Genomic DNA, 71,480 nt, shown 5'->3' with positions numbered 1-71,480 from the left:
TTCTGTTAGAATAGGTCTAGGGACTCCAGGGACCTGTGGGGCCCTATAGGGAGCTACCATAGGCAGGGCCGCTGGACCAGGATGAATCCTGGTCAATCCTCCGTTACATCATGTAGAAAACTGGGAGAATGAACTGGGTGGTAAAGATCACATAAAAGGCTGAGTGTGCACTCATGCCAACATGACACAAATGTTGGCCGCTTCAGAAGGTGCAAAGGCTCTGTCCTCACACAAACTTGGGCTTCAGTCCCCAGTCAGCCACTTGCAGACTCTGTGCTAGTCCAATTTTCTGTTCCCCAGAATGGGGACAGTACTCCCTCCCTTGTGGGATTAAACTTTTCCTCCAGTTATTTGTTTTACTGTGGTGTGGCACTATGGTTTAATGCACTGGACTGCAAGATTGGTTTGAACCACAAGATTGGCGGTTCAATCTCATCAGCTGCTCCTCAGAAACCCTTTACAGGGTTGTTATGAGTCAGAACCAACTTGAGGGCACTTAACAACAACAATAACAACAACAATTGTACCCATGGAGGCCTGTGGCACATGGGTTAAGTGTTGGGCTGCTACTGCAAGGTTGGTGGTTCAAACCCACCAGCCACTCCAAAGGAGAACAATGAGGCTGTCTGCTCCCATAGATTTGCAGTCTCTGAAACCCTAAGGAAAAGTTCCAACCTGTCCTGTAGAATCACTGTGAATCAGAACTAACTCAATGGCAGTGAGGTTTTGGTTTATTGTCTCCACTTGTGTGTCAAGCAACCTGTTAGGGGACAGGGACATAAGAGTAAATGAGATGGACATTTTCCTGCCCCCACTGAGCTTGCATTCTAGTAGGTGGGACAGACTCCAAACACATATGAAAACAAGCCAGCAATCACTCTGGTTGTGATGATACTGTGGGGAATGAAACAGGAATCTGGGAAGCAGAGAAACTGGGGTGAGGGCTGATTTCAGGAAAGAGGTGATGTCTTAGCGGAGACCTAAGTGATGAGAAAGAGTTGGACTCTCAAGCAAGGTCAGGGCAGGTCAGGGTACAGCAGAGGTGGGAATGAAGGGAGGTACGTATCTGAAGTATAAGAGGAAGACCACGGTGCCCATAGCAGGGCAGACAAGTGACTGAGCACCTGACAATTTTATTCCAGATGCAACAGGGAGTGGAAAGCCATGGGAGTTTTAAGTCAAGAAGCAACATGATTTGATTTCCATTTAGATTCTAAAAACGCTTTTGCTGCCATGTGGAGGATGAGTGGTCTGGGCTAACCAATCAGCAGGCAGTTGAAGAAGTCCAGAGCAAAGATGAGGATGATGCCAAACCAAGGAGTAACAACAGAGATGGAGAGACGTGGGCAAATTTGAAATAACTTGGGCAGATAGAATTACCAGAACTCATTCATGGTCTATATATGGGGGGGGGGGGGTGAGGGAAAGAGGGCTACTGGGAGACCTTGGGTGGTCATCTGGGGGTTTCTGGAATGTGTAAATGTGTAAATTAGCACTTGGATGCTAATCAAAAGGTTAGAGGTTCCAGTACAAGCAAAGGTACCCAGAAGAAGACCTGGCCATCTCCTTCCGAAAACTCAGCTTTTGAAAACCCTATGGGCACAGTTCTACTCTGACGCACATGAGGTCATCATGAGTGGGAATTGGCTTGACGGAAACTGGTTTACTAGGTCATCTGTCTTGGGTACAAGATGAGACTTAAATCCATGGGGCTTAAGCCATCTCTCCAAAGGAGAAATTGCCACATATGCAACAGAGCAGGCGATCCGCAGATGTTGCCTTTACTTCCACTTCCCTTAGTGACTACCAGAACTCTCCAGAAAAAGAATACGGAAAGATGACGTGGCAGGGAGCCCCAGTCAGAACTCTTGTCTGTAAGTGGGAGAAACACAACATGGACTCCCACAGACACAAAGAGGGATTTACTGGTTCACAGAATCCCAGGAACTAACCCACAAGAATGTCCCAGAGGACAACTGGGCCTGAGGAGTCACTGGATCTACTCTGTCTCGGCTTCTCTCCACACGCGAGATAATTCATTCCAAACGCGGACATACTTCGTCCCCAGGCAGAAAACGGCCACTGAGGCCTCCATGTCGATTTTTTTTTTAAAGGACAAATCGAAATTTTATTTTTTTTAATCTTCAATAAGCTTGTTTGGATGCCTTTGGCCTAAAAATATGAAAATGTTTAAGAAGGAAAAGATTACTCAAAAGGCATATATATATAAAGGAGCTCTGGTAACATAGTGGTTACAAATTGGGCTGCGAACCTTGAGGTCAGCACCTCGAAACTACCAGCTGTTCCACAGGAGAAAGATGAGGCTTTCTGCTCCGGTGAAGATTTACAGCCTCTGAAACCCTGTACAGGGTCGCTATGGGTCAGAATCGATTCAACAGCACTTAACAACAACAACTATATATATGTGAGAGAGATGCCGCTATGGAATTAGTCTAAAATTAAAAATGAATTAAAAATAAATCTGGAAAAATTCATAATCGAGTCCTCTCAATTTTTCCATCCTAGAAGTTCCACAAAAGATTGACCCTCTCTTATTTCCAAGGCAAAAACTTACAGAATGCCAAGTTCTGGCTAAGTGTGATCATGTGCCACTTTGGACCAATCAACTCTGGCCAAGGGCGGGTTCTATAAGAACATGCCGGCTCACATTATGACCATAGCAATGGAGGGATGGATCTAAGTGAGGGCTAGGTTCCCAAGAGAAGGAAAGGGTACTGTGCACATAATGCCCCTGATGTTCCTTACACAACATGTGTTGTTGTTGTTGTTGTTGTTAAGCCAGTTGTGACTCATAAAGACCCTGAATATGGTGGGTTTGAACCAGTGACCTTGCAGTTTGTAGTCCAGTGCTTATCCTACAGCTCCACACCAAGACTCCTACAATGGAACCAAATTCCTGACCGGAGAGGTTGAAGGGAGCCACACATAAAAAGGAAAAGATTGAAAAGTGAAGGCCCAGGAGGGGGAGTCAGAGAAAGCTGTTGGCTCCAAAAGGCATGTTGTAAGAGCTGCTGTTGTTAAGTGCTGTGGAATTGGTTCCAACCTATAGCCATCCTGTATAGGGTTTCTGAGGAACGGCTGGTACGCTTAAACCACCAACCTTGCTGTTCAAACCTACCTTGTAGTCCAGCACATTAACCCACAGCACCACAGAAGCTAAGAAACATGTCCAGACAGAGGAACAAAAGAGCCTTAAGATTCCAGGGACTGGGGGTGTCAGGTGAGCACCTGCTTATCTAAACTGAACTAGCAAAGTGGACAAAGGTAGGAAGTCATCTGCTGCTTTTTGAAGAATTGCAGGATCTCTGTGCTCCTCACTCGTTGTGTAAGCTTGGGTAAGTTGGACTTCACACATCTGGGCTTCCACTTGCTCAGGTTTAAAATGACACATGTATAAAATGAAAGAATGTGTCAAGAAGAGTTTCTCTCTTTTGAGTGAAAATGAGATGAGCTAAGCATGTAAAATACCTGGGACAGAGATGTACTTTATAATGTTGGCTGTGAGTCTCTGTAGAGGAACGTGTGGAGGAGGTAGGTTAAGGAGAATTCCCTCAAGTTTTTGGGTGCCAATGAGAGAACAGTCTCAAGTGCAGGCAGTTCTAATTTGTGGTCAATGATGCCACCCTGGGCAGTTGTTATTAAGTGCCATTGAATCAGTTCCTATACATAGCGATCCTGTATAGGGTTTCCAAGAAGCACTTGGTGAGTTTGAACTGCTGACCTTGCAACAGTAATAAAAGCTCTAATTTCTGGTCACCTGCTATGTACCAGCTCAGCTAGGGGCTCTACTTATTTTATGACATTTAATCCAGACAGTAGTGATTACAGACTGTGTATCAGTTAGCTTGTGCTGCATAACAAATCACCCCAACAATTGTGCTTAAAACAACAACCACTCACTAAACTCTAAGCTCTGTGGAGTCTATGGTTTGGAAATTCTTCTGGCTGTTCTGTGTTGACTGGGTTGACTTCTGCCTCTTCCATCAGCTGCTGGAAGACAAAGGGGTTCTATTTCTGGGGGCTACCTAGATGGTGGGGGTGATTGGGTCAAGTGTCTTTCTTCATCCAACAGGACAGCCCAAACTGGGCTGGATTCCAACAGAACTAGTCAACGCATGCAAGGACTCTTGAGGCTTCTGCTCAGAATTGGCTCGACGTTGGTTTCACCACACTGTGTTGACCAACGTTGGTCATAAAGTCATACAGATGAAAGGAGAAGGGGTGAAAACCCATTGCTTTGAAGTCTATTTTGACTTATGACGCCCCTGTGTTACAGAGTAGAACTGCTCCATAGGGTTGCTTTGGTTGTAATCTTTACAGAAGCAGATTGTCAGGATTTTCTTCCATGGCGCTACTAGTTGGATTTGAACTGAAAACCTTTCAATTAGATGTTGTTCTTGTTGCTGTTGTTACTGTTGTTGCGTGCTGTGGAGTCCGTCCCAACACGTAGTGACCCTGTGTAGGGTTTCTGAAGCTGTAAATCTTTGCAGGAGCAGAAAGCCTCATCTTTCTCCTGCGGAGCAGCGTCAGGTAGATTCAAACTGCTGACCTTGTGGTTAGCAACCCAACTCATAACCTACTACACTCCCAGGGCTTGGTTAGCAGTCAAGTACAAACCATCTGTGCCACCCTGGGACCTTTTGATAGGAGACTCCGCAAAGTCATATGGCCCCAGGGTCTGTTCAGGGTAGAGAAGAGAACTGTGATCCGTTTTGTATTCTGCCACTTGTATTCCCGCCATTTTGCACATGAGAAATTGAAATGAAGTGATAAAGCTGTCTTACCCAAATCATGCAACTCATGAGAGACAGGATTTGAGCTCAGTGCTGTCCATGCTGGACTGCATCAAGACATTCAAACTCCATTCTCTCAGGGGATCCTGGCAGGGCCCTCACCTGGAGTGAATCAAAGTAGCCTTATTTAAGAGGTACCAGAGAGTTTGACTGAGGTGAAGACAAGGCAAGAATGATAGGAAGTTGAGCCCAAGGCAGGTCAGGACCAGAGAGATTCTGGAGCCTGTGGTTGGGACAAGGATGTCAGTTTTGTGACGTGGACTTCAGGCTGTCTCATATGCACAGAGAAGTGAACAGGCCAGGCCAGGCTAGAGTTGACCTTTTTCCAGGCCAATATTTTGCCTGGGACTTATGCTGGCAGGGCCCCAACCCAAACCCTCTGGTGTCTGCTACTGAGGTCCTGGCCTTGGGTGGTGACAGTGCAGTGAGAGATCAAAGAGGTGTCACACGGATCTGACGTGGGCTCTGTCTGATCCGAGGGTCCGAGGGTGAGTGGACTGCCCCACCGCCTCACCTTCACTGTGACTGTCCCCACCCCCCCGGAGACGCCAGAGCCATGAGCACAGCTGTGCCCAGCCAAGCTGCCGGTGCCAAGCCAGGCCTGGCGGGCTCCCTCTCATCTGTCTCTCTTTAGCAGGAACAAATGGGAATGAGGGAATCAATTAACAAGGCTCCTTAGCCAAGACTGCTGCTCCCTCCTTCCCAGCCGGTTAACTCTTAGCATCCAGGACCAGGAAGGGCTACCCTGGCTTGGAGGCCATGCTTGCTCCTGGAGCCCCCAAGCTGGTTGCTCTGCTTCTGCCAGGTCTATACCAAATGTTGACAGCAGCTGCCAGCTGAGGAACTAAAGCCGGGAACGCGGGCACCTCTGTTCCACTGCAGCAGAACTTGGGTTCACCTTGAAGGGTACTCAGAGGCTCAGGTACACAGGGCAGAGCTGACCCTTTATTCTCTCTCAGGGAAACTGGGCCCCTTTTCTGGCTCAGAGCGGCCTGAATAGAAAGGACCTCTAAGTGGGAGGGTAGGTCACAGCCAAGCTTCTCCTGGAGCTCACACTGGGTTAGGGAAATGTAGGGACCCAAGGAACAGGGCAGAGTCCCTCAGGCTGAGGTCAGTAGCCTTGGCAACTCCAACTGCAAAAGCAAATGGTCAATGCTAAGAGTTCTATCTGGGGACTTCAAAGAGACAACTGTGAACAACTATGAAAAAAACAAACCCACTGTCACCGAGTCGATTCTGACTCTTAGTGATCCGATAGGAGAGAGTAGAACTGCGCCTTTGGGGTTCTGAGACAGTAAATCTTTATAGGAGCAGCTGGTGAGTTTGAACCACTGACCTTATAGTTAGCAGCTCACCGCTTAACCCACTATGCCACTAGAGCTCCTTTCAATGCCTAGAGGCCCTGAGTTATCAGGAGCTCTGTGTTCAAGTACAAGCTCAACCACTGACATGCTAGCTGTGACTGGCCTGATGACATTTTGAATTATAAATAGGTCACTCTTTCTCCCACCCACTCTTATCAAATGTTTTTATTTCTTCTACAAGGGCCTTTCCCAAGCTTAGGCAGCTGGGCTTCAGTCTTGGGTGGCTGCAAGGCAAGATTCAAGGGTGCTGCCTTTCATAGCTCGCTAGGCCATAGGTGGTACCACTGGGGTCATTCTTGCAGAGCAAGAAGGGAGTCACTGCAGAGCAAGAGAAACAAAGGAGATGCACTTACTTAGCCTTTTACATTCAAAACATGCTCTTCTAAGTGAACACCAAAAAAAAAAAATGAATGCCGCTTGCCCTGAGAAACATCATGTACATACACACACACGCATGCACACACACATATATGCACACACAATTGTACCCTAGGTTGGGTAAGAGACCCTGAAAACTGAAGAAGGGGTGGTGAAAGGGATGAGAAAAGGCAGGTCAGCAGGGATAACCACCCACTGAGCTTTCAGAGCCAGGGAGCTGCATGGGACCCAGGTATGGCCAATGACAATGCTCATCCGTTTATTCCACAGACAGACCTTTAAGTGTCCACCAACACTTCTCTGGGCACAGTGAACAAGCACACAAGGACCCTGACTTGGGCACCATGAGGGTAAGGATGGCTCAACAGCTCTAGTGGGCCATTCACCCAAGGATGGTGCATCAGAAACTAGGCTGTCTACATCCTTAGTCTTGGCTCAGCATCCACCAGGATGGACCAATGGGCATAGTCCCCTCCTGCTCCTCTTAATCTCAGAATGCTCGTGATGAGCCTCTGGAGAGGACAGAGTCCTAGATCAGCACAGGGTCATGATGGGTTAGAGGAGAGCCTTGGGCAAGGCGGAGTTAGGTGGAACCAATTACAGACTGCTCAGCCTGCAGAGGGAATGCTGGAGGCTCCTGGGCTGCGCTGTTGCAAGCAGATTAGAATTGGAATCCCCCCTCCCTTGCCCTCAGTGTGTTTGTCCCATTTCTCTTCCCTTCCTGCAGAAGGGGATCCAGGCTGCGGAGACCTCCAGAGCTTCCCCCTTGGCCCCAAGTTCAAAACTCCCAACCCAGGACTCTGATTGGTCCAGTTTGAGTCATGTGCCTATCACTGAACCAATAAACATTGCCCAGGAGGGTGGGGTGTGTAAAAGATGGCAGCTCCCATTCAAAAAGCAGAGCTAACATAAAGAAAGAAATAAAACCACAAATGTCCTCTATCCACATTGTCTCTCATCCCACTGAACCTCACTTTGCTCACCTGTAAAATGGAATGAATATAGTACCTACGTCAGTGGTCTGTCTTAAGAACAAGAAAGAGTTCAAAGGACAGTGCTGAGAATACAGCAGGTACTAAAGAAATAGGAGTCAAGTTTGGCTTGGGGCTGCTCTGGCTTCACTCACCTCTTCTCTACAATGGGAGGAGGTGACTGCCCTGGCTCATCATCACCCCAGAGCCCAGAACTTCCAAGACAGGTGGTGAGTGAGTGAGCTCAGAGCCTGGAGCCCCTTCCCCACCTGTCTCCCATCCCCCTTCCTGCCCTGGGATGCATGGTGTCTTGGAGCAGAATACATACAGGACAGGGCAGGCGCCTTGCCTTTCTATCTTATAGGCAGGGTGACCTTGGTCAGGCTCCCTAACCCCTTTACCCCTCTGTGTCTCTGTTTCTTCATTGTAATGATGAAGCTGAGGAAAATACAAAGTCCCTTGTAGGGTTGCTCTGTATCTGGTCTTGTGCATAGCAAACCCCACAGTGTAAGTATGAGCTGTGTGCTTGATTATCACTGCTGGCTCCTGTTCCACCCTGTTGAGGAAATGAGCGTGGATGGGTAAGGGGTTGAGTGAGCTGAGCACTGGGGACTGAGCTGTAAACAAGACTGAGTGACGCTGGTCCTTTCCTCCCAGAGCTCCTGGTAGAGGCAGGCTGGTCCACAGGCAGCTGCAATTCAGTATGAACAAGGGAAGTCTTGGGGGCCTGTGCAGCTCAGTGAGAGAGGGGATGGAGGGCCACACTGGTGTCTCAGGGGAGGGGAGGCCTGGAGGGTAACAGTCAGTTGGGTCAGGGGTCAGGCAGGGGGGTAGCCAGGCAGCAAAAGAAACTCAACCTTGAGGGTGGGTAAGATATCATCAAAGCCTGGTTGGGAGGCAGGGGAGGAAGGAAAGAGGTGGGAGGATGGGCCTCCAGGCCTTGCTGGACACCTGCAGCTCAGAGTGTAGGCCACAGTGTGTGGAGTCTCAGAACTTACCTTTGCTAAACAGCTGCTCTCAAGCTGGGGGAGTGAGTGTGTGTGTGTGTGTGTGTGTGTGTGTGTGTGTGTGTGTGAAAGAGAGAGATAAAGCATATTTGTGGGTTTGTTTCTGTGTGGGATTGTAAGTGTAAAATAGTGTGAGCTGCGCTTTGTATGCCTGTTTGAAACGGTTTAGGGTGTGACCCCTGTATGTGAGGTTGCGTGTAATGCCATATGTGTGGTTGCATGTTCCTTAAAGCTGTATGGTATGTGGCTGGCTGAGTTGGTAGATCTGGTGTGCATATGTGTTTACATAGAAGTGTACATACATATATGTTATATGTGTATGTATCTGTATGAATATGTATTACGTCTGTGTGTGTGTGTAATTTTGCATGTGTGTATATATATTGAGTCTGTGTGTGTATAAACGTGTGTGTGTGTGTGTGTATGTGTGAGACACACGTGCACTACTGTTTGTGGAGTCCAGGGCAATGAGAGCCAATCCCCCCTCCACCAACCCTGCTGCAAACACCAGGGACACACACACACACACACACACACACTTGGGGCTAAGGAGGGGTGGCTGCCCGCCGCTGCCACAGCCAGTCAGAACTTGCTAATTTGCATGTTAATGAAGCTCGGGGAGCTCTCCAGCTTGAGACTGACAGGAGCCCCTGGCACCCCCCATTCTCCCTTGACAAGCCAGGGAGGGGGAGAGCAGGGAGGGCTGAGAGCACCGAGGGAAGAGAAGGCGGAGGTGGAGGAGGTTCTAGGATGAGGCTCACTTTCTTATTCTCTGGCTCTCCCACCCCTTAGCAGGCCCCAGGTCCCACCACCTCAGTGACTGCCCCCAGCAGACCCTCTCTGCTCTCCCTTCAGGATCCTAGGCTAAGAGGCCAGAGTTGCTTAGAGCCTGGGGTAATGGCACCCTGGGGTGAGGGCAGTGGAGGCTCAGTGTCCTGTAAGAGGTGAGGCTGGTATGATGGCCCCTGCCCCCTCCAGGGAGCACCCAGTAGGCTACCCTCCAGGTACCACCCACCCTGGGATAGATGCCCTGCAACGGGTATCTGAGAGCAGCGGACTTCAGTGCTCCCAGGTTGGTGCCAACACAGCCCGTGAGCCCTCCTCCCACCCTTTGCTCCAGGCATAGGTGTGAGCTCTTCAGCCCGTACCCAAGTGAGGAGGCTCCCACTCCATCCACCACCACTGCCCAGAAAGGAAGTGTTGGGACCAGAAGGGGGTGGGGGTGGGGAGTGGAGGCAGAATGGGATGAGGGCTCTGGAGAGAGACCAAAGCAGACAGACCAGGGCTCACAGCCTTGATCAACAGGTCCTTCTCTGGTGCATGGCTCCTGCTATGTTATTCTCAGTCCAGTCCCCATCCTCATTCTTATCTAGGTCCCTGGATCAGTCACCCTCCCCATCCCCCACACCTCTCGCCCCTCCCCCACTTCCTTCCTTAGTCAGCCTCATCCCACTAGAGGCTGGGCTCTCTGGGGAACCCTACACAGCCGCTCCTAATACACTGTCTGGCTTTGTCTCTGAGAAAGGGTATCCCCTGCCCTGCCAGAGGGACCTTGTGGGCAGGGACCGAGCTTTAGCCTCCTCATCCTGGCCCCCCCACCACCACCACCACAAGTACTTTCTTCCCTGCTTTTTCTGCCCTTCCGGGTTTTCCCCCCTCCCTCCTTCTTTTCCCTAAATGCTCAGATTTAAATCCACTCACTCATTCGTATTTTCTTTCTCCCGGACTGTCTGTCTGGACTGGCCTTTCCCTGTGTGGTTCCTGGGCACCCACTCTACCCTGCCCACTGGCCCTTGGCCCCTGGCCCTGGTCCCCAGATGTACCCCCTCCAGGGCTGGAAAGCGGAGAGGTGAGGGCACCTGGGGGCGGGGCAGGTCTCTGCAGGTGAGAGGAAAGGGAGCTGGTTTCTGGTGTTAATTGCAAGGAGGATGTCTGGCAGAAATAAGGTGGTTTTTCTGCTTCAGTGACGACTGTTACAATCAAATTGTCCACAGACAATTAGCGGAGTGGGAGAAATAAGAATTAGATTTCTAATTATTTTCCCAGTAAAAGCCACCCTGGACCCTGTGGGTGAGGGGGAAGGGTTTGCAGTGGAGCCAGCAGGCACTTTCCAGAGATTTGTTTCCTGGGGGTTGGGGTTGAGGGGGGAGTTCCAGATAGGACTTAGTGTAGACATAGAAAGTTCCCAGTCCCAGTCCTCAGCACCACTGGAAACGGGCAAGAATAAGAAATCCTAGCTGAGCATTGAAGTGCTAGAAAGAGCTAAGAATTGGGTACTAGCCTTCATACTAACTTGGTGTCGCCTCTCATTGTTGAATTTGGTTTGCTGGTTCCAGAAATGGGGGAATAATAATTTCCAGTTAGTCGAGTTGTCGACAGGAGTTCCTGAGTGACTCAAATGGACAAATGCTTAACTGCTAGACCAAAGGCTGGGAGTTTGAACCCACCTAGAAGTACCTCAGAAGACAGGGCTGGCTATCTCCTTCAGAAAGGACACCGCCTTGAAAACCCTATGGGGCACACTTCTCTACCTGCAAGGGCTTGTCATGAGTCTGAATTCACTCAACAACAACTTAATAGCACCAGTTGTGAGGAGTCAGTAAGATGAGGTAGTGAAAGACTGGCGCAGAGAGGGTGTCCGGCCTGTCCTCCCCTTGGGGTCCCTTGCTCCAAGCTCACAGCCATGATGTCTGTGAGCATATATCTGCATGTACATGAATGTCCACATGTATAAAGACCTGCCCCCTCCACACTCTTCTGTCTCTGTCTCAGGATCAAATGGAGGGGGAGATTTCAGGGTAAGAAGGATTGAATCCACACAAACTAACCTAATCAGTGTAAGCCTCAGTCTCCACATCTGTCCAAGGGCGCAACGGCACTGCCTATTGCATAGGGTTGCGCACTCACATGTGTGGATGTGATTCCTTCACTGGACATGACATGTACGCAAGGTGGAAATATTATCCAAGGTATACAGCCCTGGCTGGTGAGGCTGCCAGGAGGTGGGGCTAGGACACATCTGGAGGGGTCATGGAGCCAAAGAAAGAGATGAATAAGTATTTATCAACCTTTTGGTGGCATAATGGGTGAAGCATTGGGCTGTGAACTGCATGGTTAGCAGTTTGAACCCTGCAGCCACTCTGAGGGAAGGATGCAGCTGACTGTACCCATAAAAACATCTTTGGGAGCCCTATTGTGCAGTTCTGTCCCCATCCTACAGGCTTGCTATGACTGAAACCTGACTCCATGGCAGGGCATTTGGTTTTCTTGGTGGTGGTGTCAAGTGTAATAGGAGTCCCTGCGTGGTGCAGTGGTTAACACATTTGACTGCTAACCAAGAGGTTAGATATTCAAGCCCATCCACAGGAACCTTAGAAGAAAGGCCTGACAAGTCTCACTGAAAACTCTGTGGAGCATAGTTCATTCTGATACATATGGGGTCATCATGAGTCAGGATCCACTCAACACAACTGGTTTGAGTGTAGGTTTTTACTGAGTGCAAGGGCTTTGTGCTGAATCTGGGCCCAAAGAGAAAGACCAGCTGTACCTAAGTAGAACAGTCCTGGGGGTGTGTCTGCACTGTGTTCTTCCTACCTCCCCTCTCTGAACCTCAGTCTTCTCCTCTGTAAAGTGGGGAGAATAACAATGGCTCCCTCACAGAGTTGATTTGAGGCTGTGGGGGGGAGGACAGGAGCTGTTGGCGCAATCACTGTAACTCCAGCAATCCGCATGTCCTGCACACAAACCCAGGGTCCGCAGGTGGGAGTCGGTAGCCACATCAGGACTTCAAGCCCAACTCTACCCGGAGGGGAAGGAAGACCAGCTCACTAGTGTCCTGTAGTGCCCAGGCACCCAGACATAGTGACAGCCAGGGCACCTGGGTGTCACATTTGTTCATACACTCCATCACATCTGTCCTCATGCTCACACACACTGTGCCAACCCCCGTCCTCCCCAGGAGGGGTACCAGGATGTCCCTGAGTGAACTAAGAGGAGCTCACAGTCACACCCTCTAGGCTGTGGTAGGCAGGCAGCTGCAGCCCAGCTGTGGGGTCTGGGGTGGGATGAGGGGGGCTGCCTGGAGACCCAGCTGAGAGTCAAAGTGGGAGAAGCACCCAGCTGCCTCTTGGGATCTAGGGCCATTGCATTAGCACATTAGGGCACCTTCCCACCTTTTGGAGGTCACCTGTCTGAAGGTGGTGGGATCCAGTCCCCTCTTTATTCAAGGACCCTGTGGATGGTGCCCTGTTCATCCTCCCACCCCATCTGTCTGTCTCTCCAGTCCCCCCAGTCTCTGTCTCTCTGGGCCTGGCCCCCACCCCACAGTGGGCTATGTAAATGTGGTATTTCCCGTCTCATCAGTGGGACTGCCTGCTTGGCTCACATTTAATTGGATCTGTGGCAGAGCCTCGGAGGAGCCACTCATCAAAGGGGGAAGACAATTAGGTGAATGTCAGGGTGGCCCAGGCCCCACAGGGCAACCGAGGCCTGGGGCTGGGATCTAGCAGGGGTGGGGGCAAGGGCTTGGCTGCAATCCTGGCCTCCCTCAAGGTCTGTCCATATACTAAGACCCAATACCCATTGGGTGACAGAGGCCTAGCGTGCCCCTGTCTGCCCAGGACTGACTCTAATGGGTTTGGCTGGTACCCCTGTGACAGAGAAAAGTTTTAGCTGACTAGAGTCACCTCATCCTCTCTCCCCTGGGCTGCCCCTCCCAGGAGCACTGAAGATAGGAGGCCTGGGCCATCTGTGGGGCTCCAGTCAGGTGGATCACTGGGCTGGGAGGGTCAGGTTTGGGGAAGGATCTGAGCTCTGGCTGGGTCAGAGTCCCAGGAGGAAATCACACATTCTTTCCATAGTCACACCCAGCCCTGCCCCAGGCCTGCTCCTTAGGGGGTCCCATTTCCCAAGCCCAGCCTTTTAATCTTCTCTCTTCCTCTGCTTCTTGGTCTCTTCCTTGGTTTTTCTGTATGCTGTGTGCCTCTTCATCTCTCTGTCTCTTCCTTTAGCTCCATCCCTTGATGACCCCTATGCCACACTCATCTCCACCCTTTTCCATTCCCCCAGGACACTCTGAACTCTGCACCCCACCACCTCCGGAGGATGGACCCAGTGAGCCCACTGAAGACAGACCCTCCTCTGCTTCTAGGCAGATGAACAACCATGGACTCCTCCTCATGGCCCCCCACTTCTCAGGGATTCCCTGAATAAGTTGTCCCCTCTCTCCTATGTATCTGACAACACCCTCTGCACTGGCCCCTTCTCATCAGCTATAAATCTGTCCAAGTCTTTCTCTCCTTGAAAAACAATTAAAGAATAAAATTGTTTACAAAAGAACTTTACCCCTGACAGCCCGATCGCTTCCACACGCAGCCATCTCTCCCCATTCCCTCTAGGGGGAGCTTCTGAAAGAATTGTCTACAAGACCTAGGAGGTAGGTACCATTATGTCCATTTTACAGAGGAGGTCATTGAGGCAGAGATAAGGGAACTAAGTTACACAACACCATGTAGATTATAAGTAGTAAAGTCAGGATTTGAATCTAGACAGTTTGGTTTCTGAAGTGCTCTTCATGCCTTTGCTGTATGGGCTCCAGGATGAGAAATATGTGGAGTCTCTCCCAGGATTAGGGTGAGCCAGCTGCCTGTGAGGAACCCTGTGGGCACCTGGGGTGGGGGGATGGGGAGAGTTGAAGGAACTAATTTAATGAGAGTTTGGGAGACACTATATACAAGCATGGAGTCCAAGTATGGCACTGTGGATTAATGCACCAGACTGCAAATCAAGCCAGTTTGAACTGCAAGATCAGCAGTTCAAGCTCACCAGTCACTCCTTGGAAACCCTATACAGGGTCGCTATGGGTTGGAACTGACTAGATGGCACTTAACAACAACAACAATATACAAGCCTAGCTCTTTGAGACCCAGATAACAGGGGCACAGAGCTGAGCAAGAACTCAGACCACCCACCTCCACCACCACCATAGAATTGATGCAGAGCCCAGAACTGCTCTGGCATCCAAAGAGCAAGGGGTTGGGGGAGCATCAGAGGCTCCCCCTTTGGCCTGGCATTGAGGCTGGCATAACATATTTCTCTAAACACGATCAAGAGCAGCAGATGTGCTTACACAGGAGTTTGGGACAGGAACAGGGTGGAGAAATGGTGGGCTTCTATAATAAGAGACAGATTTATGGGCTCCTGTGAGCCCCTCCTCTGAAACCTTCAGAAACAGGTGGATACTTTGTGGGGAGAGGTCCAAGACCCCACAGTTAGCATGTAGTGGCTCAGTGCTTAATTCATTTGGGCATAACAATAAATGTAAATGTGGTTCATGGGAGCTCTGTGATGTGTCATTGCTTAGAAATGAACTTATTTAATTCTTAACGCCAGCCCATTTTACAGATAAAGAAACCAAGGTGCAAATCAGCTGATTGTCCAAGCTTATTTAGCCAGTAAATAGTGGAGTCTAAAAGATTCCAGGGCTCACACACTGCCCACATCTCCAGTTATTCTTGGAAGTGCCAGCCACCTGAAAGAACTCCCCATGTCCCCAGGGATACCTCCTACTGGGCAGCAGGTTTCCCAGGTCTCTTGCAGCCTGGTGGATGGAGGTCCGTCTGCCAGGGCAAGCCTGTGTATCACCCGCCCACCCGTGTGCTAGGGACAGAAGGGGGACTTTATGTGCAATCTGCCTGACTCTCCAGAAAGCACTTAGGTTTACGATGTGCATGAAATTGATCACCAGTTGGCGCGGCCCCCGCTCACTTGGTGCCAGCCCAGCACTGGCAGGAGGCTCCCCCACCCCCTGCTTTCAAGGAGCATCAAAGCTGCCTGCCAAGGCCCCTCATGAGGGTCCTTCTCCGGTAACAAGTGCATAGTTGATGGGGGAGCTCTGCCCAAAGACCTTCCCACAGCACACATACCCCACCCCATGGTAGTTAAATAGCTCCGTATTTTATGCCAATTCCAGCCTCTTCTGCTTCCTCTCTAACGAGCCGATGCTTTCAAAGGCTCCACTAATTGGTGTTTGTACCTCGCACACCATGACACTTTGATAGTCACTTAGGACACAGGTCCATCCATCACACACACAGTGCAGAGAGGCAGCACAAGGGTGCCCCGGGCCTGTGTGCCTCACACATATGCACACCATGGGCATGCCTATGTGTTCATGTGAGAGGAGTCGTGTGCTTTGTTTCATATGTGAATGGTGTGTGTCTATAAAGTCACATGTATGTGCATATGCATGTATAAATACTCCCTTGAGGATATTTTTCATGTACCTATGTCATTGTATGTCAGTGCATTTGCACAGGTGAACACATACATCTGTGCATATAAAGGTGTGGACCTGTGTGTGTATGCACTTTCTTTGGGGGGCATTTGTGTCACCCTGTGATAGTGTTTGTGTGTATTTATGCATGCACACGTGTGCTTTGTATGTGGACCTCTGCTTGAAGGCATGTACTTGTGAAATTTTGCAAGTCTACTAATGAGGCACATATCCTGTGTGCATCTGTGCACCTGAGGTAGGAGGCATGTACGCATGCATGGCATCTGAATATGACATGTGCAGGAAAGGGCCCATAGATTTTGAGTTTGAGTCCTGACTAACCCATGGAACTGACACTTGTCCCTGGCCTCAATAGAGAGACCCTGTGGGCACGTGGAGAAAAACTGGAATAACCCATGGGTAGTGCCTGGTCAGCCGTGGGTCACACAGTGCTGGCTACAACCACTGAGATCATTGTTCTATCCAAAGTGAGTTCACGCTTTTATTACCTGACTTTGACAAGTGGGAAACGAAGTTCCAGGAGTCCGTGTGAGTCGGTGACAGAGCGGAAACCTGCTGTCAAATGATGCTGCCTATAAACTAGGCTGATGGAAAGTCAAGGTGTCCCTCATATTCCTGAGGGAGAAATCATGGCTTCAGAAGGATGGAGCACCCCATGCTCAAAGAGGAGGGAAGTCTTCCTCTGTCCCTTAGCCTGGGGTGCCCACCTCCAGGGAGGCTCTCTGATAAGGACCATTAGGCTAGGTGGATAACCCCCAAGAAGCCAGACCTGCCCCTTCTGTAAACACAGATGGAAAACCACTGTCTTAGTCTAACCCTATCATTTATTGTTGTTCATTGCCATCAAGGCAGCTCCATACAAGACCCCATGCACAACAGAGCTAAATGCTGCTCAGTTTTGCACCATCTTCATCACTGTTGGTCTGCTCAAGTCCTTTGTTGTGTTTTGAGTGCCTTCCAGCCCAAGGGACTCATATCCTAGCACCTTATCAGATAATGTTCTATTGTGATCCATTGGGTTTTCATTGCCTAATTTTTAGAAGTAGATCACCAGGCCTTTCTTCTTAGTTTGTCTTGGTTGGTCTAGGAAATCTGCTGAAATTTGTCCACTATGGGCGACCCTGCTGATATTTGAAGAACTGGTGTGGTAGCATAGCTTCCGGCACCACAGCAACATGCAAGCCACCGTAGTACAACAAAGTGACAGACCAGGAGAAATCCTATCATTTACTCAACAAGAAACTGAGGCCCAGAGAGGGAAAGGAGCAGGAAGGAGAGAAAAAATTAGAGTAGAGGCCCCTTGCATACCAGACCATTTTCATCCTTTGCTCCCCTTACTTACCACATTGTTGTTGTTGTTGTTGTTGTTGTTGTTGTTATGTGCCATGGAGTTGGTTCTGACTCATAGTGACCCTGTATAGGGTTTCTGAGGCTTGTTAATCTTTACAGGAGCAGAAAACCTCATCTTTCTCCCGTGAAACAGCTGGTAGTTTCGAACTGCTGACCCTGAGGTTAACAGTCCAATTCGTAACCACCACGCTACCCGAGCTCCTTTTACTCACCATACTGTCACTCAACTGGAAATGACCAGGCTGGTGAAACATGGGACAGGGCAGGGTTCTCACCATGGGTCAGTCACTGGGCTCCAGCCCAGCTGGTACTTAGCCCAGAAGGCCCACCATGTTCTTATTTAGGGGAAGATGATATTTAAACCTAGATTCCTGCACTGCCCCCACCTAGGACGACAACCACTTTGTGCAGCCTCCCCACCCCAACCCTATGTTTTTTGGGGTTTGTTTTTTTTTTTGCAGGATACATTTTTGTTATTGTTATAATTTTTTTAATGTAAAAAATTAAAAAATATATCACAACCAGCAGCAATATCTCAACCTTGCAAGTTGATAGCCTCACCATTATTAGCATCACCATTCCCCAATATCATCACCATTGGGCATCAGGGAAACACTGCCCCCTTCCCCACGCCCACCCTTTAAGCTGCCATTACCCCTCTAGCCTTCAATAAACATCTGCCATGGCCCGGATTCAATTCAAGCAGACAAGATCCTCTTGAAGCGTCACCATTTCATCCCCCAACCCATGTTAATTCCAGGATCCTATGATCCAAAAGTCCTCCCCAAACCTGCACCCAAGAGCCCCTGCCCTCGCCGGGGCCAGCAGAAACTGCAGGCTGGGCTTTGGCCCTCAAGTCTTCACTGGGCTGGCCGCCAGCAAGGGGAGCCAGGAGGGGCAGGAGGGGCTCACGGCCCCCTCCTCAGGCCTGGCGCCCCACCCACCCAGCCGGCGGCCTGTCTGCCTTCCTGAGCTCATTAACTGCAGGTCACCGTTCAGCAGGAAAGACAAGGCGTGGGTTCTGAGGGCGTTCATTAGCCATGAGAGGAACAGTGTGTGTGAAATTAGCAGTCACCTGAGGACCTCGATAATTTCATAATTAGGAGGCCTAATGGCTCCAGATCCGGATGCCAAATGACTTAACCCCTCGCCTGCTGAGCCCCCAGCCCTAGGATGGCGGGGCGGGCCTGCAGTACCCCCTCTGCCTCTGCTCTCTTCCCTATGGTCCAATCATGTCCATCTTTGCCACCTCAGTGCCCAGCACGAGACCTGGCACAGAGGGTGGCAAAAGCAAAGTGCACAGAGTGATTAAATGAATGAATGAACAGGTGTCTGGCTTCTGTGTGACCAAATGCAGAAAGTGGTTCAGCCCCCACCGCAGGTGCTCAGGGGAGGAACACTTCAGAAAGGAGAGAGGTCTGACTCTCCATCTGTATGAGTAGTTGTGTGGCTATGTACATGCCTATCAAGGATGTGTGTGGATGTGTATATGCACACACATGCACCAGAACACACACATATGTGGAGGGGATGCAGCTGAGTCTGTGTGTGTACATAGACTCTGTGATGTCTGTGTGCTGTGATCACACTTGACTTTGTGCGCACACTCCTTGGGGACCTCCTATCTGGAAGCAGAATGCTCTGTGCTGGGACCCCAAGTACCCACTCCCCTTGATGCCATCATCCCAGGACTCATGGTGGTGGTGGCTATGTGCTATGGAGTCCGTTCTGACTCATAGTAATCCTGTATAGGGTTTCTGAGGCTGTAAATGTTTACCAGAGCAGAAAGCCTCATCTTTCTCGATGTGGCTGGTAGATTCAAACTGTTGACCTTGTGGTTAGCAGCCCAAATTGTAACCCATTATGCTACCAGAGCTCCTATTCAGGAATAATGGTGGCTAACAAATTTCTATTTGGGTAGGGACACAACTGAGAAGAAAAAGCTTGCCTTGAACCTGCATTTGCATATCAAGTCCAGTTTTTACTTACACTGAATTTTTATGTGGGATCAGGGAGCTTGGTGCTAGGAATGGGGTGCTAAAGTCCTCCTCCTTACCAGGATTGTGGATTGGGACAGCCTGGGAAGACCTCTCCCCCATGTTTCTCTGCTGGCTTCCCCTGGTCCTAAGGAGGTGAAGGCTGAGAAGAGAAGTGTGGTGTCCTGGGCTCCAGGCCTGGTGCGAGCTGTCCCCAACCTGGGACAGCTGGCTCAGAGCCTCCCCTAACTGCAGGCACCAGAAGAGAAGCAGGGAGGAGGTCCATGGGCTAGGGGAGAGGAAAATGGAAGGAAGGAGTAGAGAGAAAAGGAGGTTTGAGGAGAACAATAAAAGAATGGAGGGGCAAAGGGAAGAAAGAGGAGGAAGAGAGGGAAGCCTGAAGGAGGTGAGAGAGGAGATAAGAGAAGAGTGAAGATGGAGGGGAGGGGCATGGAGCAGAGGCAAGGAGACTGAGAGCATTATCAGCACTTACAAAATGAGCAGCTCAGTTCTTGTTTGGCACAAATAATGGCTTTTTATGAATAAATCATGTGTCAGACGCCTCCCAGGGAGTGGGCATGGAGGGGGGTGCGTCTGCTGGGCTCCGGGGCTGGCGGGGAAGGACCAGTTACAGACCCCCAGCTATAGGGGAGTTGCCCCCTTCCCTCCCAGTTGGGCCCAGCAGGACCTAAGCTGGTTGTGGAATGCCTACTAGCCTGAGTTAGTTTAGTTCTTACTCTGAGGTGGGCTCACCGCTGCTCCCTGCTCACAGGCTGGGCCAGCTCCTAGGGTTGGAATTGTCTATCCTCTCTGCTCCTCTCCCCTCCAACAGCAGAGCAGCTGAGAAGACTCGCCTGGCAGGGGAACAGCTCGGGTGTGCCTGGACAGAGAGAGGTATTGGCCAAGCCAGGCAGCCACACCCAGAGGACAGCGGGCGTGCAGTGCACATGTGGAGCCTGGGTGAGCAGCACACACAGGCATGGATTCCAACACCCCAGACACACATGTGAAAACACTGAGAGGAGGAGACAGTATCATTCCCACCACACACATATACACACACACTCAGAAAGGGAGATGGCAACAGATACCCAGCCCCACCCCCAACACATTCACTAACACACATTCATACACACGGGGCCACACAGACAGATGCATATGGGGTCGCAGAGATGGACACACACAGACTAGCACAAGCATACCAGCAGCCCACCCTCTGTCAGCCTGGGGTGAGGGCAGATTTGCAGCCCATGTGGAGCCCAGACCCAGCTGGGCTGTCCAGGGGTCTGGTCATAGGGAGGAGCCATCAGCTTCTCTGTGCTCTATGTGCTCCTGGTTCCCAGTGGGGATATTCCCACCTCCTACCAGTGAGGTTGCAGCCCCCCAGCTCTGAGTCTAGAACCTATTCCGGTCCTGTTGCCTCTGCTTAGTCACCTCACTGCCATCCTTCCAGAAGCTGCAGGGCTGTGGACTGGAGGCAGACAATGTGAGGCAAGATCCCTGGCTTTACCCTTGGCTTGCAGTGTGACCTCAGAGAAGAATCCCAATCTTAGTTATTCCTCAAATCTATGTGTTAGGTGCTACTGTTCCATTTTCCAGACCAAGAAAGTGAGGCTCCAGGATATAAGAGCCCCAGTGAGCATTAGAAACTTTGGTCATGTCTTTCTAGGACTATGCTCTGTTCACAAATCTAGGATCCAACTAAATAAAGAAACAAACATAACCCGGTTGCCATCAAGTCAGTTCCAATTCATGGTATACCCATATATTACAGAGAACTGCTCACTGCTCCACAGGGTTTTCTTGGCTACAATCATTATGGAAACAGATCGTCAGCCCTTTCTTCCACAGTGCCAATGGGTAAATTCGAACCTCCAACTTTTGGGTTAGTAGATGAGCACAAGCTATTTGTGTTGCTCAGGGATCTCACTACCCTCAGTTCCTCCTACCCTCCCTCCAGCTGCTCCTTCTCAGCCAGTAAGCTCTTCTTCCTGTAGCAGACTTCTAAAGTGCTCATCAGAGCTGACCTGGGGCCCCTTGTCTTCCCACATTTACATCTGCTCCAGTCACTCCCAACACCTCTTCAGGCCAGACATCTTCCTAGGCGCTGACCCACTATCTAATTGGACATCTCCAGGTGGCCATGCTGGCTCAATGGCAGGGAATGCCATTCACAGTCCATATTCATAGTATCCCCTCAACACCTCCACATCCCAAAGGTTTCTAAAGAATGTAACTCCTCAAGTTCGGTCTGTCAGAGATTCCTTCTACCATCCTATCTCACAGTACGGCTGTCTATCCAGATGCCCAAGCCAAATGCTGGGCATCACCTGACTCAGTTTGTCCCTCTTTCCTTGTTCAAACCACAACCAAGTCCCAAAGATTCTACAAAGTATACGTGAACTCATCCCATTTCCTCCAGTCCTTCTGCCCTCGCTACTTGCCTTCCACTGCAGTTACAACTACTTCCAGCACCTCTGGCCTGGCCACTGCACTCACCTCCGTGCTGTGGCCCCTCTGGCCAATTTGCTTCGGGGCCATCTGTATTCCTTCAACCTCTGAGCTTCAGCCATACTTAACTGCTTTGGAACACACATGCTGTCTTGACACTGGGTCTTTGAACATGCTGGTGCCGGTGGTGCCAGAATCTTTCCTTTCATCTTTCAAGACTCACCTGAGACAGCATCCCCTCCGGGTATCTTCTCTGACACCAGGATGGTTGTTGGCCATCATTCATTCCCATAAACCACAGTTCTGATTTATAATACCCGGGGTTTATTCATCTGTGTCCCCCAATCAAGTTCCGCAGGGCAGAAACTGTCTATGTTGCTCTCTCCCAGTGCCTGGTGTAAGACTTGACATGTAACAGGTGTTCACAGAATCTTCCTTGAATGAATGAGTGAATATGTACCGATCAGTGCTAAGCACATGTTGTGGTTGGGAGGTGGTATCAAGTCACTTTCTACTCACAGTGACTCCGAACAAGTCCTGTCCTTCAACATCCTCACAATTGTTACATCTGAGCCCATTGTTGCAGCCACTGTGTCAATCCATTTCATTGAGATTCTTCCTCTTTTTGATGGCCCTCACTTTACCAAACACGATGTCCTTTTACTCCTCCCAAGAAACCCACAAGATGGGCGTTACTTCCTATTGTCCAGACCAGGAAAGTAAGGTTACAGAAGCAGAATAACTTTCCCAGGGTTACACTGTGGCTAAACTGCAGGAAATAAATTAATCCAAGTCTGCACCTTCAAAGGCCTTTTTCCACCATCCTACTCCATCTTCCCAAATTGATGCATTTGAATTATGGTGTTGTTGGAGAATATTGAAAGTACCATGGACCACCAAAAGAACAAACAGATTCGTATTGGAAGAAGTGCTCTTTGGAACCGAGGATGGCCAGATTCTGTCTCTCATACTTGGGACATACTGTCAGGAGGGACAGTCACTGGAGAAGGAGATCATGTTTTATAAGTTGGAGGGTCACAGAAATAGAGGAAAATCCCAGCGATTGGCACAGTGGCAGCAGCAATGGGCTCATGTGTAGCAACGATTGTGAGGTTGGCCCAAGACCGGGCAGTGTTTTGTTCTATTGTGCATAGGGTCACTGTGAGTCGGTACCGATTCGATGGCACCTAACAACAACTCCGCCTTTCCAAGCGTTTGCCTTCTCTGATACTGTTTTCTATCTTAATACCGGGTCTGGTACTAACAGGTTCTCAATAATATCTGTGTTTTCCCCACCCCAATCTCTGAGGCTTATTCAGTTTCCTAGGCGGAAGACTGCCTGCACGCACGTGTTCAGACACAGGTGCAGTGCTCCACAAGGCACATCTCCAGCATCCGGAACTCAGTAGGCGCTTCACACCAGTGTGTGCTGAACAGACAGGCACCAGAGAATACTGACCAGTACCCAGATACAAAGCCGCAATAGGGTTCAGGCAGAGTTACACCTGTCCTGACCAAGTATCTATCCTCCTTTGCAGCCCCCATCCTGTTAGCCCCAGGCACGGGAAATATTTAAAACAATTTTATTCATGAAAATATGCTGTACAATGCACTCTACACGGCCTCGACACGGCACACACGCACACGCTGACGGCACGGCCACAGTACACTGCCTACGATACGCGCCTGGGACGCCGCGCCCACCCCGGCCGGACGTTTATAAATATGGGACAGAGGGGCCAGGAATGGCACAGAGGAAGGGGTGTTGGGTGGGTCTTGGAACTGAGGGCCTGCTGGAGAAGCTGAGACCAGTACTGGGAGGTGGGGAAAGGAGGAGACTAGGATGGACCCCGGACAGGGAAGGGGAAGAACTAGGGCTGGCTAGGATGGAGGAGGGGCTGAACCGTGGAGTGGGAGTGGGGGGTAGTTTAGGGCTGAAGAAAAGCTGCTCAGGAGGGCAGCCAATAAGTAGATGTGAGTGGTTTCTGAAGAGTTCCCAGCTTGGGGAGGGTGAGGAGGTGCGGAAGAGTGTCAGTTGGGAATCAGATCGGAGTTTAGGGTGGGCAGTGAGTCACGGCAAGGGCCCTGCAAATGACACCGAAGATTCGGAGGCACCCCTGTCCCATCTCCCAGTTGGCTTCCCCGACCAGCGCCCACAACAGGCGGCCCCTCATCTTCCCTCCCACTCCTAACCAGCTGGAAGTGCAGCTGCCTCTCCCAGCTTCCTGCCCCAGGAGGAGAGGCAGGATCCGGAGTTGGGGCAGGAATGGTGGGGTGCCCCAGCCCCGTCCTACCACGTCCCTCAGTGGTCAACTTCTAGGGGATGTCTGGAACAGGGCTGGGGCTACCTTCTTGCTCCTCCTGTTGGACTGCAATCAGGGATGGGGCCTGGGGATCAGGATGGGAAGACAGAGATCCCTTGGGGGCGGGACGGGAGCACCCGAAGTGCAGCACGGGGAAGCTGCCTTCAACCGGGCACCCAGCTCTGGTTAGGGGGTGGAGCCCCAGCTAGGCCGGGCGGCGGCTGAGGCAGGGCCGAGTCAAAGTTGAAGTCCATCTCATCGCTGTCCATGAAATCGTTGAGAATAATGGACTCCACATCGCACTCCAAGCTCCCGCTGAACATGTCGAGGTCCAGATCGGCCGGGAAGCGGTCAGGTGCAGCACCTAGCGGCCCCGCGGCGGCGGCCGCATATGGCCCCGGCAGCGTGTCCAGCAGGAGGCCTCCGGGCGGGCCTCCGAAGACGGCCGCGTGGCCGGGCGGCGCCAGGCCCACGGCGCCCGCCTCGCCGGGCAGCGTCATAAGGCTGATAGGGTGGGCTAAGGCACTGCGCGACGGCGCCGGCGGCGCGTACGGGGCCGCCCCCTTGCCGGGGTAGGCGGCGACCGCGCCTGCCAGCGCTAGCTCCCCCGGCGCGCCCAGCACCGGACTGGGCCTCGGTGCAGGCGGTGGCGGCTGCAGCGCGGGCAGCGCCCCAGGGCGGAAGGGCGCAGAGGCGGGTGCGAAGCTGGCCTGCTTGTTTTCCTGGATGGTCTGCATGGGCAGGCGGCGCAGTGCGCCCAGCGCCGGTGGCACGAAGCCTCCACCTCCGCCATAGGCCGCGCCCTTGCAGCCACTGAAGTAGGCTGGCGCCCCGGAGCGGGCCCGCGGCCCGTACGCGTCCTGCGCGCTGTCCAGCAGGGCCTCGGGCAGCCCCGCGCCGCCACCGTGCAGGCCCAGTGGGCCTCCCAGTTCGGCCAAGCGGGGTAGCTCCCCAGGGCAACGTGCACCCAGCGCCGGCGACAGCGCGCTCGCCGGGCTCGGGTACATGAGCGGCGACGACGGCGCCAGAGCTTCCAGGGCCTCGTCGTCCTCCAACTCGGCCGCCTCCCCTAGCAGGGGTCGCCCGCCACCGCGGAAGTCGGCCCAGGCATCGTAATCGTCGCTGGCGTGCGAGGCCGGACTGGCGGCCCACTTGGCGGCGGCGGGGGGTACGGGCCCTGGGGCTGGTGCGCCCGGGGGGCTGTCGTCGGGGCTCCTCTCGGGCGCCTGCAGATGCTTCTTCTTGCTCGCCTTGCCCTTGATGCGCAAGAACTTGGTCCCATTGTCCATGGACACAGCCCTGCGCCTCGGGGTCTTTCCGGTCTTGCCGCCCTCGGGGTTCAGCATCCACCAGGAGCTCTTGCCTGTGCCCTCATTCTGTACGCGGATGAAACGGGTGTGGAGCGACAGGTTGTGCCGGATGGAGTTCTGTGACCAGAGACAAGGATAAGGGTGGGGGAGTGGGAAAAGGGGAAACCATGAGGAAAAGGGAAGGGGGAGAAAGTAGAGAGATGAGTGAGAACAGAAGATTCAGAAAGGGGAGATGGGGGCGCATAAGAAAGAATGGGGCAAAGGGGTTGGGCAGAGAGAGAAGCCGGAGCAAGTTTAAGTACTGGGGTTTGATAAACCTGGAATACCCATCTTCTCCCTCAGAACCCTCCCCTCTCCAGCCACAAACACACAGACATTTCCCAGAGGGTAAGGCTGTAGCGTTGGGGCCAGCTAGTCCATTGAGGCCAGGCCAAACCCTGAGGACTACTCTGGGGCCTGTCTGGACCTACTGTAAGAGTGGGGCCCCTCTCCCCTGCCCTGCTAAGCCCAGCCTGGGCTGGCCAGGCAGCCAGTGCCCTCACCGCACCGCCCCCCCCAGTAGATTATGTAAGGGCTCTTGCAGCCGCCTCGGCTCATTTGTCCGCCCCCCCCCTCCCCAGCCTGGCATGGTGCCAGGAGCCCGAAAACCCAGGGCTCCAGAAATCAATCTCGCGGTGACTGATTAAGCCCTGTTTAGAACTAATTGCTCTTTCGTGTGTGGGGAGAATAAATTACCTGCTTTAATTTTGTGTCTTTAAAATGCAACTGCAGGTAGAGAAGACTGTTAACCCTTTGCTGGGAGGGCTTGGTCAGGGAAAACAAGATAGGCTGGGGGTCTGCTAAGGTGGGTATAAGGCTTAAACATTACAGGGGTTACCCCTAAACCTTTGGAGCGCTTGTGGACTCCACAGTGGTCTTGGATTCCACCAATTCTCTCAAAGGACATCCCATGGCCATGAAGACCTCATATCCCCTGTCTGCCCAGTGCCTGCATTCAGGCCAGTCCAGCTCTCCAGCGTCTCTGTGGACTGAAGCCTGCCCTCCCCTTGTGTCCCACCAGCCAGAGTAACTCAGCCCTGAAAGCTCTTTCCTTTAGTTGGTGGAACCTTCTTCACAAAATTACCACCAAGTAGGTATCATAATTCTCATTTACAGACAAGAAAACGAAACCTCAGAGAGGCCAAAGTGGCTTGACCCAGGTCATACAGCCCTGACTGCTCCACCTCAGCACCTCCCCTCCACTTCACCTTTGCCACCCACTTTGCCATATCCTCTTCTCAGTTTCAGCTGTGCCAGTCTCCAGAACTCCCCTGTCACTGTCGGCGTGTTCAGACTTGCCCTTAGGGCAAAGGAAGGCAATGGTGTTCACATCTCCAAGGCCCTAGCTGGGACCTGGAGTAGCATTTCTGCTGGGTCTTCCACCTTGGAAGGTGGCCTCACCTTCCAACTCAGGATCTGCTGTGGAAATGGCATAAGGGTTGGGAAGACAGCCTACTCTGCCTGCCTAGCTATGGGACCATGGGCCCTTCACTCAATCAGTCTCAGTGAGGCTCAGTGAACTCCTCTGAAGAAAATGGAGACAGACTCAGAAACTACTTCACAGGCTTTCGGGTCATTAAATGCAACAACTCATATACGTGGATGTGTCTGGTGAACACGCCAGGTGCTCAAGGACACTGGTGGAAGCCCCTCAGTCTGTCCAGAAATTCCCACCTACTTTGTTCAAAAAACAGATCTCTGACTCCGTTTAGTTCATGCTACACGCTGCGTGGAAATGCTGGGCACCGACAACCCTGTGCCGTTGGCATTACCCCATCTCATTTATCAGGGAATAATCGCCCTGGGGCTGATGTAACTTCTCTGCGGTCCCTCAGCTGGTAGGCAACAGTGCCAGGTATCACTCCCAGTCTGCCCCGCCCACGAACCGCCCAGGAACCTATTCTTCACTCCCTAATTCAACCAGCCACACTGTAACCACTGCTTTGGGCAGGCACTCCCCTACTGCCATCTTCTCCAGGAAGGGGCTTCATTCTGCTGCCCAGGGATCCCAGCCCCTCTCCCCTCAGTGCCAGGGATTGGCCTCCCTCTCTCTGGCACTTTCTGGCCTTGGGAGGCAACACCTGGGGCTCCAAGGTCCCTCCCAGCTTTGCCCTGCAAAGTTTCTCCTGGGAATCTGAGAGGAGGGGCGCTGGACCCCCAGGGAACAATATTCCCTCAAGAAGACTCCCCCATCCCCACTCCAGCTCCAGCACCTGGCTCCCAGCCCCTCCCCCACACCTGTGTTCCTGGGGCCTTGGAGACCTCAAGGTGTTTTCCTTCCCCAGGAGACTGTCTGGCTCACTGGAGGTTCCACCTCCCACTTCTCCACTTCCCAGCTGGAGGTCACTTAGGCAACACCTCTTTATCAGTGTTACAATGTGTCAGCCCAGTTCCAAGTGCTACAGAGAAGGAGGGAGGGCATCGCCAGACACCAGCACGTACTTCATTCAGTATCTGTCTATACTGTCAGAGATGCGCTAATGACTTTATCTCATGCAATCATTACATCAAGCCTCTTACAAGACAGGGATTGTGATCCCCATGTCAACATGAGGAGAGGGGGCTCAGAGAGGTTAAGTAAGTTGCCAAGGTCACAAAGCTTGTAAAGTGGCACAGCCAGATGTTGGCTTCAGGTTTGTCTTACCGAGTCTAGGGGACATACTGGTGTGGCATTGTAGGGTAAGCACTGGTCTGCTAACCACCAGGTTGGTGTTTCAAGTCCACCAGGCACTCCTCAGAAACCCTATATGGGGTCTGCTATGAGATGGCACTTAACAACAATGGACATCACCTTCTGCCAAGGGAGCGAGAAATGAGCCACAGAACTCCAAAAGACTCTTAGAATGCCAGTACCCCAGAGCTTCTTAAACTTTCCTTGCAAACTATCCCTAAAGGTTGGCAGCATGGGAAGGGTGGGGGTGTAGTCACAAAGCAGTTGTTACAAAGTCAAAGCTTCTTACCTCTCATGCTTCCTTTTTAAAATTCAAGGGGGATTTGCACTCTACTTCATAATGGGTCTCTATTGTCTAAAGAATGTTTTAGATTACTATCTTCCCACCTATGAAACCTGGTTGGCATCCTTGCCACTTGATGCCCTCCCAGATACCCCTGGGATCTCTAGCCCCAGCCAGAAACTTACAGCTGGTCTGACCCAGGAAGAAGGAATTGCCTTGAGGTCACGCCAAAGATCTGGTGGTATTGCAGGGATGCCCGGGCAAGCCCCTCACCCACTCCAGTTCTGTTTAGCCTCTTGGAAACGGATGGGATGGGTCAGTTGTACTCTGGGGTCCTTTTTTCAGTTTCACATGAAAACTCCTGGGATCATCCAGCACAGGGGCTTTTCATTTTCTTTTGTTGTTGTTTTTTCCCTAAGTAGTGAAACTTCTCAGCACTCTTCCTCACACTTTGCACAGAAACGGAGGGGTGCAGTGTCTTGCTAGGGTCAAGCAGGTTGGAGGGCCAGAGCTGGCGAGGACCTGAGCCTTTGACTCCTAAGTTGGGCTTTGTACCCGGTGTGTGCCAGGCCTTGCCCCATGAGGGAAGGCGGGCCCTGCAGCCAAGCCTGGTTCCTCAGGGCCCAGCCGCCTGGTACCAATCAGAGCTCCCAGCCAGGATCCAGTGGCAAAGGATGATCCTAACTCTGGCTTGCCTGAAAGGTCTCCTGGGAGGCCAGAGGCCACGGAGGAGGTTAGGGAGATAGAAGAGACGCCTCTGCCAGGCAGCAGTAACCAGGGCTCCCTCCCTCCTGGGGTTGCTTAGCAACCTGCCACCACAGTCTGGCCCCAGCATGCCCAGGTTCCCTTGGTGCCTAGAGCTGAGCCCGGCTTCTGGGGCCTTTTGCTTCCCCACAGATACATCCAGGCGTGATGCCAGTTCCCAAGAGACACAGGACCTCCCTGATTCACGGCAGACTCCTGTACCACCCTACTCTCCCTCAGAACCTGAATCTGGGTGGTCAGCCCTGAGACTTCGGTCCCCAGGGAGAAGAAGCTGGCACAGGGCAAAGTGCACAGGCTCTGGTGTGACATCAAGACTCCAGTTTTGACTCCAACACCAGTGAGTTGTGTGACCCTGCCTGGGGCAAGATGCTTTTGGTCTCCATTTCCTCAACGGCTCCCTGTTCCTCTTCTCACTTCCCCAATGCCCTCCACACAGCGGGGTCCTGCCCACATTCCTCCAGTGCCCGCCCAACTCGATCTCAGAGTAAAGGACAATGGCCTTGCCATAGCAAGACTCTCTGTGACCTCTGACTCCTCTCCTAACACCCCTTTCCTTCCTCCTGCTGGCCCTCAAACCTGACAGATGCCTTTGTTTCAGGGAAAACGTGGCTCCCCTGGTACCCCCACAGACCTCTCATCGCCTTCCGGTCTTCGTTTAGGGGTCACCTTTTGCAAACTGGCCCATCCTGACCACTTTTTAAAATTGCTCCTCTTCCCTGGTATTTTTTGGCGTTGTCACCTGCCTGCTCTGGTGGCGCTGTGGGTTAGACGTTGGGCTACAAACCACAAACAAGGCTGACAGTCCAAACACACCAGCCATTCTGTGGGAGAAAGATGAGGCTGTCTGCCCACGGAAAGATTTACCATCTCAGAAACCCTATAGAGAGTAGCTACGAGTTGAAATCGACTCTATGGGTTTTTGTTTCAGCTGCTCTGTAAGTGTCTGTGGTCAGTTGGTTGTGTGTCATCCAGTTAGTTCTGACTCATAGTGACCCTGTATAGGGTTTCTGAGGCTGTAAATCTCTACAGGAGCAGAAAGCCTCATCTTTCTTCCCATGGAGCGGCTAGTAGATTTGAACTGCAGCCCAACTCATAACCCACTACACTATCAGGGTTCCTTCTATAAGAGCCCTTTGTCGTTGTTAAGTGCTGTCTAGTTGATTCTGAGAGCCCTAGTAGCAGGTTAAACCAGAACAAACCAACCAACCTACTGCCATCTGCTCTGTAAGCGCCCTTGGGTCCTAGTGTGGCTCTATAGTATAAGCACTGGAATGCTACCCCCCAGGTTAGTGGTTCAAGCCCACCAGCTGCTCCTTGGAAACCCTATACAGGGTCACTGTGAGTTGGAACTGACTTAACGGCAGGTTAAGCATTGGACTGCTAGCCAAAGATTGGTGGTTCAAAGCCACCAGCCACACCTCTGGGGAAAGATTAGGCAATCTACTCTTGTAAAGATTTACCGTCTCAGAAACCCCACGGGAGTGCTGTATCACAGGGTCATTATGAATCAGCATGGGCTGGGTGGTAGTGGACTTTGGGGTTGGTTTTATCCTGCTCTAAAACAATAATCACTTCCTAAATTAAAATATAATTTCTTTATCTTCTAGTATCTTATTTACAGTCCAGTTTCCATTTACAAGCTTCACAAATGCAGGGCTTTTTGCCTGCTGTCACTGTACTCCACATGTTTATTGAAAAAAAACACCAACCAGTTGCTGTCAAGCTGATTGTGACTCTCGGTAATCCCATGTGTGTCAGAGTAAACACATGAGTTTGCAATGGCTGCATTTTCTGAAATAAATCACCAGGCCTTTCTTCGGAAGGATCTTGAGTATACTCAAACCTCCAACCTTTCAGTTAGCAGCCACACACTTAATAAAACCTGTCTGTTAAATGGATGAATAAATGAAAGCGGGAATGAGAAAGGCAGAAAAAAACAAAGAGGGGAAGGAGGGAAGAAAAGAAAAAGAGTAAAGTGGATCATCCTGTGTTGTAGGGAAGAGTTAAATGTGACTGCAGGAAGTGGCTGGCACACGATATTGGCTTCTCCATACCGAGCTGAGAGGCAGGAAAACAGGACAAATGAGACACAGACGGAAGGACAGAGAAAGTCTGGAACAGCATGATCCACAGAGGGAACTGCAGAGAGGATAAGGGCTTCAATGCAATGCAAAGAAGGGCTCTTGGGTTGAACTGTGCAGTTGCCTGGCCAGCTCCTCTGCTCTGCTCCCTCCTGTTTGCCACACACACCTGCTAACACAGGGCTGCACACCCAACCTGGCTTTTTGCTGGAGCCGTGGCCTCTCAGTCTGTGGCCTCTCAGTCTGTAGCACCAGGGCTTAAAGACACTCCAGGAACCCCAGTGGGGACAGAATCACTTCGTCCTTGCTGATGGTGCTCCCTGGTGGACAGGGTTTGATCCATTTGGCAGCAACAGCTCATCTATCCAGCAGGGCACCCTCATCTATTCCCAGGACACCCTTGGCCCAAGAGCAGTAATGCATTCATCTGACAGCACAACCCCATTTATCCAGCACACTGGTCCCATTTATCCAGCAAGTACAACCTCATTTGCTAACAGCACTCCATTCAGCTGACGGGCCCCCTCATTTATCCCGCAGGACACCCTCATTTATCCTCCGAGCCGGAGACTCTCCTTCCTCCTGTGGTTATAGCTGCTCTCTCATGGTGCAACCCCACGGATCCAGCAGGACGTCATCTCTCCTACAAGCACACTTCAACCTCTGACAGCACCACCTCATTTATCTAACAATGCACTCTCACCTTGCCTCCGAGTACCACCTCATTCCCTGACAGCACAACCTCATTTATCTTCCAGTACAACCTCACTTCCCCTCCCAGTACAGCTTCATTCTCTGATAGTTCAACCTCATCCAGTCTAACTTCTCCAGCCAGAGCCAGAGGTGGCCAAAGCTGCAGGTGGAACAGGGTTGAAGAGGAGAGGGTTTTCCCAGCCAATGGCCCCGGGCCACAGGGCACTTCTGCCCTGGTGCTATGACTATGTCCAATCTCCCCAGGCTCAGAAAGTTCTAGATTACTCGACTCATTCAACATTCTGCCACTGCCCAACTGTGACTTGTCCTCAGCTTTGACCAGGTCCTCAGAATGGATTCAGGGACATGGGCCGCGATACTGTGCCATCTTCTTGCCCTGTGATCCTGGGCTGTACGGTTACCCTTTTTTGGGGTACATTCAGTGTTATACTGGTAAACATGTTTAACAACCAGCTCTTCAAGGGGCAAACTAAAAAATAAATAAAGCACTGCCATCGAGTCAGTCTGGACTCATACCCACCCTATCGACGTAGGGTTTCTGAGACAAAATTTTTATGAAACAGACAACCTCATTTTTCTCCCAAAGCAGCTGGTGGGTTTGAACCTCCAACCTTGCAGTTAGCAGCCTAACACCTAACCCACAGTGCCACTAGGGCTCTTCCAAGGGTTGGAAGAACTACCCACTTGATTTACTTGATTTCTGTGGTGTAGATATGGCCACGATAGCCAATTTTAAGCTGCCTGCAGGACGTCACTGAGTGCTGACCTGGGAAGAACTGTGCACTTGGCTCTTATGAGCTGGTGCAAGTAGACTCCCACACAGCAGCGTGTGCCTCAAGTACTGAGGCAGTTTCTGATACCCATCCTGCAAGTAGGTACCGCTATTGTGCAAAGGGGGGAAACTGAGACTCAGATGGGCTAAATGACTTTCCCAAGGCCATGCAGCTAAGAAGTGGTGATGCCAGGTCTAGATCCCAAGGCTATTTATTGGATCAAAGGTGGGATTTTTTCCTATCATGCTAGTGTGGCTGGATCTACAGTGTCCTACCCCAGTGACCATCTCTGCCTTGGTTACCAAACCCCACACTATCCTGGCCACCATCAGAGACCAGAGGGCCCCCTTACCCAATCCTGTGCTATTTTTTGGATTCCCTGGTACCTGAAGGCTTCCAGGACCCTTCCAAGTAGATTCCTGGGTCTTGGGTCCACCCATTTAAGCCCAGGCCAGGTGTGGATACATCTTCAGGTTCCATCATTGTTCAGGAAGGAGTCCCTGATAATCTGATGAGCATGATGATCCAGCAGAGACCACCTTGGGGGCTATGGTGGTAAAGACTCTGGTCTCTTCCAGGATTCCCATTGCCTTCCACTCTTCTTCCCTCCCTTCCTTCAAGGAATGTTAAGGGCAAGGGCTGAAACTCCAACTTCATCTTTGTGATCTTGGACCTCATCTCAAAATGGGACAACAATTCCAGCCTCCACAGAGAGGGAGAGGACCTGGATGAGATCCTGCATTCCTACATGTCAAGATTCTCATTCCCTTTTCATTCCTAGCTCCCCTCAACCCACTCTGGGGTCCCAGCCTGGCCTTGGGGCACATGCCTGCCTCAAACAGAGCCACAGTTTTTCCATGGGTCCCTTGCCTTGCTACCTGGAATGAAACCGGGGTGTTCAGTCTAGCCAGGCTTCCTGGCAGAAGGGAAGGCAAGGGTTTGCGGCCATGTGGACAGATCCTCAGCAATTGAGACTACAGCTTGGAAGGGGAAGAAGAGCAGGTGGGTACATCAGGGTGGTAGACAGTGACAGGTGACTGAGTTTGGGGTCAGTGGTGGAATAGAAGTAGGCAGGCAGGGGCATGCAGGAACCAAATGTCCAAAGCAAGGTATGAGGTCAAGTGTCAGGCCCTGGCACCTCCCAGATGGCAGAGCCCACACACACATTCTTGGCATCAAGCAAACCAGCAGGAGAAGTCTAAGATCGTTCCTACTCAAAAGTTGATAGCTCCTCACCATCCATGGCCTTGGGTCCAACTCCAAAAGCCCTCTGACGCCCTCCAGCCTTATCACCCCATTCCCCAGCCTCCCCAGATGTCTCGCACCTCCATGCCTTTGCCCACTCTGTTCCCTTTGCTTCCTCCTCACTTTGGTCAATAACTTTTAATTTCTCCTCCAAGTCCAGTACTATGGTGACCTCCAAATATATAGTTTCTCCCACTCAGTGCTGCCCAAAGATGGAACTGCATACTGTAGTATAATTGGGTGTGACTTTGCCTTTTCATTTGAATGTGCAAGGGGAGCTACTTAACACACACAGGGGGAGTCCTCAGCAGCCAAGAACCCCCAATCCTGTCATTCCAGTGACAGTGCTTCTCAGCTCTGAGCCCTGCTCACTCCCTACCAGGGTCTTACCCAAACCTTCTCCTCTCAGGTTCCCCTACAATTAATTCCTGGGCCTTGGGTACCTCCCTGCTTCTCCCCAGCACTTCCTGATCCTCAGGAGAAATCAGCAAAGTAAAGACAGGAACTCAGTGCTGGGCACTCAACCACACTTGTCTCATGGGGTCTTTGTGACAACCCTCTGAGCTGGTTTATCATCCCCATTTTACAGATGAGAAGTAGAGGTCCCCAGAGACAAACTGAGATGCCCAAGGTAATTGTAAGTGAAGGTGAATTTGCACCCAGACCCCTTGCTCATCCTCTTGCCCTGAGATACCTTTGAGGGGGAGCTGAGGTCAGGTAGCTAGCTGCCTCTATGGTGGCCCTGAGGTGAAGGACGCTGCCCACAGTGGCTCAGCAACCCATCCACAGACCCCCTTCCTCATCTGGGATTAAATGAGACCCCTAAGCATCCAGCCCTTAGACTCTCAGGGTCGCCCTTGGTTGGAGTCCCCTCCTTATCTTCCTCCCTCTGGATACAGCACCTCCCCAAAGCCCTGCCCCAGGCCCTGGGAGCAGCTGCGGTGACCTCATCCAGCCCTGCCTCAGGCGGCTCTGGGGAGGGCCCAGCAGCTGTGCCCCAGCCCTGCAGGCTGGCTCCTGGGGGAGAAAAGGAGGAGTGGGCATAGTGCCAAGAGAACCATCTGCTCTCCCAGGGGCAAGGCCACCCGTACAGACATGGGCCTCACCCCGGGGGCCGCCCTTGGCCCTCTGTCTCCATGCCAAGGTGCTCTGAGAGCCAGGGGGCAGCCCACCCAGACGGAGCTCCAGTCCTCATCTGCCATCTGTCTTCTGCAAGACTGAGAGGTCCTGGCAGGACACTGTTGGAGCACCATGAATGTCCAGTGAAAAGTGAACAAGTGCTCAGGGTAAGCTCTGGGGGCAGAGGACAGAGGCCCAGTCTGAGTGCTGCCTGCCCCGGCCTGCCAGACCCAGCTAAGAGCCTGCAATCCCCTCCTGGGAGCCTCCTTCCCTACACATCTGCTCGGCTGGCAGGTGCCTCTGGCAGAGGGCAAGCCCCTTCCCCCAAGGCCCCAGCTCAGGTTACAGGAGGCCAGCTGAGGACAGGGGGAGGGGGAGAGAGAGGCGGTGGCGGCACAGCTTTGCAGAGCATAGTGGGGAGAAGTCGGATCTCTAGATGGGATTCTGAGCTAGACCAGGAAGGTCACAGTGGGGCAAAAAGAAGTGGGTGTCTGGGCCAGCACTCTGGGGTGCAAGTATGCCCTTGAGCAAGCCACTGCCTTTATCTATCAGCAGGGAGACTAAAAGTGTCCTGTGTGTCCCAGCCCTCCTTCCCCAATGCCAGGGGAGAGGTTTTCTGAAAGGTGGAAAGAGAAGGCTCCGGTAGGCTGGAAAGTAGTAGATCCAAGTAAGGACAGGGCATGCTAAAAGCAAACACCTCAGGAATGGGGGAGAGAGGCAATAAAGACCCCTTTCCTCCACCCAGCAAACGTGTGTGTGTGTGTGTGTGTGTGTGTGTGTGTGTGTGTGTGTGTGTGTGTAAAGAAGGTTGCTGGGCTTGGCAGCTGGGACTATCTAGGGCTCCACCCTATCTTGAACTCATCCTGGACCCAGGCCTATGGTGAGCACCTGAGCCAGCCATTCCCTCCTGTCTACCCTTCACATTACCTCAGAGTGAGCTTTCCATCCACCCTCAACAACTTGGCGTTCCTGAGCTTGGCATTCATGGGCCTCTAATTCTCAGACTCCTGCTTGTGTCTTGAAAGAGTCCTGAGGATCTGTTGGCATGTTCTTCCCCACCTCCAAGCATCCAGAGCTCATAATCTGGTTTCTCATCATGAATCTGAGCAGTTTTTTTAAGCCAGAATCAAGTATCTCCCCAGCTTGACCTGTGCGTACTCAGGTTCAAAGCGTCAGTCTGGTTCTTCTCTGAGCATGCCATACAAAGTATGTGCCCCAAGGTTACAGGCCTGTATGCCTGCTGATCAGGGGACATCAAGAGAGTCTGGCACTGTCCTCAGAAAGAGCTCCATAGGGGAAGAAAGCCAGAGACCCTGGAAACTGCAGGACCACACTCTGAGAAAGAACAGAGATAAGCAAATGGGTTTTTTTTTTGGGGGGGTAGGGTATTGAGGGGTGGAAACCAGCTTGGGACAGCCCAGTCAGAGCCCTGAACAGGGGTGAAGTCAGCCTCAGGAGATTTCATTTCTGCCACTTTATTTCTCTTCTCTTTAATTCCCTCATCTGAAAAATGGGAGCTACCCAGGGCTGCTGTAAGAATTAAATAAACATACACACATACACACGCAGTCGTGCATGGCAAGTGTGATCCCAAAGTGGGACAATTCAGTGTAGCTAAAGCACCATCCTGGTGCAGTGCTGCAGGTTAATGCAATGAACTGCAAGGTCAGTTTGAACCACAAGGTCGGCGGTTCAAGCTCACCAGCCGCTCTTGGGAAACTCTACATAGGGTCGCTATGAGTCTGAACCAACTTGACTGCACTCAACAGCAACAACAAAGCAAAATCAGAAGGTGAGAGAAGTGGCTGGGGAGGGACTTGGAACTGGAAGGACAAGACCTTGAATGTCACATTCTCTTATCTCCTCCACCAAATGGGCACTATTAAAGCCCAGAGCTGTGTCTTCCCATTTTCTCACCATTCTAGGGAGGCTTGCTCTGCTATTCCCCTTCCCTCCAGTAGCCAAAGGTTCTCAGTGGCAAACAGGTCAACTATTCTCTCTATCCATGTCTTATCCAACGGGGTTCATAAGATAATGGGAAGGGGGAATGCACATGTGTTTAAGATGGTGGATCTGTCCTTTGAACTGACTGCGTGGGGTCAATTCCCTGGGAGGACCAAAATGGTCTAAGGCAGAGAAGAATGGATTCAAATTCCACAACCTGCTTGGAGAAGAAGCTGGTATGTGCTGAGAGGAGGCAAAGGGAGAGGGACAAGCAGGAAGTGGGGAATCCATGACCTAAGGCATCAGAGCAGAATCAGACCCATCACTGACATACCTGTTAACCTAGAGATGCCTGAGCCTCCCCACTGAGCTGGTCTAAGATGGAGATTGGAAACATGTACTATCTAAGAATTAAGATATTGGTGACTCCGATTGTCAGTGAAAAATTAAAGATTTAGGGCAGGAAGTCTCAGGAAGGTGCACTGCGTACCACATCACCTGAGTCTGTGTTCAAACCACCACCTAGATTCTGAGGGATGTCCCAGGGATCAATCAGACCATGAGTGAGCAAGCATGTGACAACGTCAGTGGGTGTGGGTTGAGAACTCCAGCGAAGGTGGGAATTTGGGAATTCATGGTCTGAGATCAGACGGAGCTGGGAAAGTGAGAGGGAGGGTGGGAAAGGCCTTTACAGGGCCAGCAGAGGGCGAGGAGTCCACACTGGGCAGTTCAGGTGTGGCTGGCTCCCCAGGGCTCTTAGGAGCCCCCAGGGTTCTGCAGTAAGAGAGTGCCTAGGGTCTAAAAGATTGGCTGGCTGCTGTGAGAGGGCTGGGCTAGCACGAGCTTTGGGAGATGGTGAAATGTGGTTAAAACCAGACCGGATTGCTTCTGAACTCTAGATTCGGCCAGGCCAAGAGAGAGCTTTCTGGGCCTCCAGTTTTTCAACTGCAAAATGGGGTTATTAACACATTTCCAGCAGGGCTCAGGGAGGATGAGATCAGAGAATTTATGTGAAGTGCCTAAGCAACTGCCTCACACCCAGACATTAATTCTCATTCCCCTAGCCGATAGAAGCACCCCCCTCTAGAGACCAGAAAGGTTTCTCTGCAAAGAGGAAGGCCCTGGGGGGAGGGTGTGGGAGGCCCCTCCCCCACATGCCACCTGGCCCCCCTCCCACCTCCACATATGGGTTGGGGGGTGGGGAGAGGCAGCAAACAGCCAAACCCTCCCAAACAGGAGTTGGTTTCCATGGTAACCAGGGTGCCAGGAGGAGGGGGGAGCTGCAGATCCAGCTGTCCCCCTGAGCACCCTATCCAGCCCCAGAGCCTCAGCTAATGCCCACCCAACACCCTGAACCCCCATCTGTCTGCTCTGGGGACCAGCTGGGACCACCACGAACATTGCTTTCATTGTGTCCAAAGTGTCTTTCACCTAGGGACTCCCAGAGCAGAGTGGCATCTCTCTGCAGTAGTCCAGGGGTCCCAAGTTGAACTCCATCCACACCTGTACTCGTCCACTTCCACTGTGAGCAGTCCTTTAGGGAGCATGTGTCCTCTGTCCCATGGAATACCTCAGGGCTCCTGGATGCACAGCTCCAACAGCATCCAGCATCCAGGACTGAGTTAAGGTCAGTTGAATATAAATAAGAATCCTGAGGACCAGAATGGGCGAGAGCTGCTCCAGGTAATACATCGAAGCAGCTGCTCTGTCCACCCCTGAATCCACAGCTCCCGCTGACCCCAAAGGACTGAGATAGGACTCTCCCCAGCGCCCTAAGTGATGCTCTTTAACAACAGAATGCTCTGTCCCAGAGACTTTGAGCTTTTAACACCACAGAGTATGTGTGTGATCAGGCATTCAGCTAGGGGAAGAAGCAAGGAAGGAGTGTTGGGCTCCATGATTTTTCACCTTCCTAGTGACCAGATAATAATTTGGGGTGGAGAGGGTGGGAACGCTCCAATTTCTCAGGTACACACCCCCAAGTTGGGAGGCAGGTCCACAACCTGCTGGTGAGTCGGCTGGAGGGTGCAGGGGCTTGTCAGGTAAGGAAGGGCCACCCCTGTCACCCCTCACAATACTCAGAGGAGCTTCACTGCCACCAGATGCCACTTGAAGACAGGGGAAAGTGAGCCCCAAGGAGAGCTCTGACCCTTACAAAGTGGAAACCCAAGCCCTTTCCTCCAGCTTTCTTCTCCAACCCCAGCCAATGATAGAAAGAGTTTGTTTGGGGCTGAGAAAGGGTTCAATTCTCAGGTCTGCCACTGCTAGGTATGCGACCCCAGGGCACATTTCCTCTTTCAAGGCAGGCTTCCACCTAGAAAGCAAGGGCGGTAATGCCCACCTTGCGGGCTGGTGACTAGGATTTTATAGGGTGTGCACCTGTCTGGTTCTCCGGAACCGGGCCTCTCAGTCCTCCCCATGGTCTGGCAGGGCCCCTGCGGCTCCTCAACCTCCCCTCCAGGCTCTGTCAGTCCTGAGGCTGGAATCCTCAGAAGTTGCAGAGAGGGGTCCCTGACTCACAGAAAGTGGGGGCTGGGGGCCGCTGAACTTTCGAACCCGCAAACCCCTCCCGCGCCTTTCATTACCTTAACGCGAGTTAAAAATAACCGTCTCATCTCTTTAGTCTGTCTGCAATTACCGCCTGGCACGGCGCTGCCCGCCATCGTCCCGCTGGAGCGGCGCCAGGTGGCAGGCGGGGCCCTCACCCTGTCTGTCTGTCTGCTTCATGGTCCTTCCTCTCTTCGCCCCCAAGACACAGCTACCTCGAGGGCCTCCTTCCTGTCCGCCAGCCTCCAGGCTCCCCAAGTTGCGGGGGAGGGGCCAGGGCCTCAGAGCCAGCGGGAGACTGGGGGTCCTCCAGGAGCTGAAAACTGGGGTGGGGCGCTGGAGCTCAGCGACGGGGGAGGGGCGCCGGGAGGCCCGGGAAGCCGGAAGGGCCCGCAGCGCGCCAGCGCTCGTGGGTGGGTGTGAGCAGGTGGCCGTGGGAGTCTGCCGGGCGTGCCAGCAACTGTGCCAGGAGCGGCTGGCACGGGCTCGTGCCCAGGAGGCGGGCAGCTGCCAGCCCCCAGCTCGTGCAGTGAAGGGGTGAGGACACCCCCCCATCCCGGGGCTCACACCGCCTCCTCCTGCACCCCTCCCTAGTCCCTGGGGCTGGGGATCCCGGTAGGACAAAGGAGGAGGAGGGAGCTTCACTGGAGCAGGCGGGTGGAGGGAGGAAAAGGGGAGCCACCTATACGCACACCCAACACTCAGCTGGGGCCCTAGCAAGACACTCCTCTCCTTCGGGCCTCTCAGCCCAGCCCCTTCCTTCTAGCCCCAACCCCACGTGGGACCTTCGGAGCAGATGGAGGTGCACCACCACCACACCATCTCACCCCTTAGTAGCCAAGTTGTCCAGCGACTGGCCCTGGGCAGCCCCAGCCCGTGAGGGAAAAGGGAAGTCCCCATCCTCGGTACTCCTCCCCCTCAGCCTAGAGACTGGAATGGGAGGTGCCTGGGCCCGACTTGGGAGCTCCCAATGGAGCTGGCAGCCAGGAAACACAAAAGCAGGCAGACCAACTCCAGGGGCGGTAAGTGCAAAGAGCACAAGACCCAGAACAGCCCGGAAGGCTTCCCGGAGGAGTCCAAGGCTGGGGAAGATGGGGCTGAAGCATCTCAGAGAAAGTAGGATGCCCTTCAGATAGCCACATTCCTGGGACACTGCAAAGGGGTGGGGGGGGGATCCTCCCGTCCAAGCCCTCATCCCAGGATGATGCTTGCCCAGTGGGAGCAAGACCAGCTTCTTTGGCAAGGTGCCAGCACTGAGCCTAGCCCCTCCCTCAGTCTCAACCCTGGTTTGGGTGTCCTGCACCTATCAGGGTCTTGTCTTTTCCAGCTCCTCTCCTCAGCACCATGGGGTTGCTTCCACACATCACAGATGGAATCACAAGGCAACTGCAAAGCACTTTAGTCTTCCTGATCAGGCCCACTCTACCTTACCCATACCACTTCCCTGATAGCCCCTGGGAGCCCTCAGTGCCAGCCTGGCACACCCAAACTGTCCCCCAAATCCAGACTGTGCATTTGCACCTTCCTGCCTTTGCAGTCAACAAACACTGCCAGAAGACTTCTCAAATCCCACCCTCAGCAGTGAAGGCCCATATCAAGTGCCACCTCCTGTGAGGATTTCCCTGTTCCCTGGGGCACAGGGCTCTCCACCACCCACTCCACCCACCATGCCAGCCCCGTGGCTCTGTGAAACACAGGGTCTGGGTGAGCACTGGTGCATCTGAAGCCAGATCCAATGTCTCCCAAATGGCTCCCCTGACCTTACCTAACACAGGGCCTGGCACACCCTAGGATTCAAGTGTGGAACTTAGTGAGGAGGAACAATGGGCTCTGGCCCCAGCCCCAATACTTCGGTGAACCACAGCCCCTGTCAACCTGAGGTTGGAAGAGTTGGGGTGGCCTATCAGGTCCCTGGAGGGGTTGACTGGGAATACGGTGCAGGTCACAGGCAAAGGCAGCCCCAGGGATGAAACAGCACACAGGCTTCCCAGGGAACTTTACAGAGTAGGAGGAGTACAACTCCTGAGGAAACAGAGGCCCCTCTGAACAACCCCTCCGATGCTGCGGTGGTCTCTGCCAGGACCCAAGTCAGAAGCCCAAGCCTGAGGCTCCCTCTCCAGTGTCCCAGCCTGGGGCTGAGCCTCCCGGGACTCCTGACTTCCAGATGCCAGGCTCAGGGAGGACCAGTGTGTCCCCAGCAGCATGGTGCAGTAGAAACCGCATACAGCGGGCAAGCAGGAGACCTGGGCCTTCATCCAGGACCTGCTGCTCACTGATGACCTGAGAAGAGTCCCAACCCGTTCCAGGCCTCAGTCTGCCACACTGAGAAATGAACTTACGAGACTCAAGTCTCTAGGAATCTGTATCAGCCCCTGTTCAAAAGCCCTTAGTGTCCCCCTCCCAGCCCCCAGTTGCCTGCAGGATATTGTTCCTGAGGCTCTGAGGGACTTCTAGAAGCTCAAGGAAGAGAGCAGGAGCTCTGGAAAGAGACACACTTGGGTTGAAGTCTTCTGACTGTGTGACCTTGGGTAGTTTACTATTCCACTCTGACCTCAGCGCCCATCTCTGTAAGAGAAGACAGTAAAGCCCACCTCCAGGACTGCGGAGGGTATTACAGGAGATGGGAAAGGGGTACCGGGCACAGAGCTTGGTCCCTAGACTGAAGTCCCAGAGAGCACCTCCTACAGGAAGTCCTTCTGACCTACACTGGCCCACAGAACTCTCCTGTGTCTCTGCACCATCCACAAAACACAACCAACCATTTCCTGTGTTTACAGCCACCGCACAAGCTCCTCGTGGTCATTCTCTTGCCAGACATGTACCGGTGGCTCCTTGGTGCCAGGCTCTACGCTGGGGGCTATGGGCACAGAGATGCCTATGACACTGACACTGCCTTCCAAAGGTGGGTGTTGGGAGGGGACATGAGGTAGAACACAAACAATTAAGTTAAGACCCTAGGCAGGCAGCAACAGAGCCAGAAAAGGGGAAGTCCTAAGCTAAAAAGCGAAGGCATCCTGGAGGAGGCATCTCAACCTGTGTCCTTGAGGACAGAAACTCTATCTACAGGGAGAGGTGAATGGTGGGACAAGGTTTGGGGAGTAGGGAGGGAGGGAGGAGCAAACCCAAGGGCAGAATGCACTTGGGAGTTATGTGTTCTGGTAGGGGCTGAGTCCAAGGGGACTGGAGAAGGGATGGGGAAGGAGACTTATGTCTACTTTGGTAGCCTATACCTCATTGTTTGTTGTTGTTAAGTGCCACTGAGTTGGTTCTGACTCATAGATACTCTATATAGGGTTTCTGAGGAGCAGCTAGTGGGTTTGAACTGCCAATCTTGCGGTTAGCAGTCCATTGCTCATCCTACAGCACCAGCAACTGAGACAGCAAAGCTGTCAGTATAGGCCTGAGAGTCTTGGATTCCCCGGTCAAGACACATGACCCTACACTGCAGCCACTGGGCATCTTGAACTGTTCATGTGCACAAGCCTCCTCCCACATTGGTACACCTCCTTGCTTTGACGCTGACTGTCTACTCCCACCACAGGGCACATGCCATGCCTCCCTCAAATAGACCCCTTTCCTCCATAGGCAGCCTGACACTGCCATCTCTCTGACAGTTCACCCCTTAGAAACAGCTCCCCACCCACCCCTCTCCCCCAAAGACATAGACTATACTCATTCCCCCATAAGACAACCAGAGGAGGAGCTGGGTCTGGAGGCTGCAATCCAGTCAAGCCCCTGCCCTCTCTCAAGATGGCTCCCCCTTCCCACTGCTGGCACTGAGGCCTCCTGGGGGTCCCCTGCCCCTTCCCCACCCCCAAATGCATCTGGGCTCAGCAAGCCAGGGAAGCAATAGGCACGAAGCTTAGGGTAAACAGGGGCAGATCCTCTGTGCACAGTACCCTGTAGGGGTCATCACCATCACCCTCAATTTAATCCAGGTAAGGGGGGGCAGATGGCCCCAGGAGAACTCAGAGCTTCCCAGGTCACCTGACAGAGTTCTCCCACCCCAGGTAGGATGGTGCCCATTTAATATGAACTCTTGTGCCACAGGAAGAACTGTGGACCCAGGGTCACACTGCGTCCTGGGGGCCAGCTCCAGGGAGGGCAGTGGGAAGGATTTGGGGGGCGGGGATGGAGAAGCAGCCATTGGCCCCAAGTCGTGATTCCAGCTATTTAAGAGGGTGCTCTGGGGGCAAGGGTAACACAAGAGTAACACAAAGCGAACTCAACAGGGTAACTAGGTCCCTCAATGTTCCTCAGCTATGCCCTCAAGGACAGGATTCGGATGTTACAAGACCAGAGCCCGAGGGAGTGCCTCAAAGCGGCAGTCCCTTGTTGCCCCAGCTGACCTCCCTTACACAGCTGCTCCCTACACGCCCCTGCCCGTCCGACGGCCAGTCCCACACTCCGTGACCCCTGGGGGCGCCCCTGAGGACCTCCCAAAGGCCCGCCTCACGCCCAGGCGCACATTTCAGGCCCCTGGAAGCTATAGCCGGTGTCCCTAGCTCCCTTCCCAGACGGACGTCCCCACCTTCCAGCCAGCCGAGCTGTTGCTGTCGCCTTTATCCTTGAAGTAGGGCACGTAACGGACCATCCAGTCGTAGATCTGTGAGAGCGTGAGCCGCTTGTCCGGGGCGCTCTCGATGGCTTTGGTGATGAGGTCGGCGTAGGACAGGTTTCCCCACGCGTTCCGCCGGGAGCTTTTTGCTTTCCGCATCGGTCCGACCTCTGCGCCCAGTGGCTGTGCCGGGGCCATTGCCGGGGCTGTCGCCCGACGCTCCGGCCCGCAGTCTTCGGCGCCCTCAGCCACCCCTGCACCCAGCGCTCCGTCCTCGTCGCCGGCCAAGTCGGGTTGCGGCAGGGGCCAGGTACACGAGCGCGGCCGGCTCTGCGGCGCGAAGTCAGGGTCCACGTCCACCTGATGCGCTCGCAGCTTCGCAGCCATGGTCCCGCCGGGCTCCGGCAAAGAGGAGAGGGAGGCTCCGTGGAGGGTGGGCGGGCGGCTCCGGGATCTGCGCGCCCCGGAGAGGCCCGCGGGAGGGGTCCCTGGCGGCGCCGGCTTAACCGCGGGGCGCCATGGACCGGGGCGCGCTGGGGAGCACGAAAGCAGAGTAAGACGGGGAGAGTGAGGGGGCGGCGGCCCGGAAGCCCAGCGGGCGCACACCTCGCCCAGCGCCGCTTCTAGCACCTGCCGCCTGCCTGCGCCTGCAGCCGCCACCGCCACCGCCGCTGCCGCCACTCCCCAGGCGCCGGCCCCGCGCGCGGGCCACGCTCTCCCGGGACGAGGCCGGAATGCACCATGCCGGAGCCCGAGCCCGTGCCGGAGTCTGCGCCGCCGCCGCCCCGTGAATGCCGCCGCCGCTCGGGCTCCAGCGCCAGCTCCCGCGCCCGCCGCGCTTAGCGCCGGCAGCACCTCGGGATGGGCGGGGGACGAGGAGGGGGCGGATCCGGCGAGGAGGGGCGGGGCGTGCACGCCCGCGGCCGCGGAATCCTCCGCCCGCCCAGTGCGCTGCCCACGGACTGAGGGTAGGGGTGCGGAGCTGTCAGCACAGACTACCCCCGAAGCAGCCCCTGCAAGCAACAGCGCCGCCTACGGAGCAGGGGAGGAGCGCTGGGCGACGACCCCGCCCCCTGCTGGGTGCTCAGGAAGGGGGGCGCCGGGGACAGAGCCCGAACTCTCCCATTGGCCCGAGACAGGGCTGCCCCGCCCATGGACTCAATAAGATCCCACCCAGAAGCGCGTCAGCGGGTTATTGTTACAACCCGGGGTTTCCCGGGGCAACGGGGCTGGGGCGGGGCTCAGAGCATTGGCCCCGCCTTCTACTCCCCGGGAAAAATGCCCCGCCCCTTGTTTTTAGACCCTTGGTGTTTCTCTGTCTTCATTCCAAGGACTTGACGGGGTGGTTAGTAGGACACTCCTTTGTGGCCTATACTGGACTGGGGTGAAGGAGAGGGTAGAGAATACCTGAGTTTTAGGTCAGACTTTAAGAACCCTGATGGCATAGTGGGTTAAGCTTTATGCTGCTAACTGCAAGGTTCGCGGTTCAAAAGCCCACCAGCCTCTCTGTGGGAGAAAGATGAGGCTGTCTGCTCCCTTAAGGATTTGCAGCCTCAGAAATCCTAGGGAGCAGTTCTCATCTGTCCAATAGAGTCACTATGAGTCTGAACGGACTCGCAGGCAGTGGGGGTAGATCAGGCTTTGTCACAATTTTATCTTCCTCATCTGCAAAAGGGTCCTCTAGGGGTTTTGTATAGCAGAATCACCTTGGAGACTTGACGAAACAAATTGCTGTATCCCAACCAAAGAGTCTCTGATTTAGTAGGTCTAGATTGGGGTCTGAGACTGCATTTTTAACAAGTTCCCAGGTGATGTACCTGGGACTAAATTTTTAAAAACCACAGTTGTAAAAGACCTTTATAAAGTGTTCAAGAACAATGACATCATCAGTTTGAGGACTAAGGTGCACCTGAGAACAAACCATGGTGTGGCGCTGCGGGTTATAATGCGCTGGACTGCAAAGTCAGTTTGAACCGCAAGGTCGACAGTTCAAACACCAGCTGTTCCTTGGAAACCCTGTGCAGGGTTGCTGTGGGTTGGAACCGACTCCTCCACGGCAATTAACAACATCAACAACATATGCATGTGAAAGGTGGACATTGAATAAGGAAGACCAAGACCCTAGAACTGATGCATTTGAATTATGGTGTTGGCAAAGAATATTGAAAGTACCATGGACTGCCAGGAAAGCAAACAAATTTGTTTTGAAAGAACTACAACCAGAGTGTTCCTAGGAAGTGAGAATAGTGAGACTTCGTCTCTTGTACTTTGGACATATTATCAGAAGGGACCGTACCTGGAGAAGGACGTCATGCTTGGAAAAGTGAAGTCAGCAAAAAAAGAGGAAGAGCCCCCAACAAAATAGATTAACTCAGTGGCAGTAACAATGGATTCGAACATAACAACAGTCGTGAGGCTGGTGCAGGGTCAGACAGTGTTTCGTTCCCTTGTGGATAGGGTCGCTTTGATATCTCAAAGGAGCCCTGGTGGCACTGTAGGATAAACACTGGACTGCTAACCAAAAAGGTCAGCAATTCAAACCCACCAGCAGCTCCCGGGAAAAGATGAGTTTTTCTGCTCCTGTAAAGATTTCAGCTTTAGAAACCCTATACAGGGCTGCTATGAGTCAGAATCAATTCAATGGCAGTGGGTTGGGTCTTTCGGGGAGGACTGATACCCCACTCTCTGCCCAGGGCACTATGGAAAGAGCTGGTGGAGGCAGATGTGTTAATCAGATCATTACATAACCCCAGAAGGTAGAGGCTGACTGAGAGGTTGGGCTAGATTTCCAGCTGCCTCGCCTCTCCCCAGTCTTTGCTCAGTGTATCCCAGCTACCTAGTACATCTGTTCTCCTCTCCAAGTTGCTCATCTGAGATGTTCCTTTTCTTTATAGCTCAGCTTAAATGATTACTTATCCAGGCTTGTCCAGACCACTTGCTGCTGGGTCAGCCAAACCTTGTGTCATTTAGCACAGTATTTCTATTTTGCCAGTGAGGAAACTGAGGCTCCAAACAAGGAAGTGACTTGGCTAAATGGCTGGGATTGCCAGTGCTACAATCCCAAACTCTGATCCCCTTACCCGGCCACTGCCTTACTCCGGCAGAGATATAGAATGGAATTTGCAGGGCAGGAGATGTAAATTCTCTGGACCATGGGGACGTCTGGGCCCAGGGCCCATAATACAACTCTCTTTCCCCAGTAGAAATGCCTTTCTTTCCGCTTAAGTTCCAAGGAGTATGACCAAGGATGAAGGTGATCCCTCAGGGTGAGAACCAGCCAGCTTGCAGATGCCACAACTCAAAGGTGAGGGCAAGCATAGGAGCCGTAGGCTCTCCCCATCACCTCCATACACAAACACCCTCCAGGTGTTTGTTTAGAGTTACAAGGAGCTTGAAATCACTGCTGGACTTCCTCTCCCGCTCTCATATGCACCCCCCCCCCCCCACAACTAGGGAACCCACACACTGAGAGCTGCTCCCTCAGGTACCCTGGAGGCCTGGCAAGCCTCCTGCCAATGTTCAACCTTGGTCAACCTAATTGTGAGATGTGACCTCCTGAGACCATAGTAGAGCTGAGAGGGTCTTGAGCTGGTGGTTGTGGCCCCATCTGCCTACTTGGCTTGCCACTGCAGGGCTGGGAATCCTTGTTGGCAAAGATGCCCTGGAGCCTGACTCAGGCTCTGCTCTGACTCCTGTCCCACCAGTGTCAACAGCTGCTGCCTGAACTCTTTTCTGGGACCCAGATCAGCACATTCAGCCCCCATGCTCCCATCTATGCACAAAGTCATACCCACAAGTGCACAATGATGTGCTTCTTCACTCACAACTTGACCCCTGCTCACACAGTCCATAAGAGACAGTAGAGTCTAATGATTAAGTTGCTTAATTGCTCAAAGCCACTGTTCCCTCATCTATAAATAGGTACCATAATAGCCCTTAGTTCATATAGACCGTTGAAGAATTAAATAAAATTATGGACAGCAATACCAGACCACAAGTCAGTGCTCAAAACATACTATCTGTTATGATTACTTTTGTTGTTGCTCACACGCATCTTCCCTTCCTACAGTCTGACGTGCTCTCACCATGCACACTTGCAGATGTCTCCTAGCCTTGCATCCCACCAGAGACCCACACCTTCTTCCAACAGTGGGCTTGTGCTGATATCCTCTCCCTGGCTCTCCCATATTCCCCCACTTGCTTACCCTTTCACACCCCCTCTTCCTTCGCTATACAGACACACTGGCTGCTGCGCACACCTTCCTTCAGTGCACTTAAACACATTCACTTTTCAATGCATGCACACTTGTCTTTCACACACTTACAACTGTGTGCTTCATCCACTCAGCTCATTCTTGGATCACAAAGCATGTGCACATAACACCCAGAAAAATCCCAGCACACACCACAAGACCTTGACTGGTCTGCTCCCTCCCAATAATAATGGACACACACCATATAATTCTTCCAATGCCATTGGCACGCCGCACCCCACCCCAGGACTGTCTCCTCCCTGGCTGCTGCCCCTCCTCCAGCCTCAGAGCCCCAGCCCCTCCCAGCTCTCAGAATAGCCCCTGCCTGCCACAGCTCCCACTGCTACCACTCTGCTGCCACTGCTGAGCTGTCAGGGCCCGCCAAACCCTGCTTCCCCAGTGCTCGGTGCCAGCTCGTCCGGCTCACGCAGGGCAAGTGAGGACAGGAAGACAGGGTTCTACAGGGCCTGATGGGCACAGCTGCTCTGCTTCCCTAAGAAGTCTCTTCCTAGAGCCCACCTGGAAGTAAGTCAGCTCTGGGGAGAGGACACTGCCACTTGCCCAGTATCCCCAAAGGGCCTTCCTGTGTCCAGTGCCCCTCATACCACCCCGGGAAAGGCAGAGGGCTGCCTCCCTGCGACAAGCTCATAGAAACTGAGGTCCAGAGAGGAAGAACTCAGGCCAGCACATTGAGTCAGGAACAGAGTGAGACCCAACCAAACATTGCTAGCCCCTCATGGGGGGCTTGAGAAGACCTTCCCCTAAATAGCTATTAAGGCTGAGCAGAGCCTGGTTGACATTTGATGCCACAGTTGTCAGGAAAAGAGAATAGCAAAGGGTGATGTCTGGGGACGCCTCTGGAGGAGGAGGGACTGGCGCCCAGACAAGGCCTCCAGGGGTGGAAAGGGAGAGTGTCTGCAGAGCCCAGAGGGGACATCAGGACAGCTGGGAGAGCCTTCAGGGCAGGCTCAGGCCTGGCCCAGGAACAGTGTCAGGGAGAGGGGTGGGATTGAACTGAGGAGGCAGGACTAGGGGGCAATGCCACCTGGGAAAGCCCTCAGAAGACCTGTAGTCCCACTCATCCATAGTCCAAACCTGGGCCAGAGTTGTGTCTGCTTTGGGACAAAAGTTTAGACCAGCAACTACTGGGTGTCCAAGGACACAGGGCTCTGGCCCAAAGGTCCTTGTGTTCTTTTTGGCCAGGACACAGTACCAGCGTCAACAGTGACAGAGGACTATCATCCAAATGTGTCCCATTTACCAACCCAGCATGTTCTGCACACTATCCCATTCAATCCTATATTCTTATCCCCATCTGTTGTTGGTTTTGTTTTTGTTTTCAAAGAGCTCACGGTCTGCTTTCTCCTTCTTCTTTATATTAAGTATATGTATAAAAAGGCATTTTCCATCTCAACATTTTTAATGTACAATTCAGTGACATTAATTATGTTAATTAGGTTGTACAACTGTTGCCACTTGCTAAGCTTTATTGAGCTCTTACTAAGTGCCAGCCCCTGCAGAGCACCTGGCAGTTCTCTGGAGACATCTGCCTCTTCAGAAGCAAGACCTTGGTCCATCTTTCTCTCTGCTGTGTCCCCAGCAAAAACCCCTAGAGCAGGTTGCCACAGAGGGGACATTCAGTTAATATCAGTTGAATGAGTGAATGAATTCATTTTATTCTCACAACCAACTAAGAAGCAGATTGTTTCCATTTTCTAGATGTGAAAGTGAGGCTCATAGAAGGGAAGTAAGAAATCTGTCTCCCTGAGACTCTAATTGAATTTGCTCCTAGCATGACTCTGGGGGGCAGAGGGAAAGATAAGCTTGGCGCAAATCACTTCCCTTCTTTGAGCCTGTTTCCTCTTCTATAAAGTAGGGATGGCTATAGTTCCGTCATGGTCTGTCGTGGGGGTGATAAGATCACACATGGGAGGTGCCCACAGAATAATCGTCAAGCCAATGTATTCTTCTCTTCCACCTAGGGTTGGACCTAATTGTCTAAATTACCAGTATGACCACACCTGGAGTCTTCCATGTCTGCAAGGCACCCTTTTTTTCCTATATCATAGAAAGGAGGTATAATGAGAGAGCTGTTGTTGTTGTTGTTGTTGTTGTCATGTGCCGTGGAGTCGGTTCCGACTGTACAGGGTTTCTGAGGCTGTAAATCTTTACGGGAGCAGAAAACCTCATCTTTCTCCCACGGAACAGCTGGTAGTTTCGAACAGCTGACCCTCAGCTGGTAGTTTCGAACAGCTGACCCGGAGGATAGCAGCCTGTTTCGTAACCACTACGCTACTAGAGCTCTCTGAAAGAGGTGTAGGGTTTGGAAATATGCAGGTCTGGGTTCAAATTCTGTCTCCTTCACTTAGAAGCTGTTTGACTTTGAAATTTTGTGAGCCTCATTTCTTCCATAAAGTGAAGATAGTCACACAGCTATCCCCAGTTGTCACAGGGAAAAGAGGAAGTGAGGAATATAACAGTGGTATCTGATGGAATAAGAACTAGCGGTCTCCCCCTACCCACCACCACTACCATGCTCTCGCCTCAGGATGGTCATGACCCCGAGATCCATCATCTCTCTGGTCCAATGGTGCCGTCTGAACATGAGGCTCCAGTGTTTTGCTTCTGGTCCTGCTCTTGGCTAACCTGAGTCTCTTCCCCTCTCTGGGGCTCCATTTCCTGATCAGTGAATTGGGTGAGGGAATTGGGGCAGAGGATGTTTTTACCTGAGGCTGACGTTTTCTTGGCACAGTGGATTAAGCACTGGGCTGTTAACCACAAGGTTGGTGGTTCAAACCCATCAGCTGCTTCAGAGAAGTAAGAGGAGGCTATTTGTCTGCTCTTGTAAAGATTTGCAGTCCTACAAGGTTACTGTGAGTCAGAATCAACTCAGTAGTAGTAGATTTGGAGAACTCCTTGGAAAATACTGAAGTAGCCTGGGATGCTGAAGAGCCTGCCCTGAGTGGACCTGAAAGGAGGAGTCAGAGGAAGAGGAAGTTGGGTTTCTACAGAAAGGTCCTCTGTTCAACTATCCACTTCTTGCCAAGTCCGCCCAGGTACACCAGGTCCTAGAGGGCTTTTCCAAGCCGGTGAGTCTTTGTCTGAGAGGAGCCCCCAGATGGCCCCTCCCCCGATAGCACCTGTGTTGCTTCTCCCCCTTTGAAGTCACAGCCAGCAAGAGTCAATGTCATTAAGGACTGGTCACTACCCTTAGTTTCCCATGGGGACAAGAATGACGGGAAATGTTGTGGCAGGGGAGGCGCTATGTAACCTCCCTCTGAGTTTGTCCTGTGAACATCAGATCTCCAGCCTGTCTGTCAGTCTTAGGTCACCACAGCGTGAGGGATCCTGGTGACAAGGCTGTGGACTCCCAGGGCGACCAGCTCAACTGAAGTGTCCAGAAGGAGGGAGAAGGCTGACATTTATACAGGCCACTACATGCCAGGCACTGTGCTGAGCACTCACTCCATTCATTTCATCCTGAAAGCCACAACCCAAAATAAAATCCACTGCTATCGAGTCGGTTCCAACTCATAGTGACCTTCTAGGACTGATTCAAACTGCCCCATGGGGTTTCCGAGGCTGTCAATCTTTACGGAAGCAGATGCCACATCTTTCTTCCATGGAGCAGCTGGTGGGTTCAAACTGCCCCCCTTTTCCTTAGCAACCGAGCCTTTAATCACTGCCCTATCAAGTCTCCTGCAGAGTAATCAACACTATCCCTATTTTCAAGATAGAGACATTGAGGCTAAGAGGTAGCAACAGAATCACAGAGAAATGAAATGACTTTCCTGGGGTCACAGACCCGGGATCTGAGCTGGGGTCTGTGCAGGTTTCTCCAACAGGAAGGCAACACTTTCACATTGCAACTGCCATCTCTCCCAGGTTGCCACCTCCACAAAATGAGTAGTGCCACACAAGGGTGGTATAGGTTGCCCAGGCTGTTTGGCTGACAGGAGCCTTCATCCGCCATGCTCTTTGAAACATGCTCAGCCTGCACCCTTAAATGTGCTTTTTAGTCAGTTGCAGTTGAATATCTGGGGTAGATTAAGTGAGGAAATGCCAAAAATGTGGTACTGGTGAAAGATGTCATCCTTTCCTTTCTAAGTTCCTCACCTAAGTGCCAAGAAAGGCTCTTTAGCTGGCTTGACCCTTCCCAGTGCCCCAAGACTTGGATCCAGCCCCCAACCTGCTTTGCAATCACTTACTGCTCCTCAAGGTGTAAGGTCTGGCCTGAGATTATTCCCAACTTAATGACCACATATCAGGCTGCAGGGTCCAGATCAACTACGTGTATTCAAGCTGGCTCTGTAGCTGCCATTTGGAGGCTCCTTCACCCAACCGAGGCACCATGGTGGTGCAGTGGGTTAAGCATTGGGCTGCTAACCCAAAGGTCTGCAGTTTGAATCCACCAGCCTCTCCATGGGAGAAAGATGAGGCAATCTGCTTCTGTAAAGATTTACAGCCTTGGAAATGCTAGAGAACAGTTCTACTCCATCCCATAGTTATTATTAGTCAGAATTGACTCTACAGCAGTGGGTTTTGGGGTTCATCCAACAGAGGGGCCTAGTCCCATCGACAAGTTTCCCAAGCCTGACTGCTTTCTGCATGCTTGCCTGGATCCTTAAGTTTATCTCCTGAACCCCATCCCTTAATGTGAAAAGAGCACAGGAGTTGAACCCAACAAGCATGGGTTAGAATCCTGTCTCCAACTCTGTGACCTGGAGCAATTCATTCCATGTCCCTGAGCCTCCACTCCTTACCTATAAGGCAGCACTGACAGTACCTACTTCTCAAGGTTGCTGTGAGAATGATAAAGATGATGATGGTAATAATCTCTATCAAGAACATACAATGTGCAGAATTCAGGCTAAGTGATTAGCTCTCACTTGATCCTTCTTAACCTGGTATTATTTTATTATCCCCATTTCACAGAAGAACATATGATAATGGAACTGCTGGGCACATAGTAGGCACCTGATAAATGTTGGTTCTTTCCTGTGGCTTGCATATTTTCAATCTAAATTCATAAATGAATTGACTGTGCTCCAGCTGAGCCAGAAGTCACAGCGGTTGTTCCTGCCCAGGACACCTGTGGGTGTCCAGCTTGTTTGTGACTCCAGCTTAGCACAAGTGAGCACCCAGGCTGGTTCCCTCAGATCACTCCCTGGCAAACTCTGGACCCTCGGAGGAAACCTGTGCTGGGTATGGAGATGTGGGCCCTGGCGTCCGCCTTGTTAATTGTCCCCTCATATTCTCTGAGCCTCAGGTTCTTTCCTATTTACCTTACAGAGTAGGATAGTTATGAAAATAGGTAGGTCCTTCAAAACCAACCCATAAACCCAGGGCACAACTAACCAAGGATTAAGCCCAGAGAAGCAGGGAACATAGGCTCTGCTGGTGGGACTAGACGGGCCTTTTGTCCCCACACTGTAGTAGGTGCAGCACTTTCAGCCTGATGGGAAGCATAGTGCTAAATCCTGTATTGGCTGACTGTCCCTGTGCTGGGTTTAGATTTATGATTCGTGCTCTTTTCTCACTTTATTATGAGATTCTTACTCTTTTTCCTCACTTAATGGTCCCATTGGATGTGTCATTTTATAAAAATTAGAATCTAGCCCACGTCAGTTGTTTTTGAAAGTGGACATGGTACAAGTGATGGATGGGGAAGAGAAACAAAGATGTGGGGACTAGGTAGGGAATGAACACTACCAAGGCATCTTCTGCACACCCTCCTAGTATCCTTTGAAGCTCGGCTTGACGGTGTCTTCCTCCAAGCAGCCTTCCTGGGCCCCTCCCTTGGGATATACCAGCCATTCCTCCTTGAGTGTGTGTGTGTGTCTTTGCTGTTCTCACTCTCAGTTGTAATCATTTGTTTCCACATCTATCCAAGTTCTCCTATCATATGTCTTTTGACTTCTCACCTCTCTCCAGGCCAGGGTTGAGGAACCTTTTTTCTGCCAAAATTTATAATACCATTTGTGGGCCATACAAAATTATCAACTTAAAAATTAGCCTGCTATATTTGGTCAGGGAGGCCTGGCATGGTGCTGTAGGATAAACACTCGACTTCAAGGTCAGTTTGAACTGCAAGCTTGGTGGCTCAAACTCACCAGCCACGTCTTGGAAACCTTCTACTAAGCTGCTATAAGCCGCAACTGACTCAACAGCACTTAACAACAACAACAACATATTTGATCAAGCATTTAATTAACTCACCTCTAATGTGATGGCTGGAACTGCGGTTGCCTTGACAGGGCCAGACCAAATGATTTTATGGGCCTTATGTGGCCTGCAGGCTGGCCATTCCCCACCCCTACTCTAGGCCCAGTACAGGACCTAAATTGACGGTGGGGGGCACAGAATGAGAGGGGGCACATGGAAACTGAATATGAGACGTGAAACGTTCAATCTGGGTCTTCAAATAATTTCTGGGGTACCTTTTATACACCAAGTATACACGAATTAAGTATACACGAATTAAAAAATTACAAGAGCGCTGGTAGTGTAGTGGTTACGAGTCAGGCTGTGAACCAAGGTCAGCAGTTCGAAACTACCAGCTGTTTTACGGGAGAAAGATGAGGCTTTCTGCTCCCATAAAGATTTGCAGCCTCGGAAACCCTGTACAGGGTTGCTATGAGTTGGAATCGACTCCACAATACATCACAACAATGACAATGAAGATATGTACATGAAGGGCCTCCTATACTCCACAACACAACAACGACAACAAAGATATGTACATGAAGGGCCTCCTAGCTGTGGTGGTGGTGTGCTGTGGAGTCAGTTCCGACTCATCGTGACACTGTGTAGGGTTTCCAAATCTTTACGGGAACAGAAAGCCTCATCTTTCTCCTGTGGAACAGCTGGTAGTTTTGAACTGCTGACCTTGAGGTTAACAGCCTGACTCGTAACCACTACGCTACCAGATCTCCTTTACTAAAGTGGCAGGCACATAGTAGTCACTCAAGAAGTGATTGTTACTATTGTAGTAGGAAAATACTGAAGGTCATTGGAGGACTTCATTTATGCGATGGCACAACTATGCAGAGAAAAACTATTCAACTCTTAAAAAACATAAAGTACAACTCAATTTAAGGAGCTCTGGTAGCATAGTAGTTACGAATCAGACTGTGACCTGCAAGGTGAGCAGTACAAAACTACCAGAGAAAGCGGTTCCACATGAGAAAGATGAGACTTTCTGCTCCCGTAAAGATTTACAGCCTCGGAAATCCTGTGCAGGGTCTCTATGGGTCGGAACCAACTCCACGGCACATAACAACAACAACAACTCGATTTGCTCACCCAAAAAGATGGCCGCAATATAACATTAAGTGAAAAAGAAAGTTAGAGAAAAGTGTTCACTTGTTCATTCGTTCAACAATTATGTATTGAGTGTCTTGTATCTGCCAGGTGCTGTGTATACTATCATTCCATTTCTGTAAACACTACACATATGCACATATAGAAAAGTCCTGGAAAAGTTTCCCAAACTGTTCAGAATTGCTTGTTATAAGTGACAGTGATGCTCGACATTGGGAAAACCTCTTCTTTTACTTTGTGCCATTTTGTATCGTTGAATATTTTCACAATAAATTGAAAATAAAGGAAAAACGAGGAAAGACCTAGTAAATATCTTAATGGATGAGTGAGCGCCCCAAGATTTCAGCTGACATGGTGAAAGCCATCAGTATCTCCACTGCCCCAGAACAGGCCTGATAGATACAGAAGGGTAGGAAGACAGGAGTCTGAGGGTGAGCCTTGGGGAAGTTTCCAGGAACCCAGGGAAGTCAGAATTAGTCTTCCCATGAGGTGGAACCTGGATTGGTGGCTCCTCTGGGGACTCAGAAATCACCAGAGCTGCCTGGGAATCAGCCACAAACTCAGGAGGCTGGTCTCTGTGTGTTCTGAGATGATGGAGTCTTGGGGACAAGAGCCAGTGCTTTCAGATCAGGAAGGAGCCTTAGCATTCAGCTGGCCCACTGTCCCCTTCTCCCTTGTGTGCATGGGAACTGAGTCCCAGGTGTAAACACCTGGCTAGAGGCAGAACTGGGCCAGAATTCAGGCATCATGAAAGATTGATTCATGGCCTCCCAGATAGGAGGGGCATGGTAAGTAAAGAGTGCATGGGTCTTGGAAACAGGTTTGGTCTTGGACCCTGATGCTCACCCTGTATGATTCTAGAGTCTCAACTGCTGCATCAGAATAATAGAGACTATAGGAGTCCTGGTGCGGCGCTGTAGGATCAACACTGGATTGCTATCCACAAGATTGGAAGTTCAAACCCACCAGCCACTCCTCGGAAACTCTGTACAGGTTTGCTATGTGTCAGAACTGATTTGACAGCACTTAGCAATAACAACAATGCCTACCTTGAAGGTAATTGTGTGAACTGAACAGTAGGTACAAACACTGCCAAATGAAGTACCCAACTCATACTAGCATTTCATCTGTGGTGGCTATTGTTGTTGCTGTTGTTAGGTGTCCTCAAGTTGGTTCCAACTCATAGTGACCCTATGCACAACAGAATGAAACACTGCCCGGTCCTGCACCATCCTTATAAATAGCTACATTTGAGCCCATTGCTGCTGCCACTGTGTCATTCCATCTCGTTGGGAGTCTTCCTCTTTCTTGCTGACCTTCCATTTTACCAAAGCATGATGTCCTTCTCCAGGAATTGGTCCCTCCTGACAACATGTCCAAAATATGAAAGGCTAAGTCTCACCATCCTGGCTTCTAAGGAGCATTCTGACTTGTTTATTTATTTATTTCTCTGACAGTCCATGGTACTTTTAATATTTTCCAACACCATAACTCAAATGCATTGGTTCTTCCTTATTTATTGTCCAACTTTCACTTGCACATGAGGCGATTGAAAATACCATGGCTTAGGTCTGATTCACCTTAGTCCTCAAACTGATAGATATCCTTGCTCTTGAACATTTAAAAAAGTCTTGTGCAGTTAATTTGCCTAATGCAATGCATAGTCTTTTGACTTCTTGACTGCTGCTTCCAAGAGTGTTGATGAGGGATCCGAGCAAAATGAAATCTTTGATAACTTCAGTCTTTTCTCCATTTATCATGATGCTATTTATTGGTTCAGTGGTGAGGCTTTCTGTTTTCTTTACATTGAGGTGCAAGCTATACTGAAGGCTGTAGTCTTTGATGATCTTCATCAGTAAATATTTTAAGCCCTCTTCTCCTCCAGCAGCAAGGTTGTGTCATCTGCATATCTTATACATCATACAGAAAGAAAGAAAGGTCATTAAAAAGACAGGAAAGAAATGAAAGACAAAAATGGATGTCAGAAGAGACTATGAAACTTGCTCTTGAGTCTAGAAGCTAATGCAAATGGAAGAAATGAGGAGGTAAAAGAACTGAGCTGTTCTTGTTAATGAATCTTCTTCCAGTCCTTATGCCATGTTCTTCAAATAATTCAGTTTCTGAGATTGTTAGTTCAGCATACAGGTTGAAGAAGTAAGGTGAAAGAATACGACCCTGGTACACACCTTTCCTGATTTTAAACCATTCACAACAAACCCTTGTTCTGTTCTAACAACTGCCTCTTATTCTATGTACAGGTTCTTCATGAATACCTATCCTTTGCAATGCTATCCATAGTTTATCATGATCCACACAGTCAACAGAGTTTGTCAATAAAGCATCTTTCTGGTATTCTGTGCCTTCAACCAAGATACATCTGATGTCAGCAATGATATCCCTAGTTCCACACTGTCTTCTGAAACGATCTTGAGTTTATGACAGTTCCCTGCCAATGGACTGTTGTAACCAGTTTTTAATTATTCTCAGCAAAACTTTACTTACATGGTACATTAATGTTAGTGTTCAATGATTTCTGCATTCCATTCAGTCACCTCTCTTTGGAATGGGGATAAATATGGATCTCTTCCAATCATTTGGCCAGATAGCTGTCCAATCTTTCAGTCTGTTGGAAGATTTTAATTTGTATTTTATCAATTCTTGGAGCCTAGGTTTTTGCCAATGCCTTCAGTGCAGTTTCAACGTCTTCCTTCAGAACCATTGGTTCTTGATCATATACTACCTCTTGAAACAGCTGAACATTGACCATTGCTCTTCGGTACAGTGAATCCGTGTACTTCATCCGTCTTCTTTTGATGCTTCCTGCATCATTCAATACTTTCCCCATTGTTCTTGTCAATGTGTGCTGTTGAGTTGTTTCTGACTCATAGCAACCAGCTTCTCATAGGTTTCCCAAGGAGAAGCTGGTAGGTTTGAACCGTCAACTTTGTAGTTAGCATGCAAATGCTTATCTTACAGTGCCTCACCAGAACTCCAATCCGTCAATATTTCAATTTGAAGTTTGAATTTTTTCTCCAGTTCTTTCAGCTTGAGAAATGCTCAAAGTGTTCTTCCCGTTTGGTTTTTAAACTCCAGATCTTTACACATTTCATTATATTACTTTGTCTTCTCGAGCTGCTTTTCGGAGTTTTCTGTTCAGTTCTTTTACCTCCTCATTTCTTCCATTTGCATTAGCTTCTCTAGACTCAAGAGCAAGTTTCATAGTCTCTTCTGACATCCATTTTTGTCTTTCGTTTCTTTCTTGTCTTTTTAATGACCTTTTTCTTTCTGTCTGTATGATGTTCTTGGTGTCATTTTAGAACTCTCCTGGTCTTTGGTCATTAGTGTCTAATGAATCAAACCTGTTCTTGAGATGATCTCTAAATTCAGGTGGGATACATTCAAGGTCATAGTTTGGTTCTCATGGAGTTGTTTTAATATTCTTCAGCTTCAGCCTGAACTTGCATATAAACAATTGATGATCCATGCCACAGTCTGCCCCTGGCCTTGTTTTAGCTGATAATATTGAGTTTTTACACCATCTCTTCCCACAAATGTAGTAGTCAATTTGGTTCCTGCGTATTCCATCTGGTGAGGTTCATGTGTATAGTCACCTTTTATGCTGTTTAAAAACAGTATTTTCAGTGAATAAGTGGTTGATCTTGCAAAATTCTATCATACAATCTCCAGCATCATTTCTATCACCAGGGTCATATTTTCCAACTACTGATCCCTCCTCTTTGTTTCCAACTATCACATCCCAATCACCAGTAATTATCAATGTATCTGGATTGCATGTTTGATCCATTTTGGACTGAAGAAGTTGTTGTTGTTGTTGTTGTTGTGTGGAGTTGGTTCTGACTCCTAGAAACCCTGTATAGGGTTTCCAAGCCTGCAAATCTTTACAGATGCAGAAAGCCTCAACTTTCTCCCATGGAACGGTTGGTAGTTTCTAACTGCTGACCTTGAGGTTAGCAGCTCAGTTCAATTTCATCATCACTGTATTTAGTGGTTGCTGGGTAAATTTGAATAATAGTGGTATTAACTTGTAGGCATATGGATATTATCCTATCACAGCACTGTAATTCAAGGTAGATCCTGAATATTCTTTCTGATGATGAATGCAATGCCATTCCTCTTCAATTTGTCATTCCTTCCATAGTAAACCATGATTGTTGGATTCATAATGGCCAATAGTAGTCTATTTCAGCTCATTTGTTGTTGTTGTTAGGTGCCATTGAGTCGGTACCAACTCATAGTGACCTTATGCACAGCAGAACGAAACACTGCCCGATCCTGGGCCAACCTCACTATTGTTGACACGCTTGAGCCCATTGATGTTGCCACTTGGCCAATCCGTCTCGCTGGGGGTCTTCCTCTTTTTCTCTGACCCTCCACCTTACCAGACATGATATCCTTCTCCAGAGACTGGTCCCTCCTGACAATATGTCCAAAGTATAAGAGACAAAGTTTGGCTATCCTGGCCTGCAAGGAATACTCTGGCTGTACTTCTTCCAAAATGGGTATATTGGTTCTTTTGGCAGTCCATGACACTTTCAATGTTCTCCTTGAGCTCATTAGTGCCTAGGATATTGATCTCTATGTCTTCCGTTTCATTTTTGACAACTTCCAATTTTCCTAGATTCATACTTTGTACATTAATGTTCAGATTAATAATCTGCAGCTGTTTCTTCTCATTGTGAGTTGTGCCCATCAGCAAATGAAGGTCCTCAAAACTCTCCCATTCACATCATTATGATCAACTCTACTTTGAGGAGACAGCTATTGCCCACTTGTATTTTGGGTGCCTTTCTGAGACACCTCTAGCACAATAGCTGACAATGTTCTGCTTCTACTCATAATGGTTTCATATTCTGACCCTGTATCTGATAATGTTCCACTGTTATTCATAAGATTTTCAGTGGAGTCCTGGTGTGGTGCTGTGGGTTAATGTGCTGGACTGGAAAGTTGGTTTGAACCACAAGGTTGGCGGTACAAGCTCACCAGCCACTCCTCGGAAACCCTACACAAGGTTGCTATGGATCAGAACCAACTTGATGGCACTTAACAACAACAATAACAACATTCATAAATAGTTTGCCTCGCCTTCTTCCTAGTCTGTCTTAGTCTGGAAGCTCTGCTGAAATCTATCCAGTATGGATCATTCTGTTAGTATGTAAAATACTGGTGTCATAGCTTCCAGCATCACAGCAACACACAAGCCACCACAGTATGACAAACTGATAGCTAAGTGGTGGCAGTGGCTGTTAGTATTGGATAAAATGTTGTGGATTGAATTGTGTCCCTCAAAGGTACCCTAACCCCTGTACCTACGGTTGTAGGCCCATTTGGGAATGAATTTTGTTATGTTAATAAGTCAAGATTAGAATAGGTTGTATCTTAAATCAATCTCTTTAGAGATAAAAAAGAGCAGACTAACCAGTAAGAAAGGAAGCACAGACCAGGCAAGAGGGGTGCTAAGTCACATGAGATTTCCAAGGAGCCAAGAAATAGGAGCTAAAAACAGATAAGAACGTTACCCCAAAGCTAACAGAGAGACAGAGCCTCCCCTAGAGACAGTGTGCTGAATTCAGACTTCGAATTCCAACTGCAGGACGGGCGGGTTTCCTTCTGTTGAACATGGGATCTCTGTACGGTAAAACCAACTCCATGGCACCTAATAACAACAGCAAACTGTGAAAACAATAGATTTCTGCTTGTTAAAGCCGCCCATTTGTGGTATTTCTGTTACAGCAGCACTAGATTATTAAGACAGATGAGGGGGATGGGCATCTTTAAGAAGGGATGGGAATTTATGGGGAGGGGCAAACGTGACTGGAGGCTTGGACTCTGGTATTCAGAGCTCATGACACAATATACCTCAGAGAGTGAAATTCCCACTCGGTCCAGGCACCAAGTACCAGCTCAGATCCAGAATCAGGCCCTGATGGAGATTTCTATCATGTGACATCTCTAGGCCTCAGATTCTTCATTATAAAAATGATGATAATAATAGCTCCTACCTCTCATACTTCAGACATATTGTCAGGAGGGACCAGCCGCTGTAGAAGAATATCATGTTTGGTATGGTGGAGGGTCAGAGAAAACGAGGAAGACCCCCAACGAGATGGATTGGCAAAGTAGCAGCATCAATGGACTCAAGCGTGTCAACAATAGTGAGGTTGGCCCAGGATCGGGCAGTGTTTTGTTCTGCTGTGCATAGGGTCTCTATGGGTCAGTACCGACTCGATGGCACCTAACAACAACAACAACCACCTCTCAGTCTCTCCATAAAGAGTAAATGAAATAATGCATGTAAATTACCCAATACAGGGTCTAACAGAGGAGCAGAAATAAGGCAAAGGAGCTGAAGTCCTTTCACCTGGGAGGAAAAGAGCCAGTGTTCTCAGTGGACCTCGAGCTATAGCTGGGAGAAGAGACTTTTCAAAAGAATGGGGAGGAGGTATGTCTTTGACAACCAGTGTGGAGTGGTATAGACTGAAAAGGCCTAAGAGTCAGACAGACTCAAGTTGAAGACTAGTATCCCTACTTTCCAGCTGTGTAATTTTAAACAAGTTACTGTACTGCTCTTAGTCTCTGTTTCTTTACCTAAGAAAATGGATTGCTGTACCTGTTCCTGCTCTACCAGAATATATTTATTAGACTAAATCTCAGACATCATATCATCTAAGGCTCCTTTTCATCTGCTTCCTCACTCAACTCCTCCTTTCCAAGCACAGTCCCCCACGGAAGAGGACCCGGTACTGGGCTTGAGAACCAGCATCTCCCAATTCCAGAGCCATTGCTAACTCCCTACTTGTATTGCTGTTGTTGTTACCTGTCATCATGCTAGTGCCAACTCATAGTGACTCTGTAGGATTCCCGAGGATCAGCAGGTGGAGTTCAACTACTGACCTCACTGCTCTTGACCGAATCTCATTTTCCATGTCTGGGCAGGATGAGAATTCTACCGTCTTCATAAGGTTCGTGGTAGTAATCACTAAGACGGTACATGTGAAAGTGTCTAGGGTCTGAGAAATGAACTAACCTTTAAATACATGATAATTGTGACTAAAGCCTTACAAGTCATTTTAAGTAAAACTTGGCCTCACTGGCCTTAGTCAAATGGTCACCCTGAACTTTACTGTGGAGTTGTGTGACGTCAGGAAAGTCGCTTCATCTTCTTGAGCCTGTTTTATGAGGTGAAAGGCTGCATTGCTAATACCTACTTCACAGGGTTGTTGTAAGAATGGTAATGACGATAATAACAACAACAACAACAACAATAATAGCGAACAAGGGAGGGGCTTGGACCTGATTTCACAATTACCCACAATTACCAGAGAGATATCTCTAGAGAGACAAACCAGACACCTAAGAAGCTGGAGATGTTTCCATCCAGCAGACCATCACCTGCAAACACCTACAACACTGCCATCACCTGTCCTGTGCCGGTTGCTGGAGGGAAGGAGCCGTGATGAAGAAGAGGACAGGCTTGGAAGCTGCTTGCCTGACACAGGGTTCTCATGTAACTCTTTGCACAGCCACTTTTCAGGCCACAGCTGTCTCCTGAGGCTGGGTCTGGGGTTTGCCTGGGAGTGATCTGAGGGTGAGATGTCTGGAACAAGGAGCCAGCCTGGGTGTTCACTTGTGCTAAGCTGGAGTCCCAGACAGAAACAACTGCTGTAGACTCTGGCTCAGCTTGAGTACCACCCACGAAAATTCCAATTCATAGAGATTCCGACCCCTAGCAACCCTGTATAGGGTTTCTGAGACTGTAAATCTTCACAGGAGCAGACAGCCTCATCTTTCTCCCTCAGAGCAGCTGACCTGTTTGAACTGACAGCCTTTCAGCTAGTGGTCCAGTGCTTTATCCTACAGCGCCACCAAAGCTCCTTTCAGATTGAGCACCGTTGGCGTCATTTATGAATTTAGATGGTTGAAAAAGTCATAGGAAAGAACCAGCACTACATCGTGCCCGGCCCTTCCATTACTGCATGTTCATCTGTGATGAAATGGGGATAATCAAATATATCAGGTTAAGGAAGGGTCAAATGAGATCCATGGAATCACCTAGGACGGAGGCTGCATTTTGTAAGCTCTTGATAGATTGTTTTTGCTTATTAGTTGTAGTTGCCCTTGAGTTGGTCACACACCCAATGGGACAAAAGGCTACCCATGCGCCATCCTCATGATCGATGGTTCGATCGGACCATTGTGACCCATAGGGTTGTCACTGGCTGATGTTTGGCAGTAGATTGCCAGGACTTTCTTCTCAATTCATTTCAGTCTGGAAGCGTCACTGAAATCTGTTCAGCATCACATAAAGCTGCACTGGCAGACAGCAACACTCAGTCTACACATGAGGCTCATTGCCTGGAAATAAACCCTGGTCTCCCACATGGAAGGTGAGAATTTTACCTCTGAAACACCACTGCGCCCAAACAAATCTTAGCCCATATTATTATGATCAGACATGAGGCAGGGGAAGAGGCTAAAGCAGGAATGCAGGCTTTTGAGGAAGATGATAGATTCCGTTTGAAAGGAGCTGAGTCTGAGCTGCCTGTGTGACAGCAGGGAAGACACCTCTTTGGCAGGCAGTCAATATACGCTCTGGAGCTTTGAGACGAGTAGATGAGAATTTGGGAGTCCTTGGCACAAAGCAGGAGCCCTGATGCGCAGCGGTTAAGTGCTCAGCTGCTAATCCAGAGGTCAGCAGTTTGGATCCACCAGTTGCTCTGCAGGACAAAGATGTGACAGTCAGTGTCCATGAAGATTCACAGCCTTGGAAATCCTACGGGGCCGTTCTACTCTGTCCTCCGGAGTGACTATGAGTAGGAATCAACTCAACAGCTGTGAGTTTGGTTTCATGGGTAGGACAGAAGTGGTGACTCTGTGGAAGGGGCTAAGATGTGGGGATGATGCAGAATATGTAAAGAGCAGAGAGTCAATGAGGGATGCTAAAAGACATCAGTAAATTAAAGCAAGCAGAGCAATGGCAAACTGAAAAGGATTCTGGGAAGCAGCAGCCAGACAGCCAAGAACATGTGGACTCATGAAAGCCAACAGTCTTCAACCGTTGGTCAGAGTAGAAGGGAACTCACTTATGTGAAATAAGCAGATATAAAGAAACTAAAGTCCCTGGGTGGTACAAATGTTGAAGTACTCAACTTCTAGCCCAAAGGCTGCCTGTTCATACCTACCCAGAGGCTCCTTAGAAAACAGGCCTGGTAATCTGCTTCCAAAAGTTCACAACCTTGAAAACTCCACAGCATCTAACTACAACTACAATAATCAGGAGTGGAGGAAGGAAGAAAGGAAGGGTTTTGTCTGGGGACATGAGTTTTTAATAGTAGTGGAATATGGTGCCCTCCTTATACCCAGGGGAAACATCCAAGACCTCCAGTGCCTGAATTGTATAATGTATCTTTTCCTATACATACATACTATAGATATATAAAAGTTGTAGTGTGGCACTGTAAGATAAGCACTCAACCTCAAGGTGAGTTTGAACCTCAAGGTCGGTGTTTCAAATTCACCAGCCACTCCTCGGAAACCCTATATAGGGTTGCTATGAATTGGAACTGACTCGATGATACTTAATAACAACATAGGTATATACAGGTCGGTAGCCTTAACCCATGGGACACGGACTGGGTGTAATAGCAGTTGCTCATACAACTGTGCTTTCTAGGTTCTTGTCTGGTGGAGGAGGAAACAGGCTTGAGGACAGAGGGATGGCATGAGATTTCATCAAGCTCATTAGAAGGGGTGATACTTAATCCTTTCCATCCTAGATTGACCACGGGTACTGAAACCTCAGAAAGCAAAACCGTGCATAAAGGGGGACTACTGTATTTTGGAAAAGGATGGTGATAATGGTGGCACAACATAAAAAAATGTTATCAACGTCATTGATTTTACATGTGGAAGTTGTGTTGATGAATGTTCACCACGATTAATGAATTAAAAGTGATTGGTAAATAGTGCAAACGTTACAGACAGATCAACAAAGCAAAAGGCTTAAAACCATATATAGCATATCTGCATCCCCAGACCACTGCAGGTCAGAACTTGCAGCATGTGTATTGCTAGCCCCTAGCAGCGGTGAAGCCAACCCATAAAGGGCACACAAGAACTGCTCACTAGTCAATCAGAGGCCCTCAGAATGGAGGTCAAAGTCTCTCTAGAGGTATAATAGTTAATGTTATGTGTCTTCCATGCTTAACCGCTATGATGATTCTCAATGATTTGCAGATGCTGGACAGGGTGTTGTACCATAATGCAATGTTCAGTGTCATTGTTGTTAAGTGCCATTAAGCCGGTTCCAACCCAAGTGACCTTGTGGTTCAAAGTGACCTTGCAGTCTAGCGCATTATCCTGAAGTGCCACAGTATAATGTTCCCCGCTGCCATCAAGTCGACTTCAACTCATAGTGACCCTGTATCGGGTTTTCAAGACTGTAAATCCTAACAGGATAAGAAAGCCTCATTCCCATGGAGCAGCTGGTGAGTTTGAACCGGCAACCTTTCAGTTAGAAATCTAGGGATTTGTAGTGTAGTGCTACCAGGGCTCCTTGTAGGGTAACATGATGTACTATGATCACTGTCCAGAAAGTAATCAACTAAGCATTTGAAAGGGCCATTTTCTTGGGGTTGTGAGCTCCCTCCATAATATCAATAAGCTATTCTGTCAGAGCTCTCTCTGTCTCTCTTTAGTCTATGATCTTGTGGCCTGGCCTCCAGATCTTGGGATGCAAGCCTGCAGAAGTCTCTGACCTGCCCCCTGACCTGCAGCATTTGGATATGCCAGCCCCTGCGATTCCACAAGCCAGCAGAAGTCTCTCCTAGAGAACCTAGATAAAGACAAGAGGCCATGTGGAGAGGGAGGAGCTCAACCACTCAGCAGGAGCCTCTAACAATCATCTGTGAAGATGGGATCGTATTCTGTACTAAATTCTATAACAGGACCATGTAAGATTAAATGACATCATTTCAAATAATACTTGATACACAATAGGCATTCAACAAAGGACACTTATCGGGGCAAAAGGGATTCTGTAAGGCCCCAAAGAAAGGAGCTGGGACCCCCAGAGGGAGCTCCAGGGAAGCTGGCTGCCACTCAAAGAAGCGCTCCTTCTTCCTAGTCTGTCTTCATTTGGAAGTTCAGCTGAAACCTGTCCACCATGGGTGACCCTGCTGGTAATCAAAATACCCATTCCATAGCTTCCAGAGTCAACACACAAGCTGTATAGCAAACTGACAGATGAGTGGTGGAAAGAACGGTCACAGGTATCCAAAACTGCCTCTTCCAGGGAGGCATGGCGACTGGACAGAGCCTGGCAACCCCTCAGTAGATTTGCCTTGTTGTTAAGTGTCATCGAGTCCTTTATGAAGTATAGGTTTTCTGAGGAGCAGCTGGTGAGTTTGAACTGCCGACCTTGCAGTTCAAACCGCCCTTTCGGTCCAGCACATTATCCTACAGCACCACACCAGGAGATTTGCCTTAGGAGAGGCTGAGCATGGAAGACATGCTGACAGATCACCTACAATGAAAAATACTCTCATGCCTTGAGCCCCTCAAGTACCTCTGGGCTTGGTAGCTGTCCCAGGCAGGTCAGGACAAAGAGCCCCCTGAAGTTCTAGTCCAGTAATAATTGTTGTTGTTGTTAGGTCCTATTGAGTCAGTTTTGACTCACAGTGACCCCATGTGACAAAGTAGAACTGTCCCATAGGCTATTATTGACTGTAGTCTTTAAGGAAGCAGATGGCCAAGTCTTTCTCCCTTTCATTTAGAAGCCAAGCATTAACTGTTGCAGTATCAGGGTTTTTTCTCAGTAATAATAATGTATACCAATGCCAACAATAATAATAACTTCTTATTATCTATGTATGAAGTATTATTCCCACTAACCCTGACAAGGTCAATACTATTCCCCCCATTGTTGTTGTTGTTGAGTGCCGTTGAGTCGGTTCCGACCCATAGCGACCCTGTACAGGGTTTCCGAGGGTGTAAATCTTTACGGGAGTAGAAAGCCTCATCTTTCTCCCGCGGAGCGGCTGGTAGTTTCGAACCGCTGACCTTAAGGTTCGCAGCCCGATTCGTAACCACTACGCTACCAGAGCTCCGTAAACTGAGTCAAAGAGCAGGAATACCTTGTCCAAAGTTACACAGCCAGGACAAGCTGGAAATTGAGCCCTGTCTGAGTGACGCCAGTGCCCATAGGCGTGGGGTGCCCTCCTCAGGGAGCCAGGAGGGTAAGGGCCAGCTGGAGCCCTGGGGAAGCTGGGCTCATTCTTCACGGGAAGCCAGGGCCCCAGTGGGCTCTCCAATTAGTGAAAGCAGAGAAATCAGAGGCAGCAACAAGCCCTGCTAATGAGCTGCCACATTAAACAATGAGTCACACTTCCATACGGTGCCGCTCCAGCCCTAACCCGGAACAAACAAGCTGTGAGAAACAGTTTACAAAACAGCGAGCTGTGACTGTCTCCCTGCTGCCGCCGCTGCCACCACCACTGGCACTGTCGCCACCACCTCGCCCGCCGCCCACGGGCAGACACGGGTGCAGCAGCAGGCCTGGAAGGGAGCTCCAGAGCTAGCCCTGGCTTCTGAGCTTAGGGAGTCCCCTGAGGCCTCAAGCTGCAGTGTCCACTGCCATTCTAGCCGTGGGACTTGGGGGCTTTGCCATTTGTTCTCTCCTTGACCTTCAGCAAGTTACTTAATCTCTCCATTTTGTCATCTATAATGGGGGTGATTGTGGGCCACCAAGACTGTTCCAGATCATAGCAACTCTGTATAGGGTTTCTGAGGCTGTAAATCTTTACAGGAGCTGAAAGCCTCATCTTTGTCCCATGGAGCAACTGGTAGATTTGAACTACTGACCTTGCAGTTAGCAGGCCAGCTTATAATTCACTATGCTACCAGGGCTCCTTTCATCTGTAATTATTGTTAAGTGCCGTCAAGTTGGTTCTGACTCATAGCAACCCTGTCTAAGGTTTCTGAGGAGCAGCGGGCGGGTTTGAACTGCAGACCTTGCACTTTAAGCCAACCTTTTGGTCCCGGGCTTATCCTACAGTGCCACACCAGGACTCCTTCATCTGTAATATAGTGTGGCACTGCAGGATAATGTACTGGACTGCAAGGTTGGTTTGAACCCCAAGGTCATTAGTTCACACCCACCAGCTGCTTCTCAGAAACCCTAGACAGTATCATTATGAGTTGGGACCGACTTGATAGCACTTAACAACAACAATAACATCTAGCTCACTCTTTCACCATGAGGATTGAATGTGGTCATGCATGTTAACTGCCTAGCAGAGTGCCCAGCCCATGGAAGGTACCCAGCAAATGGTGGATCCCTTCCTCCCTATCTCCCACGTAAAGATCGTCTTATAGAGGGCTCTTAATAATGGTCACTCATTGCCTTCCTTTTTCTGTCCTATATTTTAAACTGAGTTCTGGTATGGCTCTGTAGGATAAGCACTGGACTGATAGCTACTGTAAGGTTGGTTTGAACCGCAAGGTCTGCGGTTCAAATTCACCAGCTGCTCCTTGGAAACCCAATGTAGGGTTGCTACATATAGGGTTGCTACAAGCCGGAACAGAGTCCTGGTGTGGCATTGTGCGTTAATGTGCCAGACCGCAAAGCCTTTTGAACTGCAAGGTCGGTGGTTCAAGCGCGGAAACCCTATACAGGGTCGCTATGGGTCAGAACCGACTTGACAGCTCTTAACAAAGACAACAACGTAAATCAGAACCAACTTGATGGCACTTGACAACAACAACATATTATAAATATCTGTGTCTCTAACTTACCCTATACTGGACCATGGGATTCTGTGTCTTACTCATCTCCACATTCTCATGTTCAGCATGAGGAGACAGCATGGTGCAGAGATGACAGCAGTCATGAGTTCAGTTATTAGCTGTGTATGGGGTTCTGAGCAGCTATGATTGTTATTGTATGCCATAAAGTAGATTCCAATTCATAGTGACCCGGTATAGGGTTTCTGAGGTTGTAAATCTCATGGGAGCAGAAAGCCTCATCTTTCTCCCTTGGAGCTGCTGGTAGATTTGAGCCACTAATCATGTGGTTAACAGTCCAACACACCACCAGGGCTGGTGTGACACTGTAGGATCAGCACTGGACTGTGAACCACAAGGTCGGCAGTTTAAACCTACCAGCTGCTCCTCGGAAGCCCTATACAGGATCGCTATGAGTTGGAACTGACTGAAAGACACTTAACAAGAACAGCAACCACCATGTACCAGACAATGTGTCAAGTGCTTCATGTGCATTGTTTCATTTGATTCAATGAGGGGTATTATTATTCCATCTCACAGATGAGGAAATAGACTCTGCAAGCAGTCAGGTAGCATGATGTGATGACTGTGTCATGTGTCAACTAGATTCAGCTGAACTACATTTCCCAGAATTCCTTTCTTTGTGTTCTGATTAAAATTTCCGAGTGGTTCTGCTTCTCTGATTGAACTGACTGATACTTATGGCAAAGGCTCTACAGTAAATTAGTGATAGAGCTGGAATTCAAAATGGACTTATCTGTTTCCCAGCTTCAAATTTTAAACTATAATAGAATTCCTGGTGTGGCATTTTAGGATAAGTAGTGAATCTCAAGCTCATTTGAACCACAAGGTAGGCAGTTCAAACTCATCAGTTGCTCCTCGGAAATCCTATATAGGTTTGCTATGAGTTGGAATTGACTCAACGGCACTCAATGACATGAAATAACCTTTATTAAAGTAAAAATGTGTCAGTTATCCGTTAATTCATTAGATCCTCACAAGAATCCTATAAAGCAGTTTCTATTATTATCATCCCCATTCTTACAGAAGAGGAAAGGTTAAGCAACTTGCCCAAGGTCAGCACTAAATATAAGTCCCTAAGCTGGGTTCCCTACTTGGGGTATGGGGAGGAAGGGATCCACCATTTGCTACAGACCTTCGGTGGGCTGGGCACTCTGTTAGGCAGTTTATGTGCATGACCACATTCAGTTCTCATGGGTAAGCAGTGAGCTAGATGTTATTACTACTCCTGTAGGAGTCCTGGTGTAGCACTGTGGGTTAATGTGCTGGACTGCAAAGTCGATTTGAGCCACAAGGTCGACAGTTCAAACCCACCAGCTGCTCCTTGAAAACCCTATACAGGGTCACTATGAGTCAGAGCTCTGGTAGTATAGTGGTTACGAATCGGGCTGCGAACTGTAAGGTCAGCAGTTTGAAACTACCAGCGGTTCCATGGGAAAAAGATGAGGCATTCTGCTCCCGTAAAGATTAACAGCCTCGGAAATCCTGTGCAGGGTCGCTATAGTTGGAACCGACTCCACGGCACATAACAACAACAACAACAACAACATGAGTCAGAGCCAACTTGATGGCACTTAACAACAACAACATTACAGATGAGGAAACGGAGATCCAGAGAGATTAAGTAATTTACCCAAAGTCACAGAGAGATAAAGTGGCATAGCTCCCAAGTCCCATGGCTAGAATGGCAGTGGACTCTGCAGCTTGGAAATCTCTTTGGAGACTTCCCTAAACCAAAACTAACTTTGGAGCCTCCTTCCAGGCTTGCCTGTGGGCGGCCTGCATGGTGGTGGCTACGGTGATGGTGGCAGCGTCAACAGCAGGAAGACAGTCACACCTTGTTTTGTTTTGAAAGTCAGACCCAGAAGTTTGATTATAGAATCCATCTCTTTATCTATTACATTATTATTCTCATTTCTACTATACTACAACTTAATCTCTGAACCTCAATTTCCCTCATCTATAAGATGAAAAATCATATCTACTATTTAAGATTATTATGAAAATTCAGTGTGAAAGTACAGTTATAGAGCTTCCAGGAAGATAAAATAACAGGAACTGGATTTACCATATATCCTGAAGCAACTGAAAACCGTAGATAAAATATATGAAGCAATAGTTTTAGA

General features: G+C 50.3%; 1 protein-coding gene across 1 annotated transcript; it reads right to left on the bottom strand.

The window, feature by feature from the left end:
• Nucleotides 1-24,072: 24,072 nt before the first annotated feature.
• On the bottom strand, nt 24,073-44,344 carry FOXO6 (forkhead box O6). The gene is made up of 2 exons (XM_006867604.1): nt 43,931-44,344; nt 24,073-25,335 (listed from the first exon to the last, which is right to left on the bottom strand). Exons 1-2 carry the CDS (start codon nt 44,342-44,344, stop codon nt 24,073-24,075), a joined length of 1,677 nt encoding a protein of 558 aa, XP_006867666.1.
• Between the last annotated feature and the right edge of the window lie 27,136 nt (nt 44,345-71,480).

The sequence above is a fragment of the Chrysochloris asiatica genome, unplaced genomic scaffold (assembly GCF_000296735.1).
Source record: "Chrysochloris asiatica unplaced genomic scaffold, ChrAsi1.0 scaffold00106, whole genome shotgun sequence".
NCBI classification, from domain to species: Eukaryota; Metazoa; Chordata; class Mammalia; order Afrosoricida; family Chrysochloridae; genus Chrysochloris; species Chrysochloris asiatica.
Note: the sequence above shows the minus strand (reverse complement) of the source record. Positions and strands in the feature narration are given on the sequence as shown.

Excerpts from the sequence above, each read along its gene's own strand:
- FOXO6 (XM_006867604.1), bottom strand. The coding sequence starts at position 44,344 with ATGGCTGCGAAGCTGCGAGCGCATCAGGTGGACGTGGACCCTGACTTC. Across the intron at positions 25,336-43,930 it reads ACAGCTCGGCTGGCTGGAAG|AACTCCATCCGGCACAACCT; the intron begins GTGGGGACGTCC and ends CTCTGGTCACAG.